The 69957-nt window shown below is 37.5% G+C and overlaps 2 protein-coding genes across 4 annotated transcripts in view; one reads left to right on the forward strand and one right to left on the reverse strand.

Moving 5' to 3' along the window:
• Nucleotides 1-25387: 25387 nt before the first annotated feature.
• CLEC12A (C-type lectin domain family 12, member A) lies at nt 25388-50209 on the forward strand. Of its 2 annotated transcripts, XM_011983326.1 has the most exons (7): nt 25388-25422; nt 36419-36529; nt 43793-43891; nt 44155-44343; nt 45407-45558; nt 46848-46957; nt 49483-50209. In XM_011983326.1, the coding sequence occupies exons 2-7, from the start codon at nt 36439-36441 to the stop codon at nt 49637-49639; spliced, it is 798 nt and encodes a 265-aa protein (XP_011838716.1). In that variant the 5' UTR covers nt 25388-25422; nt 36419-36438; the 3' UTR covers nt 49640-50209. The 2 variants fall into 2 exon arrangements, with proteins under 2 accessions (XP_011838716.1, XP_011838717.1); XM_011983327.1 differs by lacking the exons at nt 25388-25422; nt 43793-43891 and having other exon boundaries at nt 36250-36529.
• An 8665-nt stretch (nt 50210-58874) lies between these two features.
• The window catches only part of CLEC1B (C-type lectin domain family 1, member B), a 25012-nt gene continuing 13929 nt past the window's right edge, over nt 58875-69957 (reverse strand). The window contains exons 1-6 of one of the 2 annotated variants that reach the window (XM_011983329.1): nt 66972-67233; nt 66227-66325; nt 65112-65231; nt 64797-64951; nt 63092-63198; nt 60999-61225 (exon numbers count right to left, since the gene is read on the reverse strand). In XM_011983329.1, the coding sequence (XP_011838719.1) occupies nt 61081-61225; nt 63092-63198; nt 64797-64951; nt 65112-65231; nt 66227-66325; nt 66972-67035 (690 nt within the window). In that variant the 5' untranslated portion in view covers nt 67036-67233 and the 3' untranslated portion in view covers nt 60999-61080. Of the gene's footprint in view, nt 61226-63091; nt 63199-64796; nt 64952-65111; nt 65232-66226; nt 66326-66971; nt 67235-69957 lie in introns of those variants that run through there. The other variant, XM_011983330.1, reaches the window with a different exon arrangement.

Consider the following 69957-nt stretch of genomic DNA (forward strand, 5'->3'; position numbering starts at 1 on the left):
GGTCTCACTGTGTTGCCCAGGCTGGAGTACAGTGGGGAAAACTTGGCCCACTGCAACCTTGACCTCCTTGGCTCAAGCAATCCTCCTGCCCTAGCCACCCAAGTAGCTGGGACTACAGTCGGGCACCATCATACCCTGCTAATTTTATTTTTTGTAGACACTAGGTCTCATTATATTGTCCAGACTTGTCTCGAACTCCTGGGCTTAAATGATCCTCCGGCTTCCGTCACCCAAAGTCCTGGGATTACGGGTGTGAGCCACCTTTCACAGAATTTTAAGAAATTTACACTATATTATATAATATGTGGTGTCTTGTCTGGCTTATTTCATTTATAATGCTTTTGAGATTCACTCAAGTTGTTGGGCATGTAAATAGTTCATTCCCTTTTATTTCCTAGTAGTATTCCTATTGTACGTTATAACAGAAATTATCTGTTCGATCACCAGTTGATGGACTTCTGTTTCTAGGGTGTGACTATTATGTATGAAACTGCTGTAAACAAGCACTTTTGTGTGGGCATGTTTTCTCTTGGATAAATTCCCAGAAGTTGAATTGCTGTATCATATAAATATGTCTATCTTTATAAAAAGCTGTCAAACTGTTTTTCCAAAGTAAGTGTATGAGATTCAGTTTCCCTCAACAGTATATGAGAGAGTTCCAGTTACTTCACATCTTCAACACCACGTGTTATTGTCTATCTCTTTTAATTTTAGCTCTTCTAATACATATGTAGTGATCTTTCATATGGTTTCAGGGTTTCAGTTTACATTCTTCTAGCGACTAATCATGTTGAGCATCTTCCTCACATTGATCATATGTCTTCCTTGGTGACATGTTTGTGCAATACTTTGCCAGTTTTTGATTGGGTTGCCTATTATTAAGTTATGAGTTCTTTTTGAATATTGGATATGAGTCACTCATTGTATATATGTTTTGCAAATGTTCTTTCCCAGTATATGACGTTATTATTTACTTCTTCACACTTTTTTTGAAATGTCAAAAGTATTTCTTTTAAATAAAGTCAAACGTATCATTTCTTTCCATGGTGTTTAAGTTTTGTGTCTTCACTGTGAAACCTTTGCCTATCTCAAGGTCACAAAGATCACCCCATTTTTTCCTGGCCTTTTTAAACTTTTAGCGCTCATATTTAAGTTTTTGGTTCATTTTGATAAAAACTTTGCATATGGGATACTTCGCATAAAAATCAATGTAAAATTTTCAAAATATGAATATCCCAATGTTCCAGGACTATTTGCTGAAAAGATTACCTTTCTTTTTTAAATTACTTTGTCACTTACCTGAAAATTCAGTCTCCTTTAATTAGTACTCAGCAATGTTTTAGAGTTTTTAGTGTACAACTTTCGCACGTACATCATCAATTTTATCCCCATGTATTTTATATTTTTGATATCAGTGCAAATGGTATTACAGAATGAACTTAAATTTTCAATTGTCTGGCTGGACACACTGACTCATGCCTGTAATCCCAGCACTTTCAGAGGCCAAAGCGGGCGGTTCACGAAGTCAGGAGATCAAGACCATCCTGGCTAACATGGCGAAACCCCGTCTCTACTAAAAATACACAAAATTAGCCTGATGTGGTGGTGGGCACCTGTAGTCCCAGCTACTCGGGAGGCTGAGGCAGGAGAATGGTGTGAAACCGGGAGGAGGAGCTTGCAGTGAGCCGAGATCGTGCCACTCCAGCCTGGGTAACAGAGCGAGACTCCATCTCAACAACAACAACAACAAAAAAATCCAATTGTCTGTTGTTAGGATGTAGGAAGGGATTTTTGTTTATTGACTTTGCATCTTCAGACTTTGCTGAACTATTCACTTATTTGTTCTATTATCTGTTTTTTAGATTCCTTAGGATTTCCTGCAGAGGTGTTTACGCCACGGTGAATAAAGGCCATTTTACTCTTTTCTAATAAGCATTTCTTTTCTTTCTTTTTCCTGCCTTATTTTACTGCTAGCACCAGCATAAATGTCGAATAAAAGGGGGAGATTTCCTATTCCTGCAAGGTCTCCAGTCTTAGTTCGAGAAAACCATTATCTTCTCTGTAAGGTATGCTAGCTGTAGGGTTTTGAAGACGCTGTTTATCGGCTTAAGAAAGTTTCCTTCTATTCTTAGTTTACTGATCTGGCTAGATGTTTATCCAGCTTTGAACTGGATAAAAGTTGATCTTTCCAAAACACCAGGTATTGTTTCCATTAATTTTCTCTTTCAGTTTTCTCATTTTTATTTCATTGTTTTCACTTCACTCTTTTTTACATTAGGTTTAGTTCTCTCTTGTTTTTCTTTTTAAATATAGAAGCCTAGATTAACTTAAGGCTTTTCTTCATTTCTAATATTAGCATTGCATTGCTCTCCATTTCCTCCTATGCGCTCTTTTAGCTTCATCCCACAAAACAAGGTTGTGTTCACATTTACATTCAGTTCAAAATATTTCATAAATTTCCTTGTAATTTCTTCTTTTTCCTATGCATTAATTTGTGGTCTGTTTTTACATTCTAAATATGTGGAGATTTTCCAGATACAATGTGGGTTACCAGTTCCTAGTTTGATTCTGTTGTGATTAAAGGAATACTTTCATTTTTTAAATTCTTCGACATTTATTTAATCTTTTTTGTGACCCAGGTATGGTCTGTCTTGAATTTTTTGCATGAACTTGATAAAATAAGTAAACTCTGCTATTGTTGGATGGCTATTTCATAAGTATTAATGAAAGTTTGGTTAGTAGTGTTGTTCAGCCTTCTTCTATAACTTACTCTCTAATTATTCTATCAATAACTGGCAGAAGGTGGTTGAAATTCCCAATTGTAATTGTGTTTGTCTACCTCTCCTTTCAATTCAGGTTTTGTTTCTTGTATTTTAAATCTCTCTTACTAGATGCACACACAATTATGATTATGTTCTCTTGATGAATTGACCTATTTATCATTATGAAATGTGCTTCTTTATCCGTAGTAATGTGCCTTCTATGGAAGTCTACTTTATCTTCTAGTAGATAGAGCCACTCCAGTTTTTTACTACATATATTTTATATAGTAAATACACTGTATATATTTACTATATAAATATACTATATATTTACTATATAAAGACACTATATATGTATTTTATATGCACATGTATGTTTGTGCATATACATGTAAATATATTAATGTATGTTTATATATGTCTAAATATGTGGCATATGCATATATGTGTATATGTGTATTTAGAGTGTATAAATAGGCAGGTATTTGTGTGTTCCAGAATATATGAATACAGGCGTCTATATTTCAGTAAATGTGTCTGTGTGAGTGCTTATATGTGTAGATGTGACAATTGAAGTTTTCACACCAAATTAAAGATAGGAAGTACTAAACTGAGATCCCAAAAATCCTACAAGGATTTTAAGAATAAATCAGTAAGACACTCCTCTAGCAACTTCCTTTGTTCAATATTTGGTTTTTTGTTTGTTTGTTTTTTTGTTTTTTTTTTTGTTTTTTTTTTTTTGATACGGAGTCTTGCTCTGTCGCCCAGGCTGGAGTGCAGTGGCCGGATCTCGGCTCACTGCAAGCTCCGCCTCCCGGGTTCACGCCATTCTCCTGCCTCAGCCTCCCGAGTAGCTGGGACTACAGGCGCCCGCCACCTCGCCAGGCTAATTTTTTTGTATTTTTAGTAGAGACGGGGTTTCACCGTGTTAGCCAGGATGGTCTCGATCTCCTGACCTCGTGATCCGCCCACCTCGGCCTCCCAAAGTGCTGGGATTACAGGCGTGAGCCACCTTTGTTCAGTATTTGACATTAGCTTTTTGTCCAAAGAGTTTAAGCCTGCTGGAGGTCTTTGCTCAAATAATAAATACCGCATGTTTCCCAATGTGTTCAGGTATAGGCACTGGGTACTGTCTGTTTACTCCATGTTAGGCACATTACATCCATTGGCTAACCAAATCCTCGTCAATTACCTATGTAATACTCTCAACCAACTGGCCTCCTTGTATTATATATGGAAATAATCCTGTTTATTTAAACATGTTTTCATGCACCTGCAGGGATTAGTCAGGAAATTCAAAAGGCCTTTTTTCATACCTTTCCCTAGTTTGAGCTCCCTGTTTTCATTAACAGATAAAACAACCTATTTGCTTCAGCCTGGAATCAGTCTTTGCTTTTGGTGCTTCACTACAGAGACAGGAAACGGACACTCAGAGTCACACTGGTAGTTGCACACTGTATCTACAGAGGGCGTGTCTCATCTGTACCCTGCTGAGTTACAGGATTTCAGGAGGTATTTGTGTCCTCCGGAGAGTTCCATTTATTACCTTTCATTTAACAGATAGTGTCTTTCCTTTCTACAGTTGATTTTGCTAGAGAGGCAACTCATAAGGTAAGGTCCTATTCATAGTATGACTTGCTTTCTCACAGCCCCCTTGCATTTTTTAGTAACTCCCTGGTCTATTTGGTGTCTTTTAAAAAAGAACCTAGTAATGGAGACTTTTTTAAATATAGAAATGTGGTCTAGCAATAAGTTATTCCTTTCCATGTGTAACTGATCCAATCTGGTTTCTAGATGACCAAGTGTGCAATCCCCAGATGTTGTGAAGCCATATTTCAACTGCTTCCTGCATCTGTTGAAATACAATTGTTCATATTTGCCATCCCTTAACTTTCTCGTAACAATTTGCACAGTTCTTGCCAGAATAAATGCCATTACCTGTATGCTTCAGGGAATTCCCCAACTTGATCAGTGTCTGTGTGTGTGTGTGTGTGTGTGTGACCTTCAATAAAACATTTCTAAAAGGTGAAAACTCTTGTATGGCATAGATATGAATTCCTTCTTCTGGTAATAATTAGGTTATTCCAGGAAGCACAGTTTCTTTCTTTCTTTCTTTCTTTTTGAGATGGAGTTTTTTGCTCTTGTTACCCAGGCTGGAGTGCAATGGTGCAATCTCGGCTCACCACAACCTCCACCTCCTGGGTTCAAACGATTCTCCTGCCTCAGCCTCCTGAGTAGCTGGGATTACAGGCATGCGCCACCACACCAGAGTAATTTTGTATTTTTAGTAGAGACAGGGTTTCTCCATGTTGGTCCAGCTGGTCTCGAACTCCCGACCTCAGGTGATCTGCCCACCACGGCCTCCCAAAGTGCTGGGATTACAGGTGTGAGCCACCATGCCCAGCCCATTCTTTAAATAAAAGCTTTCCTGTATAAAGATTTTCAAAGGAGCAGACCACCTTGAAGATTCCCCCTAGGGTTGATATGTATCTAATTCATTTTATTAAATTATTCTTATCTTCATTTTAAAGCTTTGGCTATACAGTCAGAAAAGTACTGAATAACAAACTATTTTGTATTTAATTTAGAGAAGAATAAAGGGAAGAAGAATGAAAACTCAGTCTTTTTGTAAGATCCAAGGATATTAGGGCTTAGAGGACTTTTCTAGTTTTATGAGAATTTGTACTACTGATTTTCATATATTCTTGTGTTTGAGATGAACGGATCTCTGGGGAAATTGTTGGGTTACAATGGCATTTCACTGTGATCTCTCTCAAGCTTAGATCAGTTCTGTAACCCAATGACAACCCGTCTCTGGTTTACTGTCCTGTGAAATGTCAGCTGAAGTTTCCCGGAAGTCGTGTGTTTATGATGAAACAGTCGTGTGTTTATGATGAGAAAATAAGATTTTCCTCAGCAGTACAGTTGTTGGCCATCTTAATTTTGGTGTATGTGCTTCAAAGTATCTAAAACTCCAGTCTGATCTGTATATGCTATCCTGTTAATTGTATGTATTTTGATTATCTTGCTTGAAGTTTCATACTTTTCAATTTGATGGAAATAAAGTGCTTCTCTGTTAAAAAAAAAAAAAAAAAAAAGAGTAAGATTAGAATCTGTTCCATGACTCCAGGAACTTTTGAAACACAAAAGTGTTAAGAGAGTTGGCAGAATTGGTGATGAGATTTCTCTGGAAAAATATCTTGTTGAGATTTTACAGGTCCAACAAAGTATATTCTTCTCTTTCCTGCCGGGTTTTCAAACCAAGAAAAAATACACAAAGCAAGGAAATATCAGCTTTATGACTGATAAAGTCGATATTAGCCAACCTGGCCAACATAGTGAAACCCCATCTCTACTAAAAATACAAAAATTAGCCAGGTGTGGTGGCAGGCGACTGTAGTCCCAGCTTCTTGGGAGGCTGAGGCAGGAGAATTGCTTGAACCCGGGAGGCAGAGATTGCAGTGAACTGAGATCGTGCCACTGGCACTCCAGCCTGGGTGACGGAGCGAGACTCCATCCCCACCCCCCGCCCCAGAAAAAGTTGATGTTGTGAGAATATGGCCTAGGTGCACAGAACAATGGGCTTTCCAACTGTGCTTCTCACAATGAGACAGATTACCTACCCAGGAATCAGCATCACTCCTGAAGGAAGGCGTTGGGTAGCAGAATAGGATGTGCTTAGCACTCATGAAGAGTAGAATGTGCTCCACTCAGACAGTGGATCCAGAGTAGGATGGACCAGGCCCAATTCCTCACTTAAACCCACTATTCAGATAAGTCATTTTTTCTGCTAGCAGTCTTTTATGGAAAACTATTTTCATAAAAATCTAGTACTTCTCAGTCTCCAAGAGATGTCAGCCAGGCATGGTGTCCCACACCTGTAATTCCAGCACTTTGGGAGGTGGTGGCGGGTGGATTGCTTGAGGTTAGGAGTTCAAGACCAGTCTGGCCGACATGGTGAGACCCCGTCTCTACTAAAAATACAAGTTAGCTGGGCATGGTGGTGGGCACCTGTAATCCCAGATACTTGGGAGGCTGAGGCAGAAGAATTGCTTGAACCCAGGAGGCAGAGGTTGTAGTGAGCTGAGATCATGCCATTGAACTCCAGCCTAGGCGACAGAGCAAGAGTCCGTCTCAAAAACAAACAAAAATACATTTAAAAAAATATTAATACATTAATACATTTAGAGACATAAATCTACACACACATCACTTGCTTCCTGTTAGAATTACATATATGTATACATTTGCCTCTTCATTGTCTTATTCACCAAACACTTACAGAATGTTTCATTTGTACTTTGCATTTTTCTGGGTGCTTGAGATACATCTATGAACAAAATAGACAGTTTCTTTTACTCATGGAGTTTCCATTCCAGGAAGTTTAAACATAAAGACTAAAGATAGTAAACAAATGGTATGGTATTTCAATATGTAATAAGTTCCACTAAAAGCAAAAGATAGGCCAGGTTAAAATTGATTAGTAATGTCAACGTTGAGGAATATTAGCTGCAATTTTAATAAGGTAGTCAGGGTAAGCATCACTGAGAAGGTGAAATGTAAATGAACTTTGAGGAGGGAAAGTGCCATGTGGATACCATCATCCTGGTGGAATTGTGTGAAGATCCTAGGGCAGGTGTGTGCTTGGCATATTCCAGACAGAGTGAGGAAGCCAGCTGTGTCTGGAGGAGAAGAACAGTGAGAGAAGAGTTCAGCTAAGTACCAACAGGGTAATTCTGTTTTTGCCATTCTGAGGCCTGTGGCTAATATTCTAAGTGAAATGGGAAGATGGAAAATTATTTTGAGCAGAATAGTAGTGTGATCTGACCTACATTTAATATGTTCACTCTGGATACTGTCCTCAGAATAAGTTGGAAGGGGATGAAATCCATTCGCCTAGCCTGAATAAGTATGCTTAAAAATGTTCAAACTTCTGTTCCTCATGTTCATAAACTTCAACTCGTAGCCCATTATTCGTTCCTTTCTCTTTTCTTCTTTACCTGTCAAATTTTCACCACTGGGTGCTCTGACTCTTTTTAGCATTATTTCTGTTTCAGTGCAGCTTGATAGAAATGTCATCATTAGGAGATGCAAAGCGGTCCCTTTCTAATGTGACAGTCGCCACTCCAGAGATGGCTGATGGAGACGTTTAATGACCTTAAAAATGCATAAGTGTCATTCCACATCCACCTTTTGCTGACGATTGTCATTTTTTGTAGCACAATAATCTGAAAATTTTAGAATTATTTTTGTTCTTGTACAGTGTGTAAATTATAATTTAACAACGCCTGCATTTAACCTGCTAACACAATTTACACACTATTAAATCCCATCCCCAGAGAATTAGAAGATGCTGACAAAATTTGCTTCTGATGATGCTAAACATACCATCTATTTTTTCAATATTATTTTCCATATTGTTTGAATGTCTGTGATGTGTGTGAGACCCCGCTGAATTTAAAATGTGGTTCCACATTTACTATAATCCCAGGTAAAAATCTTTCATTTGCTCACTTACTTAAGCAAAAAATGATAAAAATTATTCATCATTGAGGGGTAAAAGTATTTAGCACGGTTCATGGTACAAGTTAATACTCAAAAGAGAATTACTCATTAGGAAATGTAAAAGTGAAGAAAAGAAAACTAGGCCAAAGTAGAATATTAAGAGGTGCAGAGACTTTTAATGACAGTCAGATGTTAACCCTTGCCCTCTGTCCGTCTGAGACCTCTGTAAGTATTACCTGGAATCTAAACCCCATAGCTTTGTGGGAATCCAGAGAACTCTCCATGATTTCTTCAAGTCACCAGGGCTTCCTTCTTCGTAGTCCTCTCCATCTCTAAATACTCACGTTTTGCTCCCATGACTCATGGCACAAAACTCGACTCTTTCACTACTTTCAGCAACAACAGGAACAACAAATCCACTTAATGTAAATCATTCGCTAGTTTCATAACTTGACTAAAGACCTAGGGAATCATGGGAAGTTGTACGTGGCTCAGTATTTCCAGGGAATTTGGTCTCTGATGGTGATGCAAGGTCAGAGACCCTAACCAACATCTGAATATTTCTCCCATGGACCTTCTTTCCAAATTTTATCTTTTAACTTTTATTTTAGTTTCAGGAGTATATGTACAGGTTTGTTATATAGGTAAATGGTCATGTTATATAGGTCGTGGAGGTTTGGAGTACAAATTATTTCATCACTCGGGTGCTAAGCATGGTACCTGATAGATAGATTTTCATTCCTCACCTTCCTCCCACGCTCTACCCTCAAGTAGGCCCTGATGCCTTTTGTTCCCTTGTGTCCATGTGTACTCAATATTTAGCTCCCACTTATACATGAGAATACGTGGTATTTAGTTTTCTGTTCCTGCATTAGTTCATTTCGTAGAATGACCTCCAGTGCCATCCACGTTGCTGCAAAGCACATGATCTCATTCTTTTTTAGAGCTGGGTAGTATTTCATGGTGTAGATGTACCATATTTTCTTTATCCAGTCTACCGTTGATGGGCATCTAAGTTGATTCCATGTCTTTGCTATTTTGAATAGTGCTGCAATGCACATACTCACGCATATGCTTTTATGGTAGAGTGACTTATATCCCTTTGGGTATAAGCCCAGTAATGGGATTGCTGGGTCGAATGGTAGTTCTGTTTAAATGAGTGACATACCTCTAAGATGAGTGAAGCACTGGATCCTCACCAAATTTTATGTATCTTTTTATCTCTTTTAGTCAGATTTAATAGAATTTTGTTCAAGTGGAGGTATCTTTCACTCCCTTCCCTTTACCTTTCAATGTGTTCCACCGAGGAAGTGCTGACACATCAGTTCTGACTGAGATCACCATTATGCCCATGGGTTTAGATGCAACAATGTATGTAGTCTAGCAGCACCATGTAAAAACTCATTTTAATTTCTAGGTTTTGTGATAATCATTTAAATGAAGATGAATATTATTTAAATTCTCATCAATCAACTTAAAGTGTGTTTCACAAGAAGAGAAATGCATCTATATTCATTTATAATACATAAAAAGGATGGGTTTTGTTAATTATTTTATTTCCTGTATGGGAGAACTCTTTATCTAAGAACAGCAGCTTTTTCTGCTGCAAACATATTTTTTTTTGTATTATTACAATTGGCACTACTTATGCCTGTCTTACGTATGAAGGCACAATCACCATTTTCTTCAGTACTGAACCTGGAACAAAACAAAGAGATTAATTCTTTGTTTACTGGACCTCCTGAGAAATAACTGAGCACAGCCTCGAAAATAGATTTCATTAGCCCTGTTTCTTCTTTTTTTGAGACGGAGTCTTGCTCTGTCCCCCAGGCTGGAGTGCAGTGGTGCGATCTCGGCTCACTGCAAGCTCCGCCTCCCAGGTTTACACCATTCTCCTGCCTCAGCCTCCCGAGTAGCTGGGACTACAGGCGCCTGCCACCTCGCCCGGCTAGTTTTTTTTTTTTTTTTTTGTATTTTTTAGTAGAGACGGGGTTTCACCGTGTTAGCCAGGATGGTCTCGATCTCTTGACCTCGTGATCCACCCGCCTCGGCCTCCCATAGCCCTGTTTCTAAAACATGTGCAGTGTGGAAGGAGTAGAGGAAGTGAAACAAGCTGTTACTCTCCTCATATCTTTCTCCAAACTTTACCTCAGGACCCTGATGGTAGGAAGAAAAGGACACCATGTGACTTCAGTGCCTAACAACACAGTCCTGGAAATTTACGCTGTTGATACTATAGCAAACATTGTAAATCATTTTGTGAGGGATTGGATTCTTCCCTTTATACTGTAGAATAAACATTGATGTATCAATATATTTAGCCATTTAGAAATTATAAAGAGAGTGAGTGTAACTGACATTTCATTGAACATACCTTTCTTATATTACAAAATTGGTCTATTAATGCTGAAATAAATGTTCATTTGGCCACTCTTTACCACCATCACTGTAGTGAAACAGGTATTCTTTACTCAATAGATTGCGATACACAGAAGTAAACATAAACAAAATCTATAGAAAAGATTTCCTCAATTCATATTTTATGCCATACATATAAACATGAAATTCAAAATGGGGGAAAACAGAACGGCAAATCATCATACATTTCTGGATACATTTCTAGGAACATTTCTATGATACATAATTATACTGTAATCATTGGGGAGAACTTCACAGTGCTGGTGTACACTTTCTTAACTTCTAGGGTAACTTCAAATTTTTATCCTGCCCATTCCCAAAAGATAGGTGTATTTTTATGGTTATCCAATCCACAGTGCTAACTAAACAACTGTTATGGGCTGAATTATCGGCCTCCAAATTTCATACATTAATACCTAAGTCCCAGTACCTGAGAATGTAACAGATTTGGAGATAAGGTATTTGTTTTTTTTAAAAGACGTGATTGAGGTAAGAAAAGATCTTTAGGGTACACCCCGATCAAATATGACTGATGTCCCTGTAAGAGGAAATAAGTCAGACACAGACTTGAGTGTGTACAGAAGGAAGGCCACATGGAGACAGAGTGGAAGACAGCCATCTGCAAGCCAAGAAGAAAGGCCTCAAAAGAAACCAACCCTATTAACACCTTTAACCTGGACTTAATGGCCTCCAGAGCTGTCTTTAAATCACCCATTCAGTGGCATTTATTACAGCAGTCCTAGCAAATTAATACACCAATGTTAACTCCTATCTCCTTTTTTGATAGGCCTATTTATAATATGTAATGCCACATTAAGCTGTGAATATTTTCTTTCAAGAAAATATCATATTACATTTTATAGTCAGAAAGTTTAATCTGTGTCATTTTTTTTTACATTTCTCAAAGATAAAAATATAATACTGGGTATATTATCACTCTCAAATCATTGTGCATTTTCACCCCAAATTGAATGTGAATACAATAATCATAAAAGAATTTTCTCAAATTTAGAAACTTCTGCTACTCATTTTATTATATACAACATGTAATGTCTGGCATGGAGTGCTACAGAATCAGTATCTATCACAAAGTGGGCAGTCAATAAATGGTAGCTAGTGGCCACCTTAAGTTCACCAAAGAATATTGAGAATTCAATATCCTTTATATGACTTTCTCCACCCTGACATTGGAGAAATTTTTAAGTGTTTTAAGAACAAACAAGATTCTAAGTGTATGATGAGTCTTTCAAGCTATGGAATATAAAGAAGTTCTTGAGTTTTAAACAAAGGTAAACTGAGGCAAACATATTCTCTTCTTAACTTAATCTCTTCCATGTCAGGCCACTGGTGGGTGTGGAAAGTGTAGGGTTCAGTACACTCTCTAATGCTCTCCCATCAGTGAAAGGCCAAAGGAACAACAACAACAACAAACAAAAGGCAAGGTCCCAGGTCAAAAGAAGAAAGGATCAAACTGCTTAGACTTGTATCCGGTTTAGGATAAAGGGAACTCTTGTGACTCACATGTGGTATATACCAATTCAACATATATACATAAATATTGGTATGTGATGCCAAACCCTCACGAAAAACCATAACTTTGTCTAAATATTCTCTTTGGCATCTATTTTTTGAGGACCTTTTGGTGGGATGATGTGGAGGACTCTATGGAGGAAGCCAATTATAGACTCAGAATCTTTACCACGCTTCACACATTTAATAGTAAATACATGTTAGTAAGGCTTACCAATTGCTGGATGTAGCTCCATCTGCCCACATCCACGTTTTGTTTGCATCGTGCTTGCTCAGTTCAAACCAATATAAAGAGGGCCCTGATAATGCATCAAAGATTCCTTTTACAAAATACAGAGTGCTGTCATAGATCTCTCCTAGTTTTCTCATTCTCACTCCCCTCCAGTGCCGTTGTCCCTGTTTAAGTCCATTATTATCTTTCATGGTTACCGCAAAGGCCTTATAACATGATTCCCTCCTTTTATATTTGCCACTCAGTAGCCAATCTCATCACAGCAAAGATTATGATTCTTTTAAAACTTAAGTCAGATCCTATTACATTTTCCCCTATAATTTGTCAATATCTCCCTATTTTGCCTGGAGCAGAAACTAAACTCTTTACATTTAGCCTGCAAGACCCTAATGATCCACATTCTTCACTCGCTCCCTCATTTGAGATACATTGACTGGCTGCTTCTTTTCTGTTCCTTGAATATTCCAGGCATTCACTGGCCTTAAGACACACAGGCCAGCCATTTTCCTTTCCTGGAAAGATCACTTCCAGATATTCCCTTACCTGCTTCACATCCTTGCTAAAATGTCACCATCTTATTGGGATATAAGCTTACCTGCAGTAAACTCACTTGGAGAACTCATTATATCCCTTAATTTGTATTTTTTTGCATAAAACTTTCCAGCTTCTAACACAATATATAACTTTCATATTTCATAAGATAATTTTTCATTGCTTATCTCTTCCCCTAGGATGTAAACGCCACAAGGGCAAAGATCTTTGACTCTTTGGTTTGCTAATGTATCACACCCTAGAAGAGTGCCTGTCTTTTAGTAGCTATTAAATGAGATTAACATTGCAAAGGAGAAATCTAACCATTTCATTCTGAGAGTTGAGCCTGGCCAGAGATCCATAATAACTTTTGCAGTTTTCTCAGCCACTGATCCAAATTGTTTCATGTTCAGATTGAAAGAAGCAATTATTATTGATTCAGTTCCAGCCTTGTGGACATATGGTTAAATTTTCTAGGCATGTCTTATTTCCAAGGTGCCTTGGAATTGCAACTGAAATTACCAGGTAATGGAGAAAAAGAATAAAGAAAGTATCAGAGAAAGAAAGAGCGAGCTTCAGAGTAAAATATTATTATATAGCTCAGACTAATGAACAGAAAACCAAACACCGCATGTTCTCACTCATAGGTGGGAACTGAACAATGAGATCACTTGGACTTGGGAAGGGAACATCACACACCGGGGCCTATCACGGGGAGGGGGGAGGGGGGAAGGGGGAGGGATTGCATTGGGAGTTATACCTGATGTAAATGACGAGTTGATGGGTGCTGACGAGTTGATGGGTGCAGCACACCAACATGGCACAAGTATACATATGTAACAAACCTGCACGTTATGCACGTGTACCCTAGAACTTAAAGTATAATAAAAAAAAAATTAAAAAAGAAAAAAAAAGAAAACCAAAAAAAAAAAAAAATGTGTTTTACTTACATATTCAATTTGAATGACTTAACTTTAAACATCAACTCAAAAATATTGAATATTGAGAACAGAACATGAAAGGAATAAACACTGGAGAACGAGATCTATGAAAAATTTTAAAACTCAATAACAAACTTCCAGAAATTCAGTATCTTCCAGTCATTTTCCCTTCTTCTTTTTTAGACTACATGAATTTTCTTTATTCATCCATTCCTTTCCTAAAATTTACTATGCTGTCTAGAACAAGTTGCAGTGTCAATAAACAAATTTTTCTATATTGGTAACTTCAGTGAGTTGGTTCCTAATAGCATCGACTTCACTGAGACTATATTGTCTTTCAAAGACAGCATTTCTCCAGAAGGTGGCGCTGTTTCCTTGTCCTTTATGAAACAAGAACCAACGAGAGAAAAGAATGCTAAAATTTCCCTTTTAACTCTCCACATTTTACTCCTTGCACTAGAAAAAGGAAGTTACTTGTTAAGGTATAATCCTGAAAGAAACAAGCTCTGAGGGCACCTCCTACCCACAGCTGAAATAAATAACTGGTTCATCTTCAAACCTGTGAGTGGGAAGATCCCTAACGGGAATGATCAACTAGCAAAATATGATTCTATGTAGTTGAGACCTGGTGTAAGACTGAGGTGAAAAAATCAAGTTATCAAAGTTATATGAAAGTGTCATGTTCAAAATTATTTTAAAATGTCAAACTCAAATCAATAACCAATATAAAACCCAAGTACTTAATTCAAAACTTGGGTCACTGGAAAGCCAGTTTTCTCATTCATTTACTAATTAATCCATTCTTTCATCTATGCAGTCAACAACTACCGGCTGAGCACCTACTACATGCCAGACATTTTTGTAGCTCTATGAATAGTGTACATAACATACAGAAATACCTACTCTTATGGGACTTACGCATCTGAAATTATACAGTTTGTCGTAAAATAGATTGGAGTGAAGGGGAATCAGGGAATCAGGGTTGCTGGTAAAAAGATTAGGAAGCAAACCACAAGAATATGGCATCATGTAAGTCAAATGAATTTTTTTTTTTTAGAAAAAGGGGGTGCCAAAGGCTGCAGACAGGTTATATGGTAAAGTGAGGAGGGAGAATGGACCAGTGGATTTAGCAATATGGAAGTTATTGGTGAACTTGAAAGACAAGTTTGGTGGAAAAAGCAGAGTGGACGTTTGATCCAAGTGGATTTAACAGAAAATGGAAAGATAAAAACTATTTTAAAAAGCTATCAAAGGCAGTTTGTAAGGAGGTTGCTGTACCAAGGAGAAAAACAATAAATTGGTTGCTAAAGGATAAGTGGGGTCTAATAAAGTTTGTTGTTTTTGTTGTTTATTTCTTCAAGATTGGTATAGATACCAGTATGTCATATTTGCTGATGGAGATGTTTCAGATGAGGATGAAAAAAGGATGATGTAGGATAGTGGAGAATTACTAGGGTGATATTACTGACCCGGTGAAAGAATATAGCATCTATTGTAGAACATGAATACTGCATCTACAGTGCCAGAAGTCTAGGCAGAGTGTAGGGGCAGAGATGGAGTAAGTAAGGAGGTGTGGTGATGGGAGAATTTGGAAGTTTCCTACAAATTGTTAAAATTAGAACAAGTTGGAAGCAAGGGTATAAACATGAGAATGAAGATGAGGAGAATGAAGATGAAGGAGAAGGTAAAAATTACTAATGAATGGCAGTGAAAGAGTTAATGCACTAGGGAAATGTAACACAATTGCCAGTTCCTCACCCTCCTTCTTTGTAATTCCATCATAATTACACCTGGTGTGATTCGCTGACATGTATGTTGTTTCTAAGATGACCCTTGATCAATGCCTACTTGACTTTAAGATTCAGCACAAATATTTCTCCCTTCATTAAAGCCTTGACTACAAGCAGCTAACTTATAACCTCCTTTCCTGCTTCTAATTGAACATAGTTCTATTTAGTAATTATTTCTTTTGTGTTACAGTTGTTTGCTTACATGCTTCTTTATTCAGTTAAAGGTAAATTACTTTCAGGCAAGAAATACCATTGTTTTCATTGTATCATCCGCACGTAGCACTGTGCCTGAAGCTTGATACACATTCACTAAAAGACTGATTATTCTAGAAGGTGAAGCAGGTGACTAAGTTTGAAGAGCAATTAGATGCACTGTCTTGGAAACTGCTTTTACCTCCAAATCCTTCTGTATTAAGGAAGGAAAGGCTAGTTATTGGTATCCAGCTGAATCAATAATACAATAATGTTAATCATTAAGTTAATAATTTTAGCAGAAATTGTTCACTTACATTTTCTGGGAAATCCTAAAATCCCCCAAAGAAGAAAAGCAATGCCTCCACATATAAAAATTGAGATCATTATTTTCCTTTCAATTATCCCAAAGAGAAACACATTTCATTATCTTCCAAAGAGAAACAGATGTCATTATGTTACAAAGAGAAAAAAGAAAAACAAGCAAAGCAACAAAAAACCCATCATGTTTACTCTTTTCTCTATCTTCTGTGTGTTCTACTGTTCACAATTCAGCAATTAATATATCAGAAAAATAAGAAAGGAAACTAAGACCTAGCAGTTGAACATCAGGGGCCTCGAAGGTGCTTTGGCTCCACTTTCCTGTGCTATTTGGGAGAACTGTGTTACTAATTCTTCCGCCCTCCTTCCAGAACAGAAAACCAACGGTTTCCTCGTAGGGTCTTTTAATGAAATACTGCCTTTTCTAAGGGAAAATTCCAAGTATTTTTAATGAACTATTGTCTTTTCCAATATGATGGAGAAGGCTGGAATCGCCAATTATTTTTATTATTATTATTATTGAAGTCTTTGTTTTATTAATGAAAACTGCTTTTATTTAAGATCTACATTATGGTCGCCATCCCCCACCCTGCCCTTCCCTCCCAATGCTAAAAGGGTGCAAGCTGGGATCAAGAAAAGATACTAGAATAATCACACAACCTCATCCACCTGGCATGTTGGTTTTCTGCTCCACAACTTTCCTCCCATCCTTTTTCTCGATCCCTTCTCCCTCCATCTCCAACCCTCAGGAAGAAGGCTCTTCCTTCCGTGTGTGATCACAGAGGCTGGAATAATCCTGCGGGAGAATTGCAAATTGCTAATTATATTTGGTGAGTGCAAACCGCAGGAAACTGAGGACCCGGTTTTTCTGAGGGGTGGTGTAGCAGCTAGACTGTAGGAGAAACAGCGCAGCAACCTGGCCGCCTCCACTCAGCCCCACAGACTGGACTTCGGCCAGATGGCCCCCAGGGGCGTGTCATGTGCCTTCTCTGACCTTTGTATGAGGCAGGGGCAGTAACAGCAGCCGGGTATGCACCAGCGGTGCCTCTGCCCCGGCAGCGATGACTCCACAGCCCCTGATTTCCGCAGCCCACGATTGACCGGGACGCAGCGATACCTGAGAATCCAACCTAATAGGCACCTCACCTCCCACCTGCTTGCCACGCAGAGCAGAGAATGGGGAGTCCTACACCCTCCCTTTCGGGCTTCTTTATATTGTCTCCCTAAAAACCTCCGATCGGACACAGGTATATAACATAAATTGCCTGCACTGGAAAGTGCACACATTCTTTCACACCACGAGGTGGATCTGCCCCCATTTTCTTGTTTTTAATAATTTTTTTCTGTTCTATATTTTTAACCACCGTATTCTAAGTGTATCTGTGGAGTGTTTAGTAAAATGTGGGAAAACAAAGCCATTGTTTTTACATGTTTTCATAGGAACTAATGAAAGCTTGTTTCCTATACAGACAGTTTTCATTTTGCACTGTAGTGTATGATAATAAAAACTACTGCACAAGCTGAAATCACACCAAGCTATTTTCATAATTAATAGGGAAAATTATGATTTTTCCTTTATCTTCTCTTCCTGATTGAAAATTATCTCTTACTCATAAACGTATAGGGAAATGTGAACAACAATAAAATTAATATTTTTAAAGTATGTAGTAATTAAAACATTAAAAACATTGAGTTTCAAGTGTTTTGCTTTAAAAAAAAAAAAGAACGAGTAGTGTGAATTGAGCACGTGCTCTTGTTGTATCACTTACAATATGGAGCCAGCCTCTCTTCGACGCCTTCTCAAGCTTTTCCATTCCTAAATTTGGATAGACTTCCAATATACTATTCTTTGCACTTGAAATGTTAGGAAACATTCTGAGACTTCATTTGATGTGAACACTCTAGCTCGTATAGCTTCCTCTGGGACCTCTTAATTCTTTTCCTCACAACCACTTACCTTAGTTTTGTCAATGAGTGTGCCTTCACTAAATTCCTCTGGTTGCATTATCTAGAGACTTTTCAAAAGGTGAAGTATTAATAACCCTATCAACAGCTATTGCTTCTCTAACTTCATTTCTCCTCTATTTGCTTTTCCCTTCCAGCATCATTATTTTTTTTGCTGTACTTTGTGTCACTAAGCAATTTCCTGTTTCGATTATCTTCTTCTCTTCCTGTGTCAAATTTGTGACTTCCTGTGTCAATTTACAACTCTTCTTGTCTTCCTGTGTCAAATTTCCTCTGAAATTTGTCATACAGTGACAAATCCGTGTGACATTTACAAAATAATACAGAATAACTCTCCGTGTTATTCTGTATTAACTGATAAAAGATGCAAGGTGACCAATCAATCATTGACAGACTTGGAAAAAAGTGACATGATTGGTCGTTAATCACAATACAAACCTCTTACGTATATAGTGATTCGTGAGCTGAAAAACTAGCATGGAAGTTTCTACTTTATACAATTACTTACAGTAAATATAATACAAATGTAGATAAGTATGCTTAAAGAATTAAACTGTGCTGTCGAAGGGTTATTTAATTAAACTGTGGAAAGTGAAGTTTATGCGTATTAGAACCATGCAAAGTAAAGTGTATACACACACCCTACTCCCCACGAACATTCTCTTTAAAATATACATATACGACCGGGCACAGTGGCTCACGCCTGTAATCCCAGCACATTGGGAGGCTGAGGCAGGTGGATCACCTAAGGTCAAGGAGTTTGAAAGCAGTTTGGCCAACACAGCAAAATCCGTCTCTACTAAAAATATAAAAATTAGCCGGGCATGATGGCAGTTGCCTTTAATCCCAGCTACTCAGGAGACTGAGGCAGGGGAATCGCTTGGACCCGGGAGGCGGAGGTTGTAGTGAGCTGAGATGGTGCCATTGCACTCCAGCCTGGAGATATAGATATACACACACACACAAATACATATACAAGCAAACACATATGCATGTATAAGCGTATATTGCATGTGTATAGACCTTATTCTATACATAAGAATTAGTCATACTTATTTATGTAATGTATTCTTGTGACTTCAGTAATTAATTAGCACAGATTTCAAAGCTATAAATGGTAGAAATGCGGTCTCTTGCAGTTCTGGAGGCCAGAAGTCTGGAATGAAGAGGCTCTGAGGAAGAACCTGCTTCACACCTCTCTTCCAGCTTCTGGGGGCTGCTGGCAGTCCCTAGTGATTCTTACCATGAAGTTGCACCATGCCAGTCTCTGCTTCTATCTTCTTAATGAGTGGAAAATAGTTCCTAGAATTCAACCAGAAGATTTCTCTCAGTTTTCATTTACCTCGACAGACCATATGTTCCTTCTTAAGATGATAACTTTCAAGAGGAATAGAAACAGTATGATTGGCTTAGACTAAATTTAACCAAGTCATTAGAGATAAGATCAACCTCTCCCTCATAGAAGCAAGTATATATATGGGGGCGGGGGTATTGTTTTCTTCTCACAACACTCTTAGTATTTCACCTCCTACACCAGATGTGTGGGGAGGGGGTATCTCCTCGAATCAATACATTATCCAGGGCAGGGGGCCCCAACCCCCGGGCCATGGGTCAGTACCGGTCCATGGCCTTTTAGGAATGGTCCATGGCCTATTAGGAATGGGGTTGCATAGCAGGAGGTGAGTGGCAGGCAAGAGAGAACAGCTTCATCTGTATTTACAGCTGCTTCCCATCACTTGAATTACTGCCTGAGCTCCACATCCTGTCAGATCAGCCGCTGCATTAGAGTCTCATAGGAGTGCAAACCCTACTGTGAACTGTGAATGCAAGGGATCTAGGTTGTGTGCTCCTTAGAAGAATCTAATCCCTGATGATCTGTCACTGTCTCTCCTCACCCCCAGATAAGACCATCAAGTTGCTGGATAATAAGCTCAGGGTTCCCACTGATTCTACATTATGGTGAGTTGCATAGGTATTTTATTACATATTACAATGTAATAATACTAGAAATAAAGTGCACAATAAATGTAATGCACTTGAATCATCTTGAAACCATCTTCCCCCACCCCAGACTCTGTGGAAAAATTGTCTTCCCTGAAATCAGTCTCTGGTGCCAAAAAGGTTGGGGACTGCTGCTCTAGGGGACACCAACGGTATGTCCTGTAATTCAATTCAATTCAATTCTGACAGTATCCACCTGGAGTTAGCATCAAATTCCACAGATTGAGGGCTCAGTCCATCAAGGCTGCCCTCCACTTCAGATGCCAGTGTCAAGTCTGGGCTTCTGGAACTGCTGACCAACCAGCTACAGATTGAGGGTTCCCTCGACCCCCCATCACATTTGATTAATTTGATACAGGGGCTCAGAGAATTTGCAGAAACAGTCAATGTTTACCAGTTTATTATATTAATAAAGGGCACACATGAACATCCAGATAAAAAGATAGTTGGGGGAGGTCTGAAAGGGTCCAGAGTACAGGAGCTTCTGTCCCTATAAAGTTGGGGTGCCTCACCCTCATGGCATATAAGTGTGTTTGTCCACCTGGGAATTCTTGTAACACTGTATTTTTGGGATTTTTATGGAGGTTTCATGATGTAGGCATGATTGATTACTCACTCTTTTTCCAGCCCCCTGCCCATCTATGGCAAATGTGGGGTGGGACTGAAATTTCTAAGCCTCTAACCATGTCTTGATCTTTCTGGCAACCAGCCTTCATTTAAGAGCCTACCAAGAGTCTCCTCATTAGAACCAGAGGTATTCGTATTGCCCAGAACATCTTGAGGAATTTAGGCGCTCTGTGTCAGGTGTTCCTATCACTCAGGCAGCTACAAAGGTGTTAGGCACTCCACTCTGTGTCGGAAACCAGTGTTAAAAACCAAATAATACAAGATGTCCCTAGCACCCCTACTGTTCAGGAAATTACGTTTTTAGAAGCTCTGCACTGGAACTAGGTACAGACATATAGATACGGATTATATAGACATAGACAATTTCATATGCACTCACTCTCCACTGATAAAACTGGGACTCTACCTGAAATATAGAAGAAGAGAATGGATTTTGATATGTAACCAAAAACAGTCTTATTGCCAAAATATATATATTTTTTGAGACGGATTCTCACTCTGCTGCCTGGGCTGGAGTACAGTGACATGATCTCGGCTCACTGCAACCTCGGTCTCATGGGTTCAAGCGATTCTCCTGCCTCAGCCTCCTGAGTGACTGGGATAACAGTTAGTCACCACTATGCCCAGCTAATTTCTTGTATTTTTAGTAGAGATGGGTTTCACCATGTTGGACAGGCTGGTCTCGAACTCCTGATCTCATGATCCACCCGCCTTGGCCTCCCAAAGTGCTGCGATTACATGGGATTACAGGCATGAGCCACCGCGCTTGGCCACCAAAATATTTGTGTGTGTGTGTGTGTGTGTGTGTGTGTGTGTGTGTGTAGGTTTACTCATTATGAGACATAAAAAAGGAAGTGGTGCCAATACCACTCATACAGGCAAATTGGACTACATTAAAATTTAAAACTTCTGTGCATCGAACAGCGTAATCCACAGAGTGAAATGACAACCTACAAAGTGGGAGAAAATGTTTGGAAATCACATATCTCATAAGGAATTAAAATCCAGAATATATCACAAATTCCTGTAAGGCAGCAGAAAACAAACAAATGAAAGAACAAATAACTTGATTTAAAACTGGGCAAAGGATTTGAATAGATACTTCTTTGTAAAACATAAACAAATATCCAGCAAACATATGAAAAAACATTCAATATCATTAATAATTTGGGAAATTCAAATCAAAACCATATTAAGAGACCACCTCCCATCCATTAAGATGGCTCCTGTGGGGAAAAAAAAGAAAAGAAACAGAAAATAACAAATACTATGGGGATATGGATAAATTGTAATCCTAGTGAAATTTTCATGGCAATGTAAAGTAATGCAACCACTACAGAAAACAATATGGTGATTCCCCCAAAATTAGACATTAAATTAAAATCCAGCACTTTTGCTTCTGGATACACAGCCAAAGTAATTAAAGCAGGTTATCTCCAAGAGATTTGCACAGCCATATTCACAGCAGCATTATTCACAAGTCAACAGGTTAAAGCAACCCTAGTGTCCATGGATGGGTAGATTAAAAAAAAGTGGTGTATACATACAATGGAATATCATTCAGCTTTAAAAAGAAAGGACATTCTGACACAAGCTACACCATAAATAAACATTGAAGGCATTATGCTATGTGGAATAAGCCAGTCACAAAAGGACAAGTACTGGATGATTTCACTTACATGAGTTACCTAGAGGAATTCAGCTGATGGAAAGTAGAATGGTGGTTGCTAAGGGATTGGGGAAAGAGGAAATGGGGAGTCATTGTTTCACAGATACAGAGTTTTAGCTTTGCAAGGTGAAAATAGTTCTGGAGATTGATTGCAAAACAATGCAATGCAGTTCACACTACTGAACTTTACACTTAAACATGGTTAAGATGAAAAATTTTGTTATGTGTACTTCAGCACAATTTTTAAAAAGTAGTTTCCCAGAGGACTGCCAGACACTGAAATCCTAATGGTAAGAATCTGTAGATTCCCAAAAGTTGAGAAGAAATCAGACAGGACATAAGTTTCAGTCACACGGTATGACTTCTGAAAAAACCCCAACAGCACTTTGTAAGAGAAAGCGCCATTAACAGCAGATCTCTGTGCTTCTGTTTCTCTTTTCCATGAAATGTTTAAGAAACAGCAGCCAATGAATAGAAGATTTGATGATGCTAGGGGAAAAAAACGAGGCAGCAAAACGCCTTGCCTCCTCTTCTTCAGGCTTCCAAGTAGAGTTTAAATTGAAGTTTGGAGTTTCAATGTTGTGCTAGACTGGATCTATTTATTTCTCACGTGAGACTGCTCTTGTTACTTCAAGGAACCATAAAAGCCTTGGGGTTGACTCCAGCCTACCCAGGTGTAGGGATTTCTAAGTCTCAGAGCAAACTTAGTGGAAAAGTAAAGTTAATTCTGTGTGTACATACCAAAGTGCGTTTCTTTCCAACCACAAGATTCACGTGTTTCTCTGTTCTCTGATCCCTGTGTATGCATTTTTCCCATTTTCATGAGTGTGTCTGAGAGCTGTGGGTTAGTGATTTTTCCTTGACCATAAATCCAGTAATTTCATTTCCTGTTGAGTGGAAGGAAAGAAGGGCAGAACCTTAAGAAATATTTCATTCATACAAATTACTTTTTTCATAAATATACAATATTTTCTGGAACCTTATGATCGTGTTGGAGTTTTGTTTCCTATTTATTTCATTAACCATTTCATAAGGAAAGATTTCCTCTGACTCCTTAGAATGGACAGCTTCTTTAAAACCTTTACATCATTGCATCGGCCTGTAATTATTTCCATTTTTCTAGCATTGGATTTTGAGATGAGTTACTTCAGAAAGAGTATTTAAATGTTTTAGACAAAAGTAGATTAAAAACTCTGTATCATTGTCACAGGTTTTGAGGTTTAGAAGCCAACTTGAGTTGCAGTAACCAAAAATGTGGTCTGGCAAAGCCCATGGCCCCTGCTGGGTAACGATCTGAAGATGGTCTGAAGCTGTCTGGCAGCGGTCCCTTGACGGGCCTCACTTCCAGGCACTCCCGCACAGAGCTGCGTGGTGCTCATTCCCCATCAAATCTCCCGTTGCCCTGAAAAATTTAAAAAGGCAGAGATGGTGACAACTAGACCTAGCATTTTGGTGAGTAAGTGCATACATTTCAGGTTTTTTGCTATTGTTGTGGCAGCCTGAATTTAGGACTTTGTGCTAGCAACAGGTTACAGCAACCCTAGTGTCCATCAATGGGTGGACTAAAAAAGTGTCGTATATACATACAATGGAATATTATTCAGCCTTAAAAAGGAAGGACATTCTGACACAAGCTACAACATAAATAACCATTGAAGGCATTATGAAGCTTCTTTTACCAGCAAAGTTACTTTCCATTAACCTTAGTAGCTGGGCTCTTGCTTCAGTCCATAAGCTTTCTGTGACTTGACCTAGACTAGCAGGCAGTTAGTCCATAAAAGAAACATAATGAATGCCCTGATGCCTCTCGATCATCTGGAAAATATTACCTGGGCACCTAAATTCTTGATAAATGCTGTGAAAAACATGGGATTGGGTGGTGAATAGGTTGACTGACAATGTATGTAGAAGAGTGGGGAGAGTGTACTTTAGGGTGGGTGGTGAGACTAAACCACTCTTCTCATTAAAGGAATGTATGCTGCCTATACAAATTTGTCTTCATTTTTTTAGCCAGTCCACTCCAATGGGCTTATAGATATGGTGGCCATATTTAGCAAATTAAGACACAAGATTTCCAGTTAAATTTGAATTTCAATCGACCACAAATAATTGCAGAGACAACAAATATAAACATTGATGAGCAATACTTTAAAAATAAGTCTTTTTTTTTTTTTTTTTTTTGAGACGGAATCTGGCTCTGTCGCTCAGGCTGGAGTGCAGTGGCGCGATCTTGGCTCACTGCAAGCTCCGCCTCCCGGATTCATGCCATTCTCCTGCCTCAGCCTCGGAGTAGCTGGGACTATAGGTGTCCGCCCCCACGCCCGGCTAATTTTTTTGTATTTTTAGTAGAGACGGGGTTTCACCGTGTTAGCCAGGATGGTCTCGATCTCCTGACCTCGTGATCCGCCCGTCTCAGCCTCCCAAAGTGCTGGGATTACAGGTGTGAGGCACTGCGCCCGGCCTAAAAATAAGTCATTTTTATCTGAAATTCAAATTCTGTTTTCCCACACATAGCTACATTATTTCCTGCATGTAAGTAGGTACATTCCTGCTCTGCTAGGTAAAACCCCAATTTCAGTCATTTGGGGAGATGAATCTGAGACTGATCTGCAGTTCTTCTCAGCTGCAGCACCTGAATAAAGTCATCTGCCCTGGAAATACTTGCCTCAGTGATGGGCATTCTGTGCAATGAGTAATGGCACCTAGACTGAACCTCTGGCATTTCAGTAACAGATTTTGTTTCCCTCATCAGGAAGACATTGCTCTCGGCTTGGCTATCACCAGCTGGGAGAATTTCTGCAACCCTAAGCAGCAGCCCAACTGCTTTAGGCAGGATGTGGGTTTAGTCTCTATTTAGCATTACTGCTCCCAGTCCCAACCACATTTCTGATTGTCTAGGAAGAACAGCCTCTGAAATTTGACATCTGCGTGTGGATAGGTGAGTGTCTTTGTGGGTACCAACAGTGGGAATGGCTCCTCTCAATTTGAGAAATTCTGAAGGAATTTCCATTGGCAATTAAACAAGCCCAACTGACGGAGAGAGGGAACACCCTGACTGTTCCAGTTCAGACACTCTTGGGGCTTGTTAGGAATTCTGCATGTGTCTGGATAAGGGAGTGTCATTTGTGGGTCCAGACAGCAGGATGTGCTCTTCTCAATTTGAGAAATTCTGAAGGCATCTCCATTTGCAGATTGAACAAGCCCAGCAAACAGGGAGAAAGCAACTCAACTGTTTCAGTTTGGACTCTCTTGGGACTTGCTTATTGTTTGTGTGTTGATGTAGCTGTGGGAGATGAGGGTTTGGTCTGAGTGCAGACCACTTGGGTGTATTCTTCAGGGTTGGTCTGCATATGGCTGTGGGCCCCTGGAGCGAGGGAATATTATACCCATATCACACTGAACATGCCCAATCTCATCTGACCTCAGACAGTCTTTGAATTGTAGCGCTGCCTTATATTTGGATTTATTTTGCTGTTGAATGCAAATATGGGATGGAAGTCCACGTCTCCAGGCTTCCATGCTGCTGCTCTAAGGAGAGGCAGGTCTGATTAGTATGTGGTGCTGGTTGGCTACAGAGTTCTTTGGAGTCTGGAGAGGTCTGACCTGTAAAAATCAAACTGTCAGCTGGGCGTAGGAAACTGAGGTGGGCAGATACTTGAACCCAGGAGTTCTAGACCAGCCTGGGCAACATGGTGAAACCCTGTCTCTACCAAAAAATGCAAAGATTAGTTAGGGGTAATGGTGCATACCTGTAGTCCCAGCTACTCAGGAGGCTGAGGGTGGAGGATTAACTGAGCCTGGGAGGTTGAGGCTGCAGCGAGCCTTGATCACACCACTGTACTTCTAGCCTGGGTGATAGAGACCCTGTCTCAAAAAATAATAATAATCAAACTATCATGGAAACTGCTTTACTCAAAATTTTGTTTCACGACCTTTATTGGATTACCTGTCAGAACAAATAAAGTTTAACCATGTGAACATGTTCATAAACCAGTGAGTTAATATTGCTATCTCACCGCTGGAATTTAAAGGTAAAGCTATTGGATCTTTGTATATATGTAGGTATATGTGTCTAGATGTTATGTGTTGTTTTCAGAGGGTATCAAATTGGCTTATAAATTAAAAAGTGTTCAGAAGTTAAGTAAATGAGTCTAAGCATTTTTCAAGTTTACATGACTTAAGTAAATCTTTAATGAACAAGATAGCTTTTAGATCATTTGTAAAATAAAACTAGAAATGTCTTTGGAATTGTCAGCATACCTTTTTGTTTGGGTTTTACATTTGTCTCTGCTAGATATTTAAAGGTGTCAGGGTTTGGCAAAAAGGTTATAAGACTATAAACCCAGCCAAGAACAAGATTATCTTTGTGTGATTTTTTTTATAAATAAGACTAATTTAACATTGTTGGTTTAATAAAAATAGCTGAAACTTTTGCATTATTAGTGCAAGTATCCATGTATTTAAGTTTATGGTTTTGTTTTGTTTTGTTTTTTTCTTATTTTATTTGACCGTGACAACAGTTAAGGCGAGAGGGAAAAAATAAAATAAAATACAGGAACTAACAAAATTGATGGAGATAGGTTCATTTCAGGCTCCTTCATGGGGAGACAAGCTGAAAGCAACAAAACACAACAAAGTTGCACTTTGGAGATATAGATCTGAGAAGTATTCAATAAGTAAAAGATTATAGAATCAAAATCGAAACCTCTTGTCCAATCAATACTTTAAGAAAATCTTCTTCTAACACAGGGGACTAATCTACATCTCTCTACCCTAGTTACTGGTTCCTTTCTATCTTGTTTCATAAACAACCTAAGTCCATAATTTGAATTAACCTTTAGATAACTTCTGAGTTAAACAAAATTATTTCTTTAATCAATAAGAACACGTCTTCTTTGGCACATTATGTACATGGAATCATACAATTTGCTAAAATTCTTATTCTTAGTAATCTTAAATTTTAATGGAAACCTAGGAAGCAAGAAATTCTGAGCTGTCTATCAGATATTAACATTTTATAGATGAGGAACATGAATGTTCTCAGGCCCAGAAATCTCAAGTTATTTTGGGACCTCAAGAAAAGAGGAATTCACCCAATTCATACACGTATCTGCAAGCACAGATAAATTCTTGGTTGTGCTCAAGAGGCTTTTAAAAATCAAATCTGAGATTCCTTACGAAAAGTTCTAGCAAAGCCAATTAAAAGGAGCCTATATGAACAATAGTTCTTGCTACAGTTTATGCAAATAATGAGGCAAACTATAATAAGATTTAAACTGATTTTGTAAATAAATTGGTCCTACTATGATTTGCCTTTTATGGAAATGGGGAAGTGGAGAAAGAAACATTATGTTTTGGAAGAAAACTGTAGTATACCTGTTATTAGATTAATCTTTGGCCTGTGGCAACCTGGTCACCCATGGTATGGAAATACATCTGTGCTGTGCTGCATTCAGTTATTAAAAGTATAAGTTACCAGTGGAATTTAGATATGGATTCAACACGTAAGAAGTTGGTTCACTGGATGCATAAGGAAATAAAAACTAATTTTTTAAAAAAGCAAAATTTTCAATCCCTTGGTTTTTGTTATCAATGTAAACCAAAATGTATCTAAGGCAGGTCTCAATTTCAAAGTTTATTTTGCCAAGGGTAAGGATATGTGCCTGGAACACAGGTCTGTCCCTTTCTCCAAAGATTATTTTGAGGGCTTCAATATTTAAAGGGGAAAGGGAAGATATTGAGGAAAGAGGAAGAAATTTTACAAAGGTGTGGGTAGGGCCGGGCTCGGTGGCTCCTGCCTGTAATCCCAGCACTTTTGGAGGCCAAGGTGGGTGGATCACCTGAGGTTAGGAGTTCGAGACCACCCTGACCAACATGGACAAACCCCATCTCTACTAAAAATACAAAAATTAACTGGGTGTGGTGGTGCATACCTGTAATCCCAGATACTCGGGAGGCTGAGGCAGGAGAATCACTTGAACTGGGGAGACAGAGGTTGCAGTGAGCTGAGATCCCACTGCACTCCAGCCCAGGTGACAGAGTGAGACTTTGTCTCAAAAAAAAAAAGAAAAAAAAAAAAAAGATGTGGGTAGTAGATAAGAGAAAATGGTTGTATTCTTTTGAGACTTTGATCAGCCTGTCACTGCATACACAATTACATGTGAGAGTGGGGTAAAGAAATAGTCACTTATGCCTCAGTCTAGCTCAGTGAATCTGCATTTTTATACAAACGAACGGGCAGAGGAAGCAATCAGGCATGCATTTGTTTCAGATGAGCAGAGGAATGACTTCAAGTTCTGTCCTTTGTCCCATGCCTGTGAAGACAAGCTATCAATTTACATTGCCAGGGTGAAATTCAACGGAATAAAATGGGAGTCAGGTGTGCCTGACACAGTTCCGAGCTTGACTTCTCTCTTAGGCTTAGTGATTTGGGGGTCCCAAGATTTATTTTCCTTTCACATCTATAACAGATAAAATTAAAGTAGGAGAATATTGTGTCAGGCCTTGAGGCTAAACCAAGCCTAGATGTGGGTCTGTCTGAACTCAGACCACTAGCCTCAAGGCTGCTCACTAAGGAGAAAATCAGGCCAGGAAACCAGAAAGTACCTCTGAGACCTGTAGTTTCCTGAAAGGTAGTCAGCGTGGGGAAGGAGTGAAATTTAAGTCACTTCTGAAACTAGAGGGTATAATGTGAAGGAATTGTTCCATTTTGTAAATCAGTATCATTAGCTTCCTGAGGAATCTTTACTAAAATAAATTGTGAGAGTAATTAATATAGGCGCAACGTCTTTGGTTTTAAATGCTGCAGAGTGGAAGAGCCAGTTGACATAGAACCCACAGCTCACAACTGAAGAATTGCAGATGGGTATATGTAATACAGACACATAGGAGGCTATTCCCCCCAAAAAACAGCCTACTTTATGGACTGGATAAAGCACTGTGAGACCTATTTACTCAGAAGAATTGTCCCACTCCACCTATAAATGCCAAGTGGAGCACTCCAGATGAAGCAACAGGTAAGCTTCAAATATAAGCCATGGGGGACTGGCTTTATAATGATGTGGCAGGCCGGGTCTCACTCATGCGGGCCTCCATAACAACTGTTTCAGGACTGACTGAGTAGTTAAGTTAAAAGTTAAAAGCTAAAAGAGCCCGTGCCCTCATCCAAAGGGTGGATTGTAACAAAAACCCACCGAGAGTTTTGCCTAGGACTTTCCCGGGACCATGACAAGATAATGAAGGGATTCTTAACAGGACCGGTTTAGGATTAAACAAGGTTTACTAGGGGTCTGAAGAAACATCTCAGGCCTCCACAAACAAGTTTATTGGAGGGCTCAAGGAACTTCCCAAACCTCCATGATCTAGCAGGAGACAAGATAGGGTAATCACCCCAGCACCTGGACCCATTTAGATTAAGTAAATTTACTGAGCCTCCAGAGGAAGGTCTTCAGAACTCAGATCTCAGTTATAGATTAAAATAAGCTAAACACTCATGTTTTTAGACGAATGCATGTACACACAGACATATAATTTATAATTTAGACATATAATTTAGGCAGGTGGATCATCTGAGGTCAGGAGTTTGAGACCAGCCTGGCCAACGTGATGAAACCCCATCTCTACTAAAAATACAAAAAATTAGCCGGGCGTGGTGGTGGGTGCCTGTAACCCCAGCTACTCTGGAGGCTGAGGCAGGAGAATCTCTCAAACCAGGGAGGCAGAAGCTGCAGTGAACAGAGATTGTGCCACAGAACTCCAGCCTGGGCGAGAAGAGTGAAACTCTGTCTCAAAAAAAAAAAAAAAAAAAAAGAAGAAGAAAGAAATATTAATCTTACTTTTTGGTTTTTGGCTCTTTCATTGCTTAGAGTTTTAATGGTTAAAGAGTCCCTGGCACCTCGATTCTTATCTGGCCTAGAATGTTTAATTGACTATAAGTCTTTTTTAACTCTAAGTCCCTCGGCTACAGGGGTTCCACTGAGGAATAGGATGGACATGGGACAGGTAGTCACACCATCCTGGAAATGATATGGAACAAAATAAAGTTTGGCAATCAATGCTCCCTCTGGCATATTCCAAGGGAACCTCAGTTTCCAAGAGATAAATCTTACCTGGGAAAAGGTCTTGCCCTTTGCCCTGCTGAGGGTGCTGGCAGCTCCCAGAAATGGCTTAGCTCTTAGCCCCTTTCAAAATGTTGACTTGGAGACCATTTTCCTGGACTCTCTGAGGCTTGAGGATTTTTTCCTCCCCTGAAACAGAAGCTAGGTCATACATGAAACAATTAGGGAATATATTAACTAGTCTCTCCAACAGGCTTCATTTCTGTATGAACGTGCCTCTTCTCTGTTTGAAACCAGGGAATCAAATCATACCGAAGACCTGGAAATCACACCAGACTGAAGACTAGCTGCAACCACAATAGGTCGGTCTTTTTGAGGTGCTGCTGACCACCCACTTGTCTACCAAGTTAGCCAGTGTTAAACCATGAATTCAACATACTCAGTAAAACCAGTCACTCTGGGATCTCTCTAGGGGAAACAGTCATGCTCTTGTGAACCTACACATGGCTTTAAGTTAATAATTCAAAGCCCAACCAAAGATCCTAGATAAGAAACTGTAAAAGGAACAGGCACTTTTCAGGTTGTTATTATTCTCTTTAAAACCACAGCTTTTCACATATAAGATATAATGAATCAGGAATACTTTTTGGTAGACTTAGGATTGTTCTCTTGGATTCCCCATGGGATCCACTCCAAATTCTCTGGTATTTTAAAATTGGTTTATCTATATTATTTATCATCCTAGTTCAATGTGGCCTCAAATGTGGTTCTAAAACTAAAATAAAATACCCCGATCATAGTGCTCCAACAAGCCAGATGCTGACCCGGTACTCATGAGTATTTCTGATTATAGTGCCACATTTCCATTCCTCATCATTATTGCACCTCACCCCTCCTCAGCATGAAGCAGCCAGAAGGATCAGCGACCAGATTCTCCATGACTGAGGAAGTGATAAATAGAAAAGAGAGACTGAAACCAGCCCTGTTGTCTCATAGAACTCATAGAACTCCTAGAGCTAATATTTACAGGTGGGTTTTTTTTGGTTTTTTTGTTTTTTTGTTTTTTTTGTAACAGAAATGGACCCTGTCTGGTAGTCCCAGCTACTCAGGAGGCTGAGGCAGGAGAATTGTGTGAACCCGGGAGGCAGAGCTCGCAGTCAGCCGAGATCAGGTCAGTGCACTCCAGCCTGGCGGAGAGAGCGAGACTCCGTCTCAAAAACAAAAACAAACAAAAACAAAAAACAAAAACAAAAACAAACAAACAAAAAAACAAAAATAAACAAAACTTATTTGCTTTCCTGAGATTCTTGCTCAGGAAACCGACTTTCAGGCAAGGAACTGAAACTCATCAGAGCACCATACCCAGAAAATGAGACTACAGATCCTTCAGTCAGCATGAGTTTTTCCTTACCTCTGCCTAATTTCGATTTTCCCCCGTCCACGTAGTGTCAAACTTTGTAAAATATTTAAAGAGATTTATTCTGAGCCAAATATGCGAGACTATGCCCATGACACAGCCCTCAGGAGGCCCTGCGCACATGCGCCCAAGGTGGTTCAGGTACACACTGGTTTCGAACATTTGAGGGAGATATGAGACTGCAATTAACTATAAACATTTACTGATTGGCAATTGGTTGAGTTTATCTAAAGACCTGGAATCAATAGAAAGGAAACGTCTGGGTTGTGATAAGAGCTTGTAGAAGTCAAGGTTTTATCATGCAAATGAAGTCTCCAGATAGCAGACTTGAGAGAGAATAGACTGTAAGTATTGATACCTGAGAGCTATAATGAAACATGTTCGACACCCACTTCCTGTCATGGCCTGAACCCGTCTCTCTGGGTTAAATTTTCAAACAGCCCTAGTTGAAGAGGAAGTCCATTCAGATGGCTGGGGGGCCTTAGAATTTCATTTTTGGTTTACCTCCCCAACACAGCTACATTTCTGCCTGCACATAGCTACATTTCTGCCTGCACGTAGCTACATTCCTTCCTCACCGAATAACCTCTCAATTTTAGTTTGTTGGAGAACAAACCCAGAATAAAGCCAATTCTAGTCATAGCACTGCAGCTTGTATCAGATGAAAGAAACCTACAAAAAGATAATTATAAAATGTGGATAAAACATATAAAATAACTGAGAAGGCAAAATTTGAGGGGCTCCAATTAATCAAGGTTTACTGCTTATATTCTATGTGACTGCCAGAAAAAAAGAAACAAAACTTTTTGGTAGGAAGATCATTTAAAATCTCTGTTTTTAATACATAAAGCCTGTCATTTAATTAAAAATTATGAAACAACCTAAAAAGAAAAAGAACTAAATATCAAAACACCAATTGACAAATCAAATGATAAAAACTGACCTACATACGGTTCAGATAATGATATCAGTAGATCTACTATTCACCATTCTAATCCCTTTGCAGTGCCCTAGGATGCTGACTCTTACGTATAATATCCCTGGACACTATTGTCCTGAAGCTCTAGATATGTTGGTACCAATAGGAAGAATAGGCAAAGATTTAAAGGTGGGAAAATCCTTCCCTACAGCACTAGGAAATGGATATGAAGTTGTTCTCACTGAGTGTACCTCCGGGGAGGCAGCCTTCATCAGCTGTACTTTCTGCTGCTTCAGTTAATTGCTACCAGCATTGTTCTCTCAGGCCTAATGGTAGTAATGGCTTCTCACAGTAGCTAGCCCTGGGGTATTTCACTATCCCTCATTGGTTTCCTTTGGTCTTAGCTACATCTTGTAAGTTGTCTTGTTATTTTATCTTCTTAAATTTTCCTTTTAATGTATAACCTGTTTTTTGGTTTTTGGATCCCAAGTGTGTGTTTCCTTTTTGTACCTGAGTATATCACTGTCACTATGGTCTCTCACCTTTTAAATGATGTGACTCTGAAGGTGTGTGTCTCCAACTTTTTATCCCTGTGCACTTTTCTTCACCTATCTTCATTTCTTTCTCTTTTTTCCATTATAACAACCCACAAAAAAATATATAATTTAGGTAATGGATAATGTATCACTTATGTTTAATATTGGAAGACATTTGTAATTATATTTGCAGATTGTCTCTTAGTATTCAACTGGAATGAAAATTGATATAGGTTGATTTCATATCTCGTCTATTGCAAATAATGCTGCAATAAACGGGGGGGGTGCAGGTATCTGTAGTATATATGCATAATGGAATATTATTCAACCATAAAAAAGAAATAAATTCCTGTCATTTGCAGAAACATGAGTGGAACTGAAGGTCGTTATGTTAACTGAAATAAGCCATGCACAGAAAGACAAATATCACATGTTCCCACTCATATGTGAGAGCTAAAGGAATGAATCTCATGGAGGCAGAGAGTAGAATTGTGGTTACCAGATGCTTGGAAAGGGGTGGTGGGGGATAAAGATAAGTTGGTTGGGTACAAAAATAAAATTAGACAGAAGGAACAAATTCTAGTATTTGATAGTACAGTGGGAAAACTATAGTTAACAATAATTTATTGTATATTTCAAAATAGCTAAAAGAGAAGAATTGTAGTATTCCCAACAGAAGGAAAACGTAAGTGTTTGAGGGAATGAATATTTTTATTACCCTGATTTGGTCATCACACATTGTATACAGGTTTCAAAATATCACATGTACCTCTAAAATATGTACAACTATTGTATATCAATAACAAAATTTAAAAAAAAAACTGATATAGGCTGTGAAGGGCAAACCATTAAATCATCTCAGATCTCAGCTTATTCATGTGCATATGAATGTTTTAGCTGGCTCTAAACCAAGGATTTTGTATGAAGTAATAGTTATTCAAATATTTTCAACAAAATAGAGTACCTTGCAAACAGGACTTTGAGATTTTTCATTTGTTTCCTCTTACAATTCATCACATACTCTTCATCTTCTAGTGTTGATTGATGAAACCATCTTCCACATGAAACAACAGAGCAATATAACACAGAACGAGACTCTGCCTGTGTGGTGGCCGGTTTCCATCCTTTCACAAACAAAGATATATTTATAAACAAATATTTATATACAAATATTTGATCCACCTAGGAAAAGCAGAGGGCTAGTCTTTCCCACCAGGGGAGGCATTAGAGCCTGTGCACGTATTTGAACAAGGTAACCGGAGACTTTGGTCCAGTCTGAACTCTACCACTCACCAATTGTGTGATGTTGGATACAAACTTAACCACTTCACAACTCACTTCCCCATCTGTAAAATAAGGATGATAATAATACCTGGTTTAGAGAGTTGTAAAGATAAAATTAACATTAATAAAGTACTTAGGATGAAGTAATCATGTTTTGAATATATTTTCCTTTAAATTTGGCTGCCAATATTTTCATGGTAATATTTTCAACTGTATTTCAATAGCTTTTTCTTTAAGCATCAGGAGAAAAATCTACTATTGTTTTAATTAAATCGACATTGAATTTTTTGATACATTTAGGAGAATTTAGTTTCTTTTTATACAGTATTGATGCTTCTAATCCCACAGCATGTTTTTCTATTTTTTTTCTTTTCTTCAATAGCTTTAAAACTGTTTTGTTCATATTGGTTGTGCAAATATCTAGTTAATTTCTATCTGTAATATTGTCCTATGTATTTTTAGTAGCTCTTACAAAGGGAGCCTTTTATTTTTCCTGTCTATCCTGACATAATAAAGCAATTAGTTTTTAATTGATTTTTTAAAATCTTTGTGCATTCTCTTTTATATGTATAATAATCATGCCTAACCATTTTGTGATTTACATGTGGCAATGTCAAGAAGAATTTTACAGTAAGATTTACTAACTAATATTAGAAAACATACTCAAAAACAGTCCTCTCCACCCCTCACTTCCACTTGCATACTTGATCAAGACATGAGATCAAAAATACTAAGACTATTGAGTCTAACTAATAAGACACAAATGTGGACTTTGGAGACTCATTTCCTTCCCACTTTTGGTAGCTTAGCTGAGGAGGCGATCAAATGGATTGAGTCAGTCTGTAGAGAGAGAGCAAGGCTGATTATAGTTTTCCTGGCCTGCAAAGCTGTTCCCAGTGTCCTCAGTATACAGACCTTGGTCATCAGTATACATACTCCCTGGTGTGGTTTCTGGGCCTCAGATCCCTTAATATGTAGGTTGGCGCTAAAGTAATTTTGTAAACATTTAAAAGCAAAAACCACAATTACTTTTGCTTTTAATGGCAAAAACCACAATTACTTTTGCACCAACCTATATCTTGTTATTTAGAGAAACTAGGCGTTCCCTACCTCTCTTGGGCAAACCTATAGCTATGTAACATGGCAATGGAATGACATTAACTGCCTCATTCTCCCTGGGAGTGCTCTCTGCATGTTCAGTCTCCCAGTGAACAGAACCCTTCTATCAGGACCTTCATCATGATACAAAAGGAATATCTATGCCAGGCCACAGCTGCAGATCAGTGAGTGTCTGAGAACTGTATCTTTTCTGTTATTTTTCTGCTTGAAAGTTTTTCACCAATAAATCCTGCACTATGTCCGCACCATATGGTGCTAGTTATTTGTGTTCTCTTGCATGACACTAGTAATATTATCCAAACACAATTTCAAAAACTACTTTCTGTAGTTGGTAAATATGCAGAAATTGAGAAAAAGGAAGAAATATGAGGAAGAAAGATATTGCCTGTTGCAACAGTTCAGTGTTCTTAACTGAAGCCACAGATGAGACATCGCTCATTTGCAGACATATGGGTGATTGGTACAGTCAGTTTATGAACAGAAGTTTAAACTTGTAAGCTTAAGCTTCCGTTTATAAACAGAAGTTTAAAATTATAGGTCCTGTTTAATATTCAGCTCTGTTAACTCACTCTCACCTTTTTGTGTTTTTACACTTTGTCAAGATTTCTTTACATATTCATCAATGTCTGAAGAAGTTACTTATGCAGATCTTAAATTCCAGAACTCCAGTGAGACAGAAAAAATCCAAGAAATTGGCAAATTTGGGGAAAAAGGTAAGATTTTGAGTTATGGATGTGTCATAAGTTTGTGTAATAGAAGTGGTTACAGCCTTGCATCTTCAGTATTAGTAATACAGTTATTATTCAACTTAAATTTTCAATTAAGCCTCTTATGTTTAAGCAAAGGAACCAAAAGTATATAAACAAAATGATTAGGAAAAAAGGGTTCTGTAAAAACACTTATCTGTGCATTGAAGACTCAATCCTTTACATTTTTGAAATTTTTTATCACACTCAATATAATTGGGACAGAATTTTTCAAATGATTGGGTTGTGTGAAGATTTTATTTCTTTATGAGATGAAGCCATGGAAAAAGGAACATGTTCAGGAAAGTCATGATTTCACATCTGTGTATGTGTGTTTTTTTAATAAGAAAATGCTTTGGGTATGCATGGAGAAAAGAAGGAGAGACAGACAAAGAGTCAGAGAGATCTTTAAAGGATTTCATTTGACTATCTGTCAAACTAGGCACCCTAAAATTTCTCCTACTTCTTTTGGAGATTTTTTAATAACTTACTAAAAAATAAAATATATTAAGTTAAATGAAATGAATAATTAAGGAATAAAGGAAGTAAAGAAATATCAGAAGACATAACGTGTTCATAATATTCAAAACCACATAATATCAGGAAGCTTTGTATTTTTCAATTCAAATTAAAATCATGAAATAAGTGGACCATCTGTGTTGACTTTCACTTAAACAAAACTACTCTTCATCTTACTCAGAATCCTATAGTTTTCCTATTATGTATGGTTCTTACCTTCTGGCTCCCAGCCTTTTGGAGTGAAATCTGCCCTAGTGAATCCATAGTTTAAACCAGTGTATTTGAGTTAAAAGTAACTTAAACAGTGATAATGGAGAACACAAAGAAGGGTGATAGAAACAGAGAAATAAGGAGAGAAGAGTGCCAAAATTCTCATATATTATTTAACTTTTTGTCCCCTCCCCTATCCCCACACAGAATATAACATCTTTAATATTCTAGCATTGCTATAAACAGAAATTTCACTGTTACATCTTGAATCTATTTATCATGAGCATTGTAAATCTTGAGAAAGGACAGCAGATTAATTCTGTGGGCTTCTTTTTTAATACTGAAATTTTCTTAGAAAGAAGAAGGGTCTACAAATTTTACAACATTTCTGTCTTTATTTCCCTGTTTGTATTTCTTCTTCTATATGCCGAAAGAGAATGGGCATATCATGAGCTTAATATTACCAACAATTGCCCTTTACTTGTCCCCTCATGCCCTTTCCCACCTCTTTTCCTGCCAATCCACCTTAAGTTCCCACCACAAGAATTCTTTGAATTCATGCAAATATTGAATCCATGTCTTCTTCATGTTCTTAATCTCATCTAATTTTCTCATTATCCAGCTTAGAATCCACATTGTGTAATACAACATTGTATTATGTAATGTCTACTCTTAGTCTCTTACATTTCTCCTTTTCAATGTATGTTAATTTTTCCTTAAAAACTTCAATTCTGGTTAGGGGCAGTGACTTATACCCACAGTCCTAGCACTGTGAGAGGCCAAGATGGGAGGATTATTTGAGGCCAGGAGTTTGAGACCAGCCTGGGGAAAGTAGAGAGATGCCATGTCTATAAAAAAAAATTTTTTTTTTAATTAACTGGGCACCCATTGTCTCAGCTGCTTGGAAGGCTGAGGAAAGAGGATTACTCGAGCTCAGGAACTGGAGGCTGTGCAGAGTAAGCTATGATCAGGTGACTGTACTTCAGTCTAGGTGACACAGCAAGATCCCGCCTCAGACAAATCAAAACAAAACAAAACGAAAAGCCCAAAAACCAACAAATAAAAACAACTCCAGTTCTGGTTAAACCCAAATATCTACCCAGTCTGCCCCAGAGTTGAATATTGCTGGTGAAAAATGCACAAATTTTCAACTCCAGTTACTCTTACCTTTCCTCTGGTGAGAAAAAAGCATCAACCTACACTTTTTATTTTTGTTATTTAAATTTCTATCCTACAATGTCTTTACTGATACTCTGCCTTCCTTCCAGACAGTATTTACGATAGGTATGTACTTATGAAAGGACAGCTCCCCATTTTGCTCTGAATTTCAGTCCATGTGTCCTTTTCAAAGACAGACTTCTGTAATTTTTTTCCTTTCTCTCCTGTGTCATTATTCTCTCTTCCTTCTCTGCTTTTCCTTTTTAGTGCACTAACATACTCTACTACTCACCAACATATTCATATCATAACAAAACACAATCCTTGCTTGACCACTTAAGCCTTTCTATTATTATGTAACTTATTTGTTTCCTTTCACAGCTCAACTTTTGAAAGCATTTTCTTTGGCCACTGACTCTCAGTTCTTCACTTCTCATTCTGTTCTCAACCAACTCTATTAGGCTTCTGCCCCCATGGTGTCCTGGAGACTGAGCTTTAGGTCACTGATGTCTTGCCTGTTTCATCCCAGTAATCACATGTCTCTTCCATTACTTCACTTCCCTGCAGCATTCAAAAAGTTGAACAGTCCTCTAAAGGCTTTCTTTGCACATCCTTCCTGACACATCCTTATGGCTTCTCCTGTCACCATGCCTGCCTCTCCTCAGTCTTTGTTGACTCTTTCTTCTAGATGAAACTCTACAAGATGGAATACACTGGAGCCGTGTCCTGTGTCCCCTTTTATTGCATCACTCAATACACTCATCTAATCTACCTTGTTCAGTTGTTTGACTTTAAATAGAGGGACTCCCAGATATCTCTGTAGGACCTTTCCCTGGATCTCAAGACTAGAAAATATAAGTGCCTCTTTCACATTTCCATAAGAAGTTCTAATCTCATTTTAAACTTAAAATGTCAAAAATAGTAATACTTATTTTTCTTCTAAAATGGTCTCTCTCTCCAGACAGCCTCATCTCTGTGCCAGTTCTGTTCTAATTGCATTACAAATATTAAGCCATTTAGTGTCTGATATTTTGCAGTCTTTCTCTCTCCCTTTCTTTAACAATACTGAAGCTTAGACACATGGATGTTAAAAGATGTTAAATAACTTTCTCATGGTTTCACAAGCAATAAGCAGCAGAACCAGAATTCAAACCAAAACATGCTGATATGGTTTGACTGTGTCCCCACCCAAATCTCATCTTGAATTGCAGCTCCCATAAGTCCCACATGTTGTAGGAGGGACATGGTGGGAGGTAATTGAATCATGGGGGAGGGTCTTTCCCATGAGGTTCTTGTGATAGTGAATAAGTCTCATGAGATCTGATGGTTTTATAAAGAGGAGTTTCCCTGTACAAGTTCTCTCTTCTCTTGTCTGCTGCCATGTGAGATGTGCTTTTCACCTTCCACCATGAGTTTGAGGCCTCTCCAGCCACATGGAACCATGAGTCCATTAAACCTCTTTTTACTTATAAATTACCCAGTTGTGGGTATGTCTTTATCAGCGGTGTGAAAATGAACTAATGCAGTAAATTGTTACCAGTAGAGTAGGGCACTGCTGTAAAGATACCCAAACATGTGAAAGAGACTTTGGGACCGGGTAACTAGCAGAGGTTGGAATACTTTGGAGGGTTCAGAAGAAGACAGAAAAATGTGGGACACTTTGGCACTTCCTAGAGACTTCTTGAATGGCTTTGACAAAAATGGCGATAAGGCTGAGTGGTCTCAGATGGAGATGAGGAATTTGTTGGGAACTGGAGCAAAGGTGACTCTTGTTATATTTTAGCAAAGTGACTGGTAGCAGTTTGCTCCTGCCTTAGAAATTTGTGGAACTTTGAACTTGAGAGAGATGATTTAGCATATCTGGCAGAAGAAATTTCTAAGCAGTGAAGCATTAAAGATTTGATTTGGGTGCTGTTAAAAGCATTCACTTTTATAAGGGAAGCAGAGCAAAAAAGTTCAGAAAATCTGTGGCTTGACAATGATAAAGAAAAGAAAATCCCATTTTTTTGAGGAGAAATTCAAACCAGCTGAAGAAATTTCTAAAGTAATGAGAAGCCAAATGATAATCGCCAAGGCAATGGGGAAAATGACTCCAGGGCATATCAGAGGTCTTCACAGCAGCCCCTCCCATCACATGCCCAGAGGCCTAGGAGGAATAAATGGTTTTATGGACTGAGCCCAGGGTCCCTCTGCTGTGTGCAGTCTAGGAACTTGGTGCCCTGCATCCCAGCTGCTCCAGCCATGACTAAAAGAGGCTAAGGTACAGCTCAGGCCATGGCTTCAGAGGGTGCAAGCCCCAAACCTTGGTAGCTTCCATGTGGTGTTGAACCTTTGAGGTGTACAGAAGTCAAGAATTGGGTTTTGGCAACCTCCGTCTAGATTTCAGAGGATGTATGGAAACACTTGGATGTCTAGGCAGAAGTTTGCAACAGGCATGGGGTGCTCATGGATAACCTCTGCTAGGACAGTGCAGAAGGGAAATGTGAGGTCAGAAGCCCCACACAGAGTCCCCAGTGGGGTACTGTCCAGTGGAGCAGTGAGAAGTCAAACACCATCCTTCAGCCCTCAGAATGGTAGATCCACTGACAGCATGCACTGTCCACCTGGAAAAGCTGCAGACACTCAATATCAGCCCATGAAAGCAGCCAGGGGGGAGACTGTAAAGCCATAGGAGCAGAGCTGCCCAAAGACATGGAAGCCTATCTCTTGCATCGGCATGACCTGGATGTGAGACATGGATCCAAAGGAGATGATTTTGGAGCTTCAAGATTTGATGCCCCTGCTGGATTTTGGACTTGCATGGGGCCTATAGCCCCTTTGTTTCAGCTAATTTCTCCCATTTGGAATGACTGTATTTATCCAATGCCTGTACCCTCATTGTATATAGGAAGTAACTAACTTGCTTTTGAATTTACTGGCTCATAGGTGGAAGGGACTTGCCTTTTTAAAGATAGACTGTGGACTTTTGAGTTAATGCTGAAATGAGTTAAGAATTTTGGGGACTGTTGGGAAGGCATGACTGGTTTCAAAATGTGAGGACATGAGATTTGGGAGAGGTCAGGGGTGCAATGATGTGGTTTGGCTGTGTCTCCACCCAAATCTCATCTTGAATTATAGCTCCCACAATTTCCACGTGTTGTTAGAGGGACCTGGTGGGAGGTAATTGAATCATGTGGTGGGGGTCTTTCCCATGCTGTTCTTGTAATAGTGAATAAGTGTCATGAGATCTGATGGTTTTATAAAGTGGTGTTTCCCTGCACAAGTTCTGTCTTCTCTTGTTGGCCACCATGTGAGACGTGCCTTTCACTTTCCACCATGATTGTGAGCCCCCACCAGCCATGTGAAACTGTAAGTTCATTAAACCTCTTTTTCCTTATAAATTGCCCAGTCTTGGGTATGTCTTATTAGCAATGTGAAAATGGACTAATACACATGCTAACCCTAAAAATGGCATTTTGCTTTTTATCACTATGAGATACTGCCTACAAATGTGCATATCTACCAACTTTCTCTAAAGAAAAATTTCATAAATTTGTGCCATAGATTTTAGCTTAAAAATGTATACTTAATTTATCCATGGGTCATCAAATTCCCTAGTGCTAGCTAATCAAAATACTGTTCTCTTTCCATGTCATATTGTAACAGATTTCTTACTGATAAAACAACTCCTTTATTTTGCCATCCTAGATTAAATTCTTCCAGTGCTTTCCCCAAAAATCTAACTTACTCTGGCTAGAAAAGGCTGTAAATAATGTTTCCTCCTTGTTATTTTAAAAACAAAACAAAAGAAAACAAATAAAACCTTCTTTAACATAATTTTTCACATTGGCCACCCTTCTTCTGCCCCTCTGAATATATTCTGCTTTTCAAATAGAAATCTTTTCCTTAAATTGTTGTCTTTGAACTTCATGTAATTGCTACCTGTAATGTTCTTCCTACTGATTTTGCATGCTGGTTCCTCATGTTCATAAGATTTGAACTGCCTGCTCTTTATAACAGCTTAATTTCAAATCTCTGCACAACATAGCCAAATTTGAGATCTTTTCTCCCTTTCTTTCCCTTTCTTCCTGTCTCACTTATATATCTATTTATCTATTTCCTCCTACAATTAAAATTTATTTCTATGAAAACAGCAACGTGTACATCTTGCTCACTTCGATATTGTTAGCACCCAGGATAATGCCTAATAAATACAAGGCACTCAAAAGATAACTTTGAATAATCTAACTTTTTAATAATCGAATAAGTTCATTGAATAAATAAACTTTTGAATAATTGAATACATATATAAATAAGAAAATAATTTTAGGAAAGAGTGCTTGAATTTATAATTCTAATCTTAGATAAAAATCTTGACCATGTAGTCCTTTCAGTAGTAACTATTTTCTAAAGTCTATAGAAGTTAAGTTTTACTTTTTATTAGTGATTATCTCTGAATTTCACAATATTATTGCACCATCAACTATGAGATGTAAGACATAGCTCAGAAGTATAGTAAGATTATTATAGTATCCCAGCATTGTATTTTCTTGAAATACCTGGCTAGTCTTTACTTAATGTGTAATACCTTTATACATAATGATTATTTAAATAACATAGTCACAATAATAATTCACTCATATTATAAAGTTTATAATTTCTGTTTTTTTAAATAGAGAAATGATCTATTCTAGGATTCACTATTCCCTAAAAAGGAAGTATTCAATAAAAATTTCTTGCAAAAAAGCATGAAAAAATTTTTGAAAAATTACAATAAAGATGGTGTAGATCTGGACTGACTAAGATCAAAAGTTAATGGGAGGATACCCAAAGACATTACAAAGAGACAGCCTATTTTGTTTGTTCTGAAGCTAAATTCTCATAATTACCTGGTGGGGGGGGATACATAAACAACTGAAAGTGTTTTTCTTGACATGCCACAATTGTCTACTCAAGCAAAGACTACTCCTGTTGGCTTCTCTGTTAATTTCCAGCTACTGACTTTTCCCAAATTTGTATAAACAAAATACACCATGTCTAGGTTGACTGGTTTTCTCCATTCTCTATTACAAATTCTGTTTTTGCTTATCTGATTTTTTAAATCAGTCTACCAGTTAACAGCTTCTCCTGCTAGAATCAATTTACATACAAAACAATGAAGTGATTTTGATTTATTCTTGACATATTCTTCAAAAATATTCTTTGAATATTCTTGAATGGCTAGTAAATCCACTTCTTTCCAATAGGCATATTAGGAAATAAAGATAAAATGAATGAATGAAGAATGAATGAATGAATGAGCAAATAATTCAAATGAAAGTGTATACCACTTTTAGGCCTCTCTGTTAATTTTGCTTTCCACAGCACCTCCAGCTCCCTCTCGTGTATGGCGTCCAGCAGCATTGTTTCTGACTCTTCTGTGCCTTCTGATGCTCATTGGATTGGGAGTCTTGGGAAGCATGTGTATGTACTGCCCCTGTTTTGGTCAAAAGAGAAAGTATCTAGAATTTCAAATATTTAACAACTAAAGTTTATTCCTTAAGTGGAAGATTTATAATAATGATAGGTGATAGGCCCACAAGGGGGACTTACAATGTAGAACTCAGTCTCTTTCCCTCACTGCTGTAGAGTAATTGCTTTCCCTACCCCTTTGATCTTTATACTACTTCTGCAAATGATAAAGGATGATGATGGTTCTATTGAGAATTCATTTTTTTAATGTGGAGTTCACATTACTCTGAAGACAGCAATGAAAAAAATGAACAAACTACAAAATATCAATGAAGAGCTTCAAAGAAATGTGTCTCTACAGCTGATGAGTAACATGAACAGCTCCAACAAGATCAGGAACCTCTCCACCACGCTGCAAACAATAGCCACCAGACTATGTCGTGAGCTCTACAGCAAAGAACAAGGTAATCTTGGAGTTATTTATTGGACAATAAACTAAACCACTGAGTCTCTTAAGAATCATTTTATAATTAGCTAGCAGCCTTTCCCTAGGGAGTCATAATTTGGGGGAAAGAATTACGTGTGGTTGATGGAGAATTCATTGATATTTCCACACAGTTAGAAGAAAAACAGAAGAAGTCATAAGAGCAATAGGCCCTCAAATTATCAGGAGATAATGGTTACATAATAAAATGTTAGACAGGACAGTTTCTCTAATCTGTCAGTTACTATAATTATTCTGGGCACTGAGGTTAATAGAAGATAGGGAGGAAGTGACAGCTCTTTACAGGTGACTTCATTCTTAAATTTCAGTCAGTGATTGATAACAAATTCCATAGGAAAAAATAAATAGAGACTTCACCTTTGGGATCAGGGGGAGTTGGTCTTCTAGTGTCTCCGTAAGTTTCTATAGTCATGATTGCTAAAACATATTCCTTTTGCTCCCAAGAAACCTCAAAATTTCAACAGTTCAGAGAACAAAAATTAAAGAAGGTAAGATTTGTATAGATAGGTGGGGTTCATTCTTACTATGCAGAATGTTTCCTGTAACTAGTTTTTATTGTCATTAAAGAATATAAAAAATAGCAAAGAGGAATTGTTACAGGAAGATACACTTGAATCCAAGTGCTTAATTTGAAATTTTTTGGTTCAAGTTATGGGTCTGACACATTATGGTAGTATATAAGGAACTAGAATACAGGATTCACTTACTTCCCTTTTGATGTAAAAAGAAGACACAGCATGTAATCCCAGCTACTTGGGTGGCTGAGGCAGGAGAGTTGCTTGAATCCAGGAGGTGGAGGCTGCTGTGAGCTGAGATCGCGCTACTACACTCCATCTTGGGCAACAGAGCAAGACTCTGTCAAATAAATAAATAAATAAATAAATAAATAAAAAGAAAGAGAGAAAGAAAAAGAAAGAAGAATAAACAGCAAATGTGGTCAATGTCACACAGAGAAGAAAGGAAATAATAAGAATTATTATGACTATCAACAAAACCTAAATAAAACTATGTTCTTCTTCCAGAGCACAAATGTAAGCCTTGTCCAAGGAGATGGATTTGGCATAAGGACAGCTGTTATTTCCTAAGTGATGATGGCCGAACATGGCAGGAGAGTAGAATGGCCTGTGCTGCTCAGAATGCCAGCCTGTTGAAGATAAACAATAAAAATGCATTGGTAAAGCCCAGGTGTTTCTGCCATCATGGGATAGAAAGGGATGTGGCATGTTGGAGAAGACCTCAATCAACCCACTCATGATTCTGGTTTATTTTAGTTGGGGTGTGAAGTGACTGAAACTTTGTACACTTATCTCAAGATTATCATAGGCAAGGCAAAACATATACAAGGTTAGGACCTTAGCATAAGAGGATTACTAGACGACAGGTAGATGAGTATTACAGGGCACCCAGAATCTCAAAGTCTGTAAGCATTTCCAAATTAGAATCTAAAATCAAATCTCAGAACATAATTTGTAAACATTTATCTAAAAACAGAGGATATGGAGATTATTCCTCAGGGTTAGTAATTCCGTAAGAACTACATAGGAGCATATGTTTTATTTCTACCATTTTGTAATTTTTAATTCACTAAGAGAAATAGGCAAGTTATAGTAGGTTAGCATAAAATATGTACAAACAGGAAGAACTGAAGTAAGATGGCACAGGCAAGTGTCAAACAAATATATTGCCCTGAGTCCTTGAATCCCAGGAAAAATGTATTTTCTAGCAGCTTTATTGATTTTTTCATTTTCTTAGTTTTCCATGTCTAAATAATGTTTCCATGTTATACTTACTACATAGCATTTTTGGTCTCTCAAAGAGTAATCATATATTTTTAAGCAAAATTACATTTTCTAAAAGTCTCTGCTTCCCCACAATAAGAAACTTTCATCATCCTTTCTAGAAGAGAGAGAAATCAACCCATAATCTCTTCCTCATCAGATCATTCTCAAGGACCCATCCACAGTTACTTACTCTAGACAAATTTTCTAAAGGCTGGAATAAGAAAAAAACCTGTTATTTGGCTACAAAATTCTGGACTGGTTCTGAATTCTGTTCTGTAACCACTCACATCTAAGTCTGTGGCATTTTCTTCCTACTCCTTCTGTTTCTGTTAACTCTTGTTTATAGCCATTGCCCACTTCCTTTGGCCCTGGACACAATATTTACTGCTCAAAATTTTGAACTCTGAACTTGTCATTGTGGACTTTTCATTGACTGTAAATTAAGGTTATACATGGATTAGTAGGGCCTCTCTTCTTGTGAGACCAGCTGTGATATTGTTAAAAATGTTGAAATTTTGTAATAAGGAGTACTTTCTTTCAATTTCTTATAATGACATTTAATAGTAGTAGTGCAATGTCAAGTATGTTACCTTAAAGCAGCAATTTGTAAGAAATTACATTCTAATGTAAAATACAAAAGTAGGAGACTGTTTCTTAAACAGACCATCTGTATTTCCTGTAGGAATTTATAAAATCCCAGAGTACGTCATATCCCTATTGGCTGGGATTATCTCCTGAAAAAGATTACAGTTACGGTATGAGCGTGGATGATATAATCAACTCCTCTGCCTGGTAAGTGTCTATTCTTGTTAAAATTTTATAGTTGGGTTTGAGTAGAGGTATTTTCCTTAGGAGAAGAACTGTAGATTCAAATTAAAACCAGCTTCAATTTAAATGAAATTGCATCCTAAAAGCACCCTTTTCTATCATGCTTCTTTGATGTATTTTCTAATACAGAAAGTTACCATAAATGTCTTCTATAATTTTGACAGGTAACTAACAAAATTACAGCAGCCAAATTATGGAGACCTCTGTAATTAATTTTATCTAAGAAAAATTATGGAAGCCCAGAAAAGTCACTGGACTAACAAATACTTAATATTGTGCTAAGTTTTAGGGTTCAAAGATGAATGAAATATGGATTCATCACTAAAGTTACTTCACCATCAATTGTATGTGCAGACTGATTGAATGATGCTAGAGATAAAGAGAATATAGTGTGATAAATGCTTCAGTAAGAATACACAGACTAACAAAATATAAATTTTAGCAATGATACTTTTGTTATAAATGACACTTGAAATGGGCATTTAAAAAAGTTTATGGATTTGGGGGTACAGTTGCAGTTTTGTTATATAAATATATTGTGTAACGATGAAGTCGTGTTTTCAGTGTAACCATTACCTGGATAGTGTCCACTGTACCCAATAGATAATTTCTCATTCTTTATTTTTGTGACACAATCCTACTTTTTGGAGTCTCCAATGTCTATTATTCCACTTTTTATGTGTATGGGTACATATTATGTAGCTCCCACTTAAGTAAGAACATGCAATATTTAAGTTTATGTTCCTGAGTTATTTCACTTAAGAGAATGATTTCCAGCTCTATCCATTTTGCTGCAAAGTCATGATTTCCTTCTTTTTTATACTTGAGTAGTATTTCATGGTGTATATACTCTAAAAGAAAACATGGTTTCACGTTTTCTTATCCAATAATCCGTTGATGGACACTTAGGTCAATTCCATGGCTTTGCTATTGTAAATAGTTCTACAACGAACATTTGAGTGTAGGTGTCTTTTTTAAATACAATAATTCCTTTTCCTTTGGTTAGACACCCAATAGTGGAATTGCTGGATCAAATGGTAATTCCGTTTTTAGCTCTTTGAAAAATTGCCATAGAGTTTACACTAATTTCCATTCTGATGGTTGGCCCTACCTCTGGTGGTTGACAATGATAGGATACAATGGGAGATAAGCTATCTACAAATGAAGTGGAGAACGATATATATTTTAAAGGCCTAATTTGTAGTGAAGGACTAGAGACAAAGGTAATGTTGTGTCAGGAGAGAGTACAGATGGAATCTTGTTTTGAAAATGTAGAATATGTATGTGTTTGTAATTATTGCAAATGGAATGGTAATCTATAATGGAATGGAAAACATTGTAGATATTTTCAATTATCAGAAAGAAAACTGAAAAAAGGATATAATAATTGTATGTGTGATATATATGTGTGTGTGTATATATATATATATGTATACATACCTTATTTTCATTTCTTAACTCTGTGTTGTTTTGGGGTTTGTTTCTGAAAGGGGGCCATAATAAATGACATCTGTACTATGTCACCACAAATAAATCTCATTCTTAAAAATTTAATTGATGAACTTATTTACTGGTTGATGTCATTTTTTTTACCCAAATATTGATGCTAAATTATTCTAAAAGATTTTTTCTTTTAATTTATAAATTTGTTTTTAATGCATAGTCCCTGATCACTAATCTAGTATTTATGGGCTGGTCATTAGAACTTCAGAGTAAAGGCCAGGTGCGGTGTCTCACGCCTGTAATCCCAGCACTTTGGGAGGCCGAGGCAGGCGGATCAGGAGGTCAGGAGATCGAGAACATCCTGGCTAACATGGTGAAACCCCATCTCCACTAAAAATACAAAAAATTAGCCAGGCATGGTGGCAGGCGCCTGTAGTCCCAGCTACTCGGGAGGCTGAGGCAGGAGAATGGCGTGAACTCAGGAGACGGAGCTTGCAGTGAGCCGAGATCTCGCCACTGCACTCCAGCCTGGGCCACACAGCAAGACTCTTGTCTCAAAAAAAAAAAAAAAAAGAACTTGAGAGTAAAATCTTTTGAAAATATCACTTAGAGATGATGTTGAACTTAAGGTGTCATACCTCAGGTGAATTCCTGACTTTGATGATTATAAAAAGCACTTGAGGGAGACAGGGTCCAAGACTTACTACTGGGCCAGCTAGACTAGAGAATCTTACGGAATGGTATTATTCCAAATTATATTATACATGAAGGGGCTGGGGTGCTAAGTCTGTAAGCAAAGGACAGCAAATATCAGATGTTAGAAAGTGGAAAAAACAGGGAGAAATGAAGCAGTATTTGACATTGCATATGTGTCAACATAAACAATTAACTTGGACATTCTTGATACTCTGAACATTAATTAGATTTAGTTTAAACAATGCAGAGTCTAGGGCAATAATATCATGTTGGAAGTGTAATTTTTTTTTTCTGTGAATATGTTTCAAATATCTGACTTGCCAAGTGTAATTCTTTACTTTCTCTTTCAGGGTTATACGAAACGCATCTGACTTAAATAACAAGTTTTGTGGATATATAAATAGAATATATGTTCATTATGATTACTGCATTTATAGAAAAAAAATGATATGTGAGAAGATGGCCAATCCAGTGCAGCTTGGTTTTATACATTTTAGGGAGGCATGAGTCATCAATCAAATACATTTAAGGAGAGTGGGGGGTTGGGGTTCCAGGCTATAGGTAAATTTAAATATTTTCTGGTTGACCACAATTGGTTGAGTTTGTCTAAGGACCTGGGATTTTATCACGCAGATGAAACATCCAGGTAGCAAGCTTCAGAGAGAATAGATTGTGAATGTTAATGCTGGAGAGGTATAATGAAGCATGTCCCTCCTCCCACTTCCCATCATCGCCTGAATCCTGGAGAAGAGGAAGTCCATTCAGATGGTTGTGGGGGGCCTTTGAATTTTATTTTTCATTTACATTCTTCCCTTTCTGGCCAAGATTTGCCAGAGGCAACATCCAAGACCAGCAGATTTTAATTTTGTCCCATAGCATTGCCAGGGTGGCATGGCTCGCCATCTCCGGTCCATCCTATACTCCGTGGGACTCCCTATAGCTGAAGGCCTTATGAGTCAAAGGACTTTTAGCCAATTGATTGTTCTAGGCCAGATAAAAATGGATGTGGACATGCATTTATTACTTCTTAAAATTATTATTTTAAGTAAAAGCCAATAAACAAAAATGAAAAGGCAAGTTATGAGACTGACTTATTTTTAACTTCTGTGTGTTGAGCTACTGTAAGCTTGGCTTTTGTTAAAGACATACAGCAATCAGCTATGCAAGCATAAGCATTGTTCTGAAAAAATATATAGAGAGACATGTTTATCTTCATAACTCTTAACTGGGAGTATTACACCCAAGAGGCTTTGTTACAAGGTATTTTTTATCCTGTTAGTAAATATATTCCTGTAATTCTATAATAAGCAAAAAAAATTTCATGGTTGGGGTAGATGCAAAAGTGACACATACTCGTTTAGAAAGCAACTCAACTTGTTTTATCAGCTGTTTAGGCATTTTTGTACCCCTCCTTGATTTGGAGGGTTTGAGCTTGACCTAATTTTGTTCTTTAAAACCAGCCTTTACAATATTATGCCCCCTCCTCTTCTGTGACAGTAACTGGGCCTAGAGGGAAGCGTGCTTGTAGAGTTTTTGCAGCAGAGCATTTGCAGTGAAATACAGATCCTGGCTCAATGGGATGCCAAAATGAGGGAGAGCCACGTAAAAATACAGGATTTGTATTTTTAATCCCATTTCTATTAAAAATACAAAAATTTGCCAGGCATGGTGGCACACTCCTACAGTCCTGGCTACTCGGGAGGCTGAGGCAGGAGAATCGCTTGAACCCAAGAGGCAAAGGTGCCAGTGAAGTGAGATCGCACCACTGCACTCCAGCCTGGGTGACAGAGCAAGACTCCATCTCCAAAAGAGAATTAATTAATTAATTTAAAATGCAGCAAGAATGGATTGGCCATATAGGCTTCTTTAAGTTGACCTTGACTAAACTTTACCTAAAAATATGCTATTTTAGTTAAAGTCTTAGTAAAATAACCAGTGTCTCAAATTCTTTTGTTTTAAAAGATGCTTTTTGAATTTATGAAAATAACCATACTGTCATAAAATCACAATCCAAATTTTAGAACTCAAAGAGAAATATAAATTTGCTTACAAAAACATACTTCACTCAAATAACTCAAAAGAAAAAGATTTTATTGACCTTGCTTTAACCAGAACAGGAGCTTTCAAACAATGTTTGTATATCAGGGAAATGCTATTTACAAGCCAACAGCTCATGAAAGCTGTCTATCAGGCATGGTAGAATCTAGGAAAGAGGCTCTCTACTTATCAGTACTTTCTCCTAATATCCCCAGGTAGCAAGATTCTATGTAAATCATTTTTTTTTTTTTTATGGAACTCTTTTGAGCACCATCATTTTTATTAGCATAGGGATAGCTTCAGTTAAAATTCCATAGCAAGGCAGTAAATGCCTCTCAGGTGGAAATTCTCAGTTCAGTATTGTCATTGGGAAGTATTTACAGTTTTTTGCCATCAGCCCCAATAAATGTGCCACAAATGGCTATGAAGAGGAGGGTTTGTCCCAACTAGCACTCTAGCTTCTACCCAATACTTTGTGGGCTCAGGCAATTTTACTAGTTCCCATTCAGCGTGTTCAATTAAAATTTACTCAAAGAGCAGATTTACATGCCTTCAGCTTTGAAGTACTAGATAGGGGAAACATCTCCCAGCCAGATGTAGTACCCATTTTCACAAGACATTTAGGTAAAGGGCTTACAACTACATTCTATAAAGTTTGTTTAAACGTCTTAAATTTTATAATTCTATTAAACTGTATGTTTTCGTTTGTTTTTTTGTTTTGTTTTGTTTTGTTCTTGGCCCCAGATCATTTTACCTTTTCTTTTTTTTTTTTTCTTTTTTGAGACAGAGTCCCATTCTTGTCACCCAGGCTGGAGTGCAGTGGCATGATCTCAGCTCACTGCAACCTCCACCTCCCTGGTTCAAGCGATTCTCCTGCCCCAGCCTTCCAAGTAGCTGGGATTACAGGTGCCCACCATCACACTTGGCTAATTTTTGTATTTTTAGTAGGGATGGGGTTTCACCTTGTTGCCCAGGCTGGTCTGGAACTCCTGACCTGAGGTGATCCACCCGGGTGTGTTGGCCTCCCAAAGTGCGGGGATTACAGGCATGAGCCACCACGCCAGGCCTATTTTATCTTTTCTGGTGAAAAAGGGTTTGGGTTCCCAGCAGGGAGTTGCATCTGTGAGACGTATAAGGAACAACAAATTTGATAAGGCTTCTTCAACAGTCCTGTGATTCTGTGGGAGGGGCACCAATGCAAAAGGGGCTCCCTGAACTCCAAAATTTACCTTGACCTGGGTAATAGGCATATTTGCCGAGAGGATAACCCAGTTATCATAAAACCAGCCCAACAGGGTTTTTGTGTGAAGCATATTAACTGCTTCACCTGGGGTGCTTAACTTGGTATTTTATGGGGAGAGTTGGGCAGTTTCCTGCTGACACAGTTTGGCTGTGTGCCCCACCAAATCTCATTTTGGATTGTAGCTCCCATAATTTCCACGTGTTGTGGGAAGGACCTGGTGGGAGATAATTGAATCAGGAGAACGGTTTTCCCCATACTGTTCTCATGCTAGTGAATAAGTCTCATGAAATCCGATGGTTTTATAAGGGGGAACCACTTTCACTTGGTTCTTATTCTCTCTCTTTCCTGCTGCAATGTAAAACATGCCTTTTGCCTTCCCCCACGATTGTGAGACCTCCCTAGCCACATGGAACTATGAGTCCATTAAACCTCTTTTTCTTTATAAATTACCCAGTCTTGGGTATGTCTTTATTAGTAGCATGAAAATGAACTAATACAGTAAATTGGTACCAATAGAGTGGGGCAGTGCTTGTAAAGATACCCAAAAATGTGGAACCAACTTTGGAACTGGATAGTGGGCAGAGGTTGGAACAGTTTGGAGGGCCCTGAAGAAGACAGGAAAATGTGAATCAGTTTGGAACTTCACAGAGATTTGTTGAATGGCTTTGACCAAAATGCTGATAATCATATGGACAGTGAAATCCAAGCTGAGGTGGTCTCAGATGAAGATGAGGAAATTGTTGGGAACTGCAGTAAAGGTGACTCTCGCTATGTTTTAGCTAAGAGACTAGCAACACATGTTGCCTGGCATTCCCATCCCCAGCAAAGTCTCACTGGAGCCTCAGCCACTGAGGAAATCAGACACCAATGATGCTAATTACAGCTGAAGAAATCATATGGAGACTACACTATTGAGCTCACCTAGAATCAAAGCCAAAGCACCCTACTCAACCAATACTACACATACATCTATAGAAAAAAGTGTTTCCCTATGAAAGCCAATGCATAAAATTAAAGGAAACAACCATTACATCAGATGTGCAGATACCAACATAAGCACACAAGAAACATAAAAAAGTGTGGAAACGTGACACCTCCAAACAAACCGGTAATTTTCTAGAAAAAAAATTTCAGAAAAAGGAAATTGATGAAATAATTAAAAACATGGTATTAAACTCAGTGAGATATAGAAGATGATAAAAATTAGAGAAATAATTCATAATCTGAATAATAACTTCAAGAAAGCAATAAATGTCATAAAAAGTCAAATAAAAATCCTAGATTGGAAAAATTTAATAAATGAAATAACATAATATAATTGACAGCTTCAACAATAGACAAGATAAAGTAGAATAAAGAATTTCTAACCTTGAAGATACGACTTTTGAAATAACCCAAACAAAACAAAAAGAAGAAAAAAGGATGAAGAATTCTACATGACATAGGGGATACCATAAAGGAAGCAAATATTCAAAATGTAGAAATTCCAGAAAAAGAAAAGAAATGCAAAGACATAAAAACCTTTAACAGGCTGGGCGTGGTGGCTCATGCCTGTAATTCCAACACTTTGTGAGGCTAAGGTGGGAGGAGTGCTTAAGCCCAGGAGTTCGAGGCTGAAGTGAGCCATGATCACATCACTGCACTCCAGCCTGAGGAGTTCAAGGCCGCAGTGAGTCATGTTCACGCTACTGCACTCTAGCCCAAGAGACAGAGTGAGACCTTATCTCTAAAAAACAAAAACAAACAAACAAAAAACCAATTAAACAAAATAACAGCCGAAAGCTTCTCAAGCCTTGCAATAGATATAGACCTTCAGATAAGGAAGTTCAAAGACCTCCAAAAAAATTCAACCTTAAAAGATCTTATGCAAAGCACATTGTAGTCAAACGGTCAAAAGTAGAAGACAAAGAGAAAATTCTAAAAACCTCAAGAGCAAAGTATCAAGTCATATAGAGGAGAATTCCCATTAGACTAAGTGAATTGCTTTGCAAGAAACCTTACAGACCAGAAGAAAATAGAATGCTCTATTCAAGCTGCTGAAAGAGAAAAAGTAACAGTCAAGAATACTACAATCAACAAAACAGTATTTCAAAATGAGAAATGAAATCTCCCAAACAAGCAAACACTGAGAGAATTAATTATCACTAGACCAGCCTTTTAAGAAATGCTTAAGGGAGTCCTACATTGGGAAATAAAAGGATGATATTCACCATAATGAAAAAATATCAAAGTATGAAACAGATTAGTATAGCAGACACACAAATGAGAAAGAAAAATGAGACAAATATTACCACTACAGGAAACCACAAAACCACAATGATAAATAATAAGAGAGAAAGAAAGGAAAAGGCATATATAAAACAATCATAAAACAATTAGCAAAATGACAGAAATAATTTATTACCTATTAGTAATAACCTTAAATGTAAACAGATTAAATTTCTCAAGTAAAAGATGTAGACTGCAAAACGGATTTTAAAAAATGATTCAACTATGTACTGCCTACAAGAAACTGACTTCAACTGTAAAGATACATATAGACTGAAAAGGGATGGAAAATAAGAATTCACATTGGATATCAAAAATGAGCAGGAGTAGCTATACTTATATCAGATAAAACATAATTTAAGTCAAAAACCATAAAAAGAGACATAAAATAATTACATAATGATGAAGGAACCATAACAATCTGAATATATATGCACCCAAAAACAGAGCACCTATTACTAGTATATTTAATATTATTATTAATATTACTAAAGCAAATATTCCTTCCTTTCTTTCTTCCTCTCTCCCTCCCTCCCTTTCCTTCGTTCCTTCCCTTCCCTTCCCTTCCCTTCCCTTCCCTTCCCTTCCATTCCTTTCTTGCTTCCTTCCCTCTTTCCTTTCTTCCCTTTGACAGGATCTCATGCTGTTGCCCAGGCTAGAGTGCAGTGGCATGATCATATCTCACTGCAGCCTTGACCTCTTAGGTTCAAGCAATCCTCCCACCTCAGCCTCCCAAGTAGCTGGGACTACAGGCATGTGTCACCACAGCCAGCTGACTTTTTTTTTTTTTTTTTTTTTTTTTTTTGTGGAGAGACAGTGTTTGCCATGTTGCCCAGGCTGGTCTCAAACTCCTGAACTGAAATAATCCACCCACCTCAGCCTACTAAAGTACTGGGATTACAGGTATAAACCATTGCACCTTGCCTGTTTTCTTATACATGTAATGAGGAAGATGAGATTCTAAGATGATATGGTTTATGTGTTTTTTTATTTTGCAATTTCTGTTGTTGAAAATATTTATTTTTATAGTAAAATTAGCAAGTGGTATTAGAATGGGAAAAAATGCTACCTTGAATACAGAATAATTTCAAAGACAGCAAAATTATCTGTACAATTTTCCCAGTTAGACAGTAAGCATTTATCTGGGGTTTTTTTCTTTCTTAGATTAGTCTTTCATTTATAAATTTTATGTCTGACAATATTCCAATGTGTTAATTGTTCTTTGATCTTTATTAATTCCTTCGGACCGCCAGTCAAATGGCCTGGGAAAACAGGATAGCATTAGACATGATACTAGCAAAAGAAGGTGGAGTTTGTGTCACGATCAGGATTCAATGCTGTACTTATATCCCTAATAACACTGCTCCTGGCAGACCATAACTAAAGCATTACAGAGTCGTACTGCCCTATCAAATGAGCTAGCCAAAAATTCTGAACTAAATGATCCCTTCACAAATTTAATAGGAAATTTGTTTGGTAGATGGAAGGGACTTATGTCCTCAATCCTGTCTCTGGCCATTGGAAAAGGGTTGCTTATTCTAGTAGGATGCTGCATCATACCCTGTGCCTGAGGATTAATTCAAAGACTTATTGAAATAGCTCTCACTAAAACCTCTTAGGATCCTCCACCCCTGATTCAAATAGGCTTTTCCTTCAAGAAGACCAGGTAGAACAATGCAGCCAAATTACGTTAGAAAGATTTGAAGAGAAAGAGTTATAACAAAAGGGAAAGGGGAAGTTGCGGGATATGATGAAGTTGCTCTTCAAATAATCTGATCAATCTTTTATTCTTTAATTCATAGTACCCCTCCACCTTTTTGCAACTTTTTTTCTTTTTGGCTTGTTAGATGCCCAGGCATGCCACAGTACCAGGCGTTATCAGTACCAGCTCACTTTCCTTTCCTTATTTGGAAAGAGGACTAACATTCTAGCTCATTACAGACACCCCTTCCCCTTCCTCTCCAATTCTTTTACGTGCCCGCCCTATCTAAAAAAAAAATCAAATGTTTAGCCAACCGGGATTAGTTTAGAATGTACGACCTGACCCCAGCCAATGGGGAAAAGGTACACGGGCAGGACTTGCATCAGGAATAAAGGCTCTGGTGCCCCTCTGTTCAGGTGTGCTCTCGTGGCAACTGGCCAAGGAGGCACCCCTCTGTGCAGAAGTAAAATTGCTTTGCTAAGAATCCTTTGTTTGAGTGTTTAATTTCCTTAGGATTTTGAGCGTTATTCCTAACAAAACCATGAACCATATAAGACAGTTAACTTTATTGATAAATATCAATAAATACTGTGTATGTTCTGACGGTTCCACTGAACAATTGTTCCCTCATCTCTCTACTTTTCCTTGGGCCTCCTTATATTTACTGAGCCCTAACAATATTAAACATAGGCCAATAATAGCCCTACAAAGACCTGTAAGTGTTCAAGTAAAGGAAGAGTCGCATGTCTCTCACTTTAAATCAAAAGCTAAAAAGGATTAAACTTAGTGAGGAAGGCATGTCGAAAGTCCAGATAGACCAAAAGCTAGGCTGATTATATAAAACAGCTAGCCAAGACGCAAATGTAAAGAAAAAATTCTTGAAAGAAATCACAAGTGCTGCTCCAGAGAACACACAAATAATAAGAAAACAAGACAGGCTTATCTCTGATACGGAGAAAGTTTAGTGGTCTAGATAGAAGATGAAATCAATCACAACATTCTCTTAAGTCAAAGCCTAATCCAGAGCAAGATCCTAACTCTTGTCAATTCTATGATGAGTGAGAGAGGTGAAGAAGCTGCAGAAGAAAAGTTAGAAGCTAGCAGAGGTTGGTTCATGAGGTTTAAGGAAACAAGCCGTCTCCTTAACATAAAAACGAAAGATGAAGCAGTAAGTGCTGATGTAGAAACTGCAGCAAGTTACCCAGAAGATATAGCTAAGATAACTGAAGGTGTCTACACTGAACAATAGATTTTTAGCATAGATGAAACAGCTTTGTATTGGAAAGACATGTCATCTAGGATTTTTATACCTAGAGAGGAAAAGTCAACATCTGGCTTGAAATCTTCAAAGGACAAGCTGACTCTCTTGTTAGGGGCTAATGCAGCTGGTGACTTTAAGTTAAAGCCAGTAGTCTTTTACCATTTCAAAAGTCCTAGGGATCTTAAGAATTATGCTAAATGTAACCTGCCAATGCTCTACAAATGAAACAACAATGTCTGGATGACAGCACATTTGTTTATAGCATTGTTTACTGAGTATTTTAAGCCCATTGTTGAGAAACGCTGCTCAGAAGAAAAAAAAAAGGTCTTTTTTTTTCTTTTCAAAATATTATAGCTCATTGACAATGCACCTAGTCACTCAAGAGCTCTTATAGACATGGACCAGGAGGTTAATGTTTTCATTCCTGCTAACACAGCATCCGTTTCTGCAACCAATGAATCAAGGAGTAATTTTGACTTTCAAGTTTTATTCTTTAAGAAATACACATCAGAAGGCTATAACTGCCACAGATAGTGATCCTTCTTATATATCAGAGCAAAGTCAATTGAAAACCGCCCGCAAACGATTTACCATTCTAGATGCCATTAAAAAGATTTGTGATTCATGGAAGGAGGACAAAGTATCAACATTAACAGACACTTGGAAGAAGTTGAATCCAACCCTCATGGATGACTTTGAGGGGTTCAGGACTTCAGTGGTGGGAGTAACTGCAGGTATGGTGGAAATAGCAAGAGAACTAGAACTGGAAGTGGAACCTGGAGATGTGGCTTAATTGATGCAATTTTATCAGGAAACTTTAATAAATGAGGAGCTGCTTTTTATGGATGAGCAAAGAAAATGGTTCTTGAGACAAATATTACTCCCGGTGAACACGCTGTGAACATTGTTGAAGTGATAATAAAGTATTCAGAATACTGCATAAACTTAGTTGATAAAGCAGTAGCAGGATTTGAGAGGACTGACTTCAATTTTGAAAGAAGTTTACTATGAGTAAAATACTATTTAACAGCATCTCATGCTACAGATAAAAATTTCATAAAAGGAAGACTAAATTGACACCACAAAGTTCACTGTTGTCTTATTTTAAAAATAGCCACATCTACCCCATCCTTCAGCAACCACTGCTCTGATCCATCAGCAGCCATCAACATCAAGGCTCCACCAGCAAAAAAAGATTTTCACTCACTAAAGACTCAAATAATTGTTAGCATTTTTAGCAATAAAGTATTTTTAACAAAACTGTGTACATTTTTTAGACATAATGCTATTACATACTTAATAGAAGACAGTGTAATGCAAACGTAACTTTTATATGAATTGGGAAAACAAACAATTAGTGTGACTCACTTTATTGCAGTAATTGCTTTATTGTGGTGGTCTGGAACTGAACCCACAATATTTCTAAGGCATGCCTGTCAGTTAGTTTCAAATTGAACAAGGCAGAAGTCAAATGTTGCTGAAGTTCACTTAGATAACATGTAAAAGATTTAGTATTTGAAATGAGGTGGTCTGACCTGTGCTACTAACATTTGTGCTGTTTTGATTTTATGTATAAGATGCTTTAGATAGGAATACCAGAAAAAAAATGACAGTGATTGGCTTACAGTTTTAATTGTATTGTTGCCATGCACTAAGATATTATTCTTCTAAGTTTATGTGTGCTATAGTGATGTATACACATATATTTTTCCATTTGGGGAGGATGAAACAAAGTCCAGAGATACTAAAGTTTTCTGAATTATTAGTTTCTATTTAGTTTCTCTAAATAGACAATTCAAAATAAAAAACATACTGATACCATTACCCAAATCCAAGATCTCCAGACATTTGAAGTAACAAGTAAAATTTGAGGTATTTCTGTTATTGTTCCTAAGCCCTCCAAATCTGCTTATTTATTGATAGTCTAGAAAAAAGATAAATATTCAAGTGTCTTTGAGTGTTAGTGCACAGAGCTTTAAGAGTAACACACATTTATTAAGGATGTGTTACATGCTTGGAATTCTGATCAATACTTTACATAATCATATTAAATGATCTTCACAATTAACTTATGAGCAAGGTAATAATATCAAACCCATTTCAAGATGAGAAAATACAGTTTTAAAGACACTAAATTACTTATCCAAAGCCACATAGAGAGTAAGTTCTAAAGTAGTGATATTTTTCTAACTGTATTAAAGACTACTTGTATAAGAATTGTGTCATGGTGCTGGTAAAAACCCAGGTCTCTGTGTGTCCTCAGTCTTCCCACTGAGTAACATCAGCATTTGTGTTTCCTATTTGGTTTCTCTATGTTTTGACCAACACCTCCATTGAGATGTTTGAGAATCATGTTCATAAATTGTATCCACTAGTTAAAAAAGGGAAGCTGTGGGAAAGAAATGCAACTTTTGCCTATATCCTGTGAAAGGGTGCCTTTCTACATATTCTGTAAATGCTTCCTCAGTTACTCAGCAAAAATAAAGCACAGAACTGTTAGGAAAACGCTAGATAAAGCATTCTTACTTGTCCTTCTGTCTAGTAGCCTCTGAAACTTGTTAAGAAGCATTTATTCATTTTACAAACCCCATGAGTTTTCTTGCAAACTTTCTTTTCCTTCTCTAGCACAGAAAATTACTACTGTTGAATCTAACCAGAGGTAGACTTGGAATAGTAATTGTATTTGTGTAATGTTTTAATGATTGAGGTATTTTTCTCATGAATTATCTTATACAATGAGAAACTAATATCTCTCTGTTTTGTAAGCCAGGGTCTGGGGTTGGTGCTGGTAACAGAATAGTGAATGGGGAAGTCATACTCTTCGCTTTCATGGAGTTTCTAGTACAGTTAACACTCTAAAGTTTTATTTTAGGTTGTAGAACTGTGAGGTATAAAAGATGGGTGTTATTATTTCTATTTTAAATATGAGAAAAAGGAAGTTAAAAGGGCTATGAAACTGGTTCATGATTGTCATTTACATAATTGACACCTAAATTATTTTGCTGATTCTAAGTTTAATATTCCTTTTACTATCTTACACTGCCTTTCAAACTTAGATAGTTTGGACAGATTTCAACAACTTTTTGCACAACTTATATTAATTAAGCCCTAACCTATATTGGCCTGATTTTGATTTTATATGTATACATCTGAAGATGCAGTAAATCATACTATGTTCAGGTAATTAGAAATGGAGGACAAGAAGAATGAAAATTAAAGGAAAATAGAACAATTGGGAAGTAAATGATAAACTCATGTTATTGTTTCTGTATATTCAAAGAAGAGACTAGGTAATTCTGATAGGAAAGATAATATTAAAAATAACTCCAAAGAGAAGAAAGGGAGAAATACGCAATTTTCAGCTACTGATTCATTCATACATATCTTTTATTGTACAATAAAGCCCTTATCTGTGTTATCCTATCCATCTCTTTGCATTAAGGTAGTTGGTCAACCTTGGTCATGCCAGCCTTCCTCTCACACATTAAATAATGTTTGTTTTCACAGAAGGTAGGGTGCATTTTCCCATTATGAAAATAAGCACAGTTCATATTTCCTTTTCCGTCTTCCAAAAGCTCAAACCTGTGAATGGGAAAGTTAGAATAAATTCCTTTGAAAACTAAGCAAACAATCAGTAATCAAACTCTGTGTATAGTAGTTTGATGCACCAAATAGAGACTCTGAGGAAAATAGGAAAAAAAGAAAAAACAATTCTCATTGTTGAGAAACTTCCACGCTGCTTGGCAGTGCAAGGTACGTATATTTGAAAAGCCCAATATCAATTTCATGTAGCATAAGATTGGGAGCAAGGGAACTCTAGGTACAATAGGAGCCCTGAAGAAGTGATGGAGATGGCTCCAGAATAATGGGAAAATGCGTTATCTACAAGATCAGACTTTAGTTCAGTATTGATGGAAAGTCAGGGCTTAGATGAACTGACAGGAGATGGAAGAGCCCTACAGGACAAGTAGCTGCAATGGATGGGAATACACTCGTGGAAAAGTGAGTTGATTCAGTAGTTTTGAAATCAGGCTTTCTGTTACAAGATAAATCATCTAAGACAACATGCTGTATTTTAATTGTCTGTTAAGTTATATTTATTTCTTTCTAAACTGCTTATAATGAGAGGACAAGGAACATATACTTATTAGTTTATTTAGAAAATATCTGCAGAACCATGTGGCAAAGATTTTCTACGTGCTGAGGACACACTGATAAAGAAAGACAAGGAAGATAATGTCTTTCTTGTTGGGGAACTTTCATTTCAGTGGGGCGATATCAGCAGGAAGCCCACAAAAAACAGACAAGAAAAATTCAGACAATGGTAAGAGTTACAAAGAAACAAAACAGTGGTAGACTGTATGGATGTGGGTTTAAGGGAGGCTAATTTAGTTTGGGTAGAGTTAGCCTCATTGAAGAAGTGATGTTTAAAGAGAGACTTGAGTCACAGGAGATAGATGGTCATGGAGTTGTGGAGGCAGAGCATTCTAGCAGAAGAAAATAGCAAGACAAAAGTCTTAAGGCAACAAAACAAGTTTGATTTGTTGGAAGAATGGAAAGAACACTAATTTGCCTGCAATATTGTGAATGAGGCAGCAAGCAATGGGAGATAGGAGATAAAGCCCAAGGTCTGTGAAGAGGCTTGCTTGTAGTTGTAGTATCCTAAGATTCTACCTATAGCAAATACTTAATAAATATTTGTTTAAAAATTTAATTAATAACTTAATTATCAGATTATATAAGTTTTGGTTATCAGTTTAAATTTTAATTGAAGAGAGACTGCAGTTTTGATGTACAGGATGAACAAAAGATGTTAAGACTAGAGATTAGAAAGCCATATAGGAAGCAGCTCAACTCTTAATGCAATTAGTCCCTTTGCCTGGATTGTTTGTAGAAGGATGAAGCTTCATTAATGGACATTGGAATTATCTTGTGAACTACAAAGTATCGAATTCTTGGAGACTCCTAGAATAGAAGAGTAGGCAAAAAAAACACTGAAAATTCAAAAGGACTCTCAAGGTAACAACTGTCAACTGTAAAATAATGATAATGAAATTTTGTTTCAAAAATATATGAAGATAATCAGAGCAAGCAAAACACGAACACACACACACATGCACGCATGCGTGCTCGTGCGCGCGTGCACGCGCACACACACACACACACACATACATGCACACAGTGTTCCATGGTAAAGTTGAATGTAAAAATGAATGGGAATAATATCAGAGATAAAGGTGGATTGTGGCCTAGATAAAGAGCAAAAGAATGGGGGAGAGGGGAAAGAAGAATTGTCTTATGACCAGTACTCTCTTGTTTGAATTAGCAGGTAAATGAACCAGCTGCTGCTTATACAATCCATAGTAGTGACTTGGACTGAAAGAAAAGGAAATCTCAAGAATAAGAGTTTCTAGTACTGCCTCCTATTCTAAGTGTCCAGTGACTTACATGTTTTCTGAGAGAACCGAGCCATCCTCCCACTTCCAGACCTCATTGGACTTCTGGCGAGATAATCCGACCCAACGAATTAAACCAGTCCTGGCTTTGATGTATTCCTATAGTAAACATAAATAAACACAATAATCAGAATCCCTCCACAGCTCTTGGTAATGACAGACAAGCTTCATGATAAGACGTTGGACAAAAAATGTTGGATTACATGTCTATATTAATATTAATGAATTACATTTGATGTTTGAAATTGTACCAATTTGACTTGTCTGAGAACTTAAAAAAAAAGTTGTAGGACACAGGTAAAATCGTACACAAAATAGCTGATATTCTAATCTTGCTTTGTTTTATGACATATATTTAGATCTTCAATCAGTTGAGGATTATACTCCCAAATAGAATACCAAATATGATTCAAAGGAATACATGTAAACAGAGAAAGGAAACACAAAGAAATATATTGTTGATGAGCTGTATATTCCTTAGAGTTAAAGTCCTACCTGCTTTGGTTTTATTGCTCGTCTTGCCTATAAAATCTTATATATAGAAGTATTAACTTGTTTTAGTTAATTGCATAAAGGCATCTATGATGTCTTTCTCAAAACGATTTATAAATAACGTACATCTACCTTTCCCTATTTACTTTCTTCTAATTAGCAATTATCACTATCTAGTAAACTATATACTATATCATTTGTTTTGTTTCTTGGCTGTTGCTTTAACTAGAATATACTCTCTTTGAGGTTAAGGATTTTTCTTTCTGTCTTATTAACTGCATAGGTCCAAATTCTGGAATAGTTTCAGCACATAGTTGTTGAATTAATGAAGGAATAAGTGAATCAATCAACCTATAGGTAACAAAATTATGTGAAGGCCAAATGCTTATACATTCTCAGACCTCCCAGAATAACAAGTGATGATGCATTCTTGGTAAATAAAAAATGACTTGAGCTTCTTGGCAGATATGTGAGACTCAAAATGGCATTCCACAGGAGATATTGTGTGAAAGTCATGTGTGACTGTTTATTTCTTAAAGCTTGAGCCACCAGGAACCTTTCTGTTATTTCCTAATATTTTCTTTAAAATATATCAATATTCTATACTTCCCAATAGGAACTGACAGATAAATTCTACCTGAAATCCAACTATACAATTTCTTATTCTCAAAAAGTTGCATGACTACTTTTAGTTATAAATCTTCAACCTGGCATCTGCCTAGACTAATACAAATTCAGGATATGCATATATGTCTCGAATTAATCTCTATATAATAGAGCTGAGATTTTTAGAAAACTATCTTATTTTGCTGGAGTGGAAAGAAAAGCTAATTTGTTTAACTGGATATCTCCCGCATGAGTCTGAGTCCACAGAAACAGTAAGCGGACAGCACAGCAAGTTAGAACAACAGAGGACACAAATAAATGTGAACATTGCTGGGCTGACTCTTTGCGTGTGACCCACTATGTCCTGAGCTGTCAGGAAGGGACAAGTCAATTTGACTGATCAACTCTAGCAACGTTGTAGAATATTATGATTGGATTGAATATTTGGGTTCTGTAGTTCTTACTAGGTTTCATAAGGTTCTTAGATTAGTACAAACTGAAAGATGTTAAGAAAAATGTAAAAAACAAAAAAGGTCAAGTGTTACATTTGAGGTTTCTCTCCCTTGCCTCCAAAATATTTGACATAAGAATCTTCTTACCAGAATGTTATGGTTGTCAATCTTCAGTAGAGTAGCATTCAAGTCAGTGCAGTACTGCTTACTCTCTTTCCATGTTAAGTTGTGCTTGAAGAACCCATAGCAGTTATCTCCATAGTATCTCCAGTTTGTGTCACAGGGGCTGCATTTATGACCTTCTGGAGAAACCAAGCACAGGAATGGTGTATTTTTTCTAAATTGGGCTTACATGTTCTCCACATTCAATGTTTTCTGCATATCTCAAGACTCCCTTCAGTTGCCATAAGAGAAATGCTCCAGGGGTTGGAGAGATGAAGAGGTTAAAAAAACAGTACTTACTGAAAGTGCCCTTTAGTTCTGATTGTTTTATTACATATTGGCAGAAACGCTTTGCTAATTGTTGCAGAGTTCCTGTGCGATTTTCATTCTCATCTTGTAGGTAATTGTGCTGCATGACAGCTAGATTCAAAAAGTAAATAATAATAATTTGTAATTAGAACCATAGAAATGATGCAAAGATCTGTCATTGAATTTTCATTTCATTAACATTGCCAATATGTGAGGAGTTAACTAGATACACATGATTAAATGAATGTTGAAAAGTGTGAAGGGGCTATAAAGAACAAATCAAGAAATAGAACACCTGAGATTTAATGAGTGAACTGTTTGAAGGAGACAATCACAGATAAAAAAATCCCAACATCAGTAATATCCCCAGAGCCTGTATTCACCTGCTTCAATACAAGCTTCTCAACTGAGTTGTAGAGGTGAATGACCTCTTATTTTCTGTACTTTCTGTGATGCCAAACTATTCATTCATTTAAAAGTGCATACTGATTTCTCGTTATGCTTAAAGTACTTGTGATATTCAGGTAAATAATAAAGAAATACAGGATGATAAGTGTTAGATTCTAACATCTTTTAAAAAATCAACAAATGCACAAACAAGCAACAACTCCACAGACTACAATGTGCCATTGGAGGGCTGTGAGAATTACAGAAAGAAGAAATGTGCAATAATTTAGTAAACAAAATGAGAAGCAGAAAATGTTAGATAGAGAGAATAGAATGAGAAAAATTTCAGACAAGGGAACATGGAATTTATATATGAAATTGAAAAACTCCAGTTTGGCTGGTTCTTAGGATATGCAAGATAGGAAAAGTGACAAGGAAGTTTTAAAAATAGTTTGGATCCACACTGAGGAGGGTCTTAAAGGCTGGTGGTACATTTTTAAAAATAACTTTTAATTAATTAAAATCTTCAAACCTTATCTTAAACTCAAGGAAATGGTCAGCATTCTCCTTTATTGAGATTCTCTTGGTAACTATCTGTAGGACAATTAGAATAGTGACAAATAGACAAATAGTGACCATTGAGAAGCTTAATGGGATATGCCATGACCCTTTCAGTATTACCTTCCTCCAATCGAATTTCTGGCAGAGTCAATACTTACACCAAATCCCCAGAGCTACCAGCCCGACAACCATCCCCACGCACAGAATCAGCAGAATCAAAGCCATCACACGCCACCAGGAGGAAGAAGCAGGATCAACTGTAGGCATATAATAAAGATATCAAGGAGCAGGCAGTGTGGGTTAGCTATGGGGAAGGCTCACCCCTGCCCCTGTCCCTGCCGTCTCAAGATCCTCCAAGTAATAGAAAGAGCTTTGCTGGCAGATCTCACCTGTGTTCTCTTGATGATCATCAACAATAGACATGGCCCACTCCCATACCACACACCCATCCTCATCCCCAATGGACTTTACCTTTCCAAGCCAAAATATTACTTGCTGTTAAGGCCTGATGTGTTTGTATTTTTTGTTTTGTTTTGTCTTATGCCCACCCATTCCATGAATAATTGCTTTAATAAACAGCAAATGAAGAATCACACTCATTTGCTCACATTCAGAAAATGAAACTTCCAAACATTCTCTTCCCTTATCCCCTTGACTTCTGTACCCTCCAGCATTAAACGCTCAGAACCTTAATGCAGTTTTCCCTGCACGTGTATTGGATGCTTGTAATCTAAATAGGTCTGTATGAGCTTATGAAAACACTACTCAAATGCTTTAGAGCATTAACATCATTCAAGAAAAAGAAATTAAACTATATACACTATCAACAGTAGAAAAAGAAAAAAACTGAATCAACTCATTTTTAAGATTAATTTCCAAATTATTGGCTCTGAGCATTCTTACCGGAGATGAGAGCTGGTTTTCGAGTTTTAATATTTAAGGTGACGTATCCATCTTCATCCTGCATGGCTTCCCGAGTACTGCAACTGAGCTCGGAGTTCAATGACTTTGCAAAATGTAGTTTCCAAGTCTTACAATTTCAATATCTGTCAGTATATGATCTTCCTGTCTCTAGTAGGGTAGAACCATGTGAGATGGGACACATTTTTTTCTTTGCTTATTGTTTTCCAGGAAGCCTTTTCATAGCTGCTCAGAGATACATGGATCTTGAACACAAACACACAAAAATAATAATAACTTGTGGTAAAGGAGTAGATAGAGTATTTGCTTCCGGTTTTTTTTTTTTTTTTATCTTCAACACTAAATAAAGGGGCATTCCATCATGTGTATCCTTTCCAAGAACAAAGGTTCCTGCTTTATCTTAGCTCTAGCTTAGTCTAAATTATATTGCTGAAATGAGAGATTTCTGATGAAAATTCACGGATAGCTCACCAGCAGATATATAGTTTATCCCATTGTGAGAAGCAAGTCTAATATAATTGGATCTGACAGGGGCTAAATTAGCTGTTTCATAGTCTTGTGTTGGAGGAGATCATTCCTGATTATAACCTAGAATTCACACAACTTCTTGCATATTTTATACATTTTATGTTTTATTTGAAGGATCCACATGAGGCAGGCCTGATATTGCTTAGATTTAGGTATTGAAGGAAAACTATCAAATAAAGTAAAATAATACAGAGTGAGTGACTTGTTGCATTGTTCTTTACTAGTGTTTGTGCTTTAAAGTGAGTTTCCTGGAATGGAAGAATTTTGATTTGGTGAAATCACTTCATTTCAAGTACAGTGGTGCTTAGATGAATATTTAAGACTGAATGAGTCCTAGCACCCTTCCATCACAATATAATATGATTGCATATATTTAACTTTATGAAATGTGCTTTTAAATTATCTTAGCTTGCATTGAAAGTAGTTATAAGCACAGCCATACAAAGCTAGCTGATGCGTTTATTATAGGAATATTGGGAAGGATGTTGTCTATTTTGCCATAGAGTAGCTCTTACATAGGTTTATGGCGGATTTTACTTTTGTTAAATCGCCATGACTAGCAAAACTTTAAGTAGTAGGCATTTACCATAAATAATCTGAATTCTATTTTTCTTTAATTAGCAGAGTATTCGACTTTTCAATATAGTTACTATGTGGGCTGTAGTGGGAGATATTTTGTTTATTAACTTGCCCTTTGGCATAGCTTGTAGATTTTTTTTTCTTCCCTGCTATATGCTTCACTCTGAATTCCTTGTCAATTCACTTAAAATTATCTTTCATTCTAAATTTCTTTCTCTATACTCTTCAAATTACTTTGAGAATGAGGTGAAGAATAAATGTAACACACATAAAAGACATTCCCTAATTTTGGAAAGTCAAACTTATTATGATTCAAATATTTTTACCAAAACTAATTCTTAATTTAAAAAATCACACTTGAAATAAATGCCAAATTTTAAGAAAGGACTAAAAATTTAAAAAAAACATTAGATCCCAACACCATTTTTGTTGCTGAGTTTCTTATCTCAGTTAAAATATTCGGGATTCCCAATCATAAGCTGGGTAAATTCAGTCACTTCCCATTCATCTACCACTGCTTCTGTTCTCATAACTTCTCTTTCAGCCAAAAGGGACTCTTCGCTCTCCCATCACTAATCCTCAGGCTTTTCTGGAAGATTCGGGTTGGAATGGGGTTTGATCCTCCCTCTCTTCCTTCCTTTCTGCACCTACTCATCAGCAAGTCCTGAGGCTATTCTGTCACAGTAACCCCCCTCTTTCAGGTTCTTTTTGTCACTGCCTTACTTCAGTGTTTTGTTACCTAAAATATACAGAAACACTAAAAAATAATTGAAAAAATAACTGTGACAAAGTAACAGAAAAAAAAATGTGCAGAGGTTATAGTTCAAATGACACTTTTCTAATAAAGCTTTATTCTGTTCTCTAAGGTACCAAACAGGTACATATGAAAACTTAATTCATTACATTAAATCAGATATGTAAAGGTAAGATCCAAGGACATTGAGAAGATGTTTTAATTATTGTAAACAGTTTTTGTTTATTAACAAAAACTTTATGATGGTATTAAAAATAACCATTAGATTGCTTTGTTGAGGTATCCACATTCTCTATGTCTTGAGCAGTTGATTTCATTATAAAACATATCCCATTTATTTTTGTAAACCACCAGGAATGTGCTAGGATTAGTTCTTGATCCTTTAATGCTTGGAACGGTATATTTAATGCCTGAAGTATTTAACACTCTGCCTTTGGAGACACTCCTTTCCTATATCTCAGACTCTGGACTTTCCATTGCTTCATTCCTCTTTCTCATTGTAATTTAATCTTTCTTTTTGGATCTTTGATCATTCCAGCCACAGTCTGAGAGTCTTACATCTTATCTGTGTTCCACAAAATACATGTTTGCCTTTCTGTCTATCCCCCTAACGTGACTTTGTGGTGTTAGAAGCAAGCTGAGTGAAGACAGAGGCTCTCAGGGCCAAAGGAACTAGCCCTTGATAACACTGAGTTCTAATTTTGCTCCCTCCCCACATTCTATAAATGTAAGTTGAGTTACTCAGCAAAAATTAAGCAGAGAACTGCAGGAAAGAGAGACAGATATCACAAATGCTTCTTTTCCTTTTCCCAAATCCAGAGTCTTTGCTAGTTACCTTTTAATCACCCTCTAAAGCCCATTATTAGCTTATTTTATTTCTGCGTCAATATTTTAACCTTGCCTGAATATCTTATTCCCTTCTCCTTTTCTTCACTAAGGAAACTATATACAGCTAAAAATTTTTTTTTTTTTTTTTTTGAGATAGGATCTCACTCTGTTACCCAGGTGAGTGCAGTGGCATGATCATGGTACACTGCAGGCTTAACCTCCTGGGCTCCAGCGATCCTCCTACCTCAGCCTCCAAAGTAGCTGGGACCACAGGCATGC

The sequence above is a fragment of the Mandrillus leucophaeus genome, unplaced genomic scaffold, assembly GCF_000951045.1.
Source record: "Mandrillus leucophaeus isolate KB7577 unplaced genomic scaffold, Mleu.le_1.0 Scaffold249, whole genome shotgun sequence".
Classification (NCBI taxonomy): domain Eukaryota; kingdom Metazoa; phylum Chordata; class Mammalia; order Primates; family Cercopithecidae; genus Mandrillus; species Mandrillus leucophaeus.

Bases quoted from the DNA above. Each gene is read 5' to 3' on its own strand.
- CLEC12A (XM_011983326.1), top strand. From the start codon at position 36,439: ATGTCTGAAGAAGTTACTTATGCAGATCTTAAATTCCAGAACTCCAGT. The intron at 43,892-44,154 runs GTATGTACTGCC...TTTAATGTGGAG, and splicing joins GGGAGTCTTGGGAAGCATGT to TTCACATTACTCTGAAGACA. The intron at 46,958-49,482 runs GTAAGTGTCTAT...TTTCTCTTTCAG, and splicing joins ATAATCAACTCCTCTGCCTG to GGTTATACGAAACGCATCTG.